This window comes from Boleophthalmus pectinirostris, unplaced genomic scaffold, assembly GCF_026225935.1.
Source record: "Boleophthalmus pectinirostris isolate CB_2022bp ecotype Guang Dong unplaced genomic scaffold, ASM2622593v1 HiC_scaffold_19, whole genome shotgun sequence".
Lineage (NCBI taxonomy): Eukaryota > Metazoa > Chordata > Actinopteri > Gobiiformes > Gobiidae > Boleophthalmus > Boleophthalmus pectinirostris.
The window spans coordinates 39,023,751-39,095,839 of record NW_026571140.1 but is presented as its reverse complement, the minus strand read 5'-3'; the positions used below and the strand labels follow the sequence as shown (position 1 = coordinate 39,095,839).

General features: G+C 38.3%; 4 protein-coding genes across 4 annotated transcripts; all 4 read left to right on the top strand.

Annotated features, from left to right (window-relative positions):
- The first annotated feature begins 16,375 nt into the window (after window positions 1-16,375).
- Window positions 16,376-29,323, top strand: LOC110158178 (ZP domain-containing protein-like). Its single transcript, XM_020922618.2, has 13 exons — window positions 16,376-16,686; window positions 17,161-17,369; window positions 17,478-17,621; window positions 18,175-18,313; window positions 19,044-19,409; window positions 19,871-20,012; window positions 20,090-20,233; window positions 20,338-20,396; window positions 20,693-20,877; window positions 26,883-27,283; window positions 27,435-27,534; window positions 28,007-28,187; window positions 29,045-29,323. Exons 5-13 carry the CDS (start codon window positions 19,280-19,282, stop codon window positions 29,155-29,157), a joined length of 1,455 nt encoding a protein of 484 aa, XP_020778277.2. The 5' UTR covers window positions 16,376-16,686; window positions 17,161-17,369; window positions 17,478-17,621; window positions 18,175-18,313; window positions 19,044-19,279; the 3' UTR covers window positions 29,158-29,323.
- Window positions 29,324-35,127: 5,804 nt separating this feature from the next.
- Window positions 35,128-44,327, top strand: LOC110158177 (ZP domain-containing protein-like). The gene is made up of 13 exons (XM_020922617.2): window positions 35,128-35,270; window positions 35,662-35,870; window positions 35,971-36,114; window positions 36,639-36,777; window positions 37,658-38,070; window positions 38,544-38,685; window positions 38,762-38,905; window positions 39,010-39,068; window positions 39,322-39,512; window positions 40,142-40,542; window positions 40,970-41,069; window positions 41,451-41,631; window positions 43,697-44,327. Exons 4-13 carry the CDS (start codon window positions 36,773-36,775, stop codon window positions 43,825-43,827), a joined length of 1,767 nt encoding a protein of 588 aa, XP_020778276.2. The 5' UTR covers window positions 35,128-35,270; window positions 35,662-35,870; window positions 35,971-36,114; window positions 36,639-36,772; the 3' UTR covers window positions 43,828-44,327.
- A 3,420-nt stretch (window positions 44,328-47,747) lies between these two features.
- On the top strand, window positions 47,748-56,666 carry LOC110158174 (uncharacterized). Its single transcript, XM_055154636.1, has 13 exons — window positions 47,748-47,890; window positions 48,281-48,489; window positions 48,590-48,733; window positions 49,265-49,403; window positions 50,189-50,900; window positions 51,372-51,513; window positions 51,590-51,733; window positions 51,838-51,896; window positions 52,145-52,335; window positions 52,813-53,213; window positions 54,350-54,449; window positions 54,864-55,044; window positions 56,008-56,666. The coding sequence occupies exons 1-13, from the start codon at window positions 47,771-47,773 to the stop codon at window positions 56,136-56,138; spliced, it is 2,673 nt and encodes an 890-aa protein (XP_055010611.1). The 5' UTR covers window positions 47,748-47,770; the 3' UTR covers window positions 56,139-56,666.
- A 4,393-nt stretch (window positions 56,667-61,059) lies between these two features.
- Window positions 61,060-69,627, top strand: LOC110158170 (CUB and zona pellucida-like domain-containing protein 1). Its single transcript, XM_055154935.1, has 13 exons — window positions 61,060-61,231; window positions 61,627-61,835; window positions 61,936-62,080; window positions 62,523-62,661; window positions 63,885-64,569; window positions 65,040-65,181; window positions 65,258-65,401; window positions 65,502-65,560; window positions 65,802-65,992; window positions 66,584-66,984; window positions 67,408-67,507; window positions 67,909-68,089; window positions 68,893-69,627. The coding sequence occupies exons 2-13, from the start codon at window positions 61,751-61,753 to the stop codon at window positions 69,027-69,029; spliced, it is 2,409 nt and encodes an 802-aa protein (XP_055010910.1). The 5' UTR covers window positions 61,060-61,231; window positions 61,627-61,750; the 3' UTR covers window positions 69,030-69,627.
- The last annotated feature ends 2,462 nt before the right edge of the window (window positions 69,628-72,089 follow it).

Genomic DNA, 72,089 nt, shown 5'->3' with positions numbered 1-72,089 from the left:
AATATTCAAACCAGTTTGTTAAGGATATGTAAGTGAGAACCAAGAGTTATCACTGTTTGGATTTATTGCCCAAAAAGTGCTGCATATTTCATTCCCTCTGTTACCGACATGAGTTTTTAAATTTTTTGTCAACAACTTGAAAGAATATCACAGGTTTAACTTGACCCTGTTGGAGTGTAACTCTTTCCTACATTCTGATACTTTACTTATTTCAATAGTCCCTCTAGTTTCTGAATAAGAGACATTTGAATGTCAAAAATCTGTCCCTGTTTCCCTCCGTTACCACTTGGCCGGACCCCTCTATAGTCTATCTGTAGCCGGCGGGTCAGCTCTAATATATATATTTGATATGATCTTGAGGGCCAAATATAATTATATCACGGGCCAAATTTTGACATGTCTGGAGTCTTGGAGTTTGACATGTCTGGTCTGGAGTAATAATAGATTTTCTTCGGGTGTTTTGTGGAGTGGGTTTTAGTGGCAGAATAACAGTGGCCATTGACATGCACTAGTCTAGCACCAGCGACCTCTGCAAATACAAGGACTGGATGGAACATTTAAAAAAGTGTCTCAACACGTCTCCAACACTCTGGATCACTAGAAACTGACGCCCTATGTCCAAAATTCCAAATTGTCCCTTTAAATCCTGGGGAATAAAGATTATGCAAACACGCACAAATCACTCTAATACAACCTGGAGTGGGTAAATGAGAAAAGAGAACAATTATAATATTGTTAAGCCTGAAGCCTCCTGTATCGTGCAAACACAGAAACAGTGGAATGTGATGTCCAAAAGTGTAGCAAAGTATCTTCGGACAATTTTTCTGCTCAGGGCCTGACTAAGTACAGTCTAAGTTCTATCAAAGTTTGCACTTATGTTATACTACCAAGCTATAACAGTGACTCTTGTCTGCACTTGTAAATAGTTCATATAGTTTAATTCAAAATGTCTGAAAAACGCAAAATAAGATCATTGTGTTAGATTATGAAGAGTAGGGGTGGGATTAAATAAATTTTCTTCTTCCCACTCCTTTTTGGGCAAAATAGCAATAATAATAGTTATTAGTATTTGTTGTTATTTTCATTTCTATTATGATTTCACTTATGTCATATGTTCCATTGTATATAAATGTAAATCTTTACTTGCCCAAAATAAATGCATTAAAAAAAAAAGTAAAAGATAGAATTCGTGTGTATAAAAGTGGTGTCTCAATCTCACAATAACACTACATTGTAGATTTTTATTTTTCCTGATGGCACACTTGGCCTTGACATCTTAATGCTTTGTAAAATAAATGTTAAACTGTGTTATAAAGTTGCTCTATATAGGTGTTTGTGCCCATTGTTGTGATCTGCACATCGCTCTGGCGTTGGCTTGTATTGTGTATACTTTAGGCCCAGCATCGCAGGAGTGCTCACAGTACTGGCAGACTGGTCAGACACGGATACTTTATGTATTTTGTTATCTGCTGTATAAAAAAACCACAACTATGTATCATCAATTTTCTCTCATTCATGGTCGTGATCGTTCAAAATGGTACATCCCATTTTAAGAATCGTCAATAGATTGGATAAGTTCTTAGGATAAGTTAAGATATTGGACTTGATCATATGAATCTTAAGCCTCCTGGATCAGGCAAGTCATCCATTATCACTTTTATTATTTAAGAGCCATATTTAAGAAGGCTTGTTTTGTCAGTTTCTTTGGAGATAGTACTTGTTCTTGTAATTGCAAATCTTGTATTTATTTATTGAAATGTTTGATATGCTTTTTGTGTGGCTGTGGTTACAATAATTGAAGTAGTTTACCTCTGCGGATGGAGTGAATGAATAACGCACGCAATTGTAAAGCGACTTCAAGCATCTGGAAAAGTGCTATAGAAGACTAATGCATTCATCATCCAGAAAACACTCTACCATTTTCATTCCGCACTCTTCTCTCTTCTCTCCAATTTTTGTCTCTCTTTTTTAATTTTAATCTTCATGATTATTTATGTTTTGATTTGTTTTTATTATGATTTTAATGTATTTCTTATTCTGTAAAGCACTTTGAATTACTTTGTGTACGAATTATGCTGTACAAATAAACTTGCCTTGCCTTGCCTACCACCCTGTGATGTCATGTGGCAATACAGTAAGTGCTCCACTCTGTTTTTAAACTCCATACACCTCCAGTAGAATCATTTGGATGATTTCAGCACTGGAATTTCCAATCTCTAGTAAGCAAAAAGGAAACGGTAAAAGGTAGGCGTTATCTCGAAAACTACCGCTACCACTACTACTATTATGACATCACAAGGTGGAACGGAGCATTTTGAGTTTTGGAGAGGCAGACAGACTAATAATAAAGGGTTATTCAAACATGTGTAAATGAAAGAAAATACATGAGTTCGTTTTTGATGAGGTAACAACATTATAACATGGCTAAACGCTCACAAGAGTCATTTTTGCAGAATTTTTAAGATATAGTTTTTAAGTACAATGGTTGAAAATTGCTCATGTTTTTAAATGTATTTTAACAGAGAATAAAAATGGCTTACACACTGCTGCTGCGTTTGCTCGTCACCATCTCACCAGTGTCGGCATATTTCTACATGGGCAGCTCACTTACTGTACGTTCACTCCCAAAGGACAAGATGAAACTTTCAACTACCTTGTATGTTTTTAGCTATATCAACATACATTATATTAAAACAACAACATAGTGATAAATCCAGCTAATTATAATCAAGTTTTGTTACTTTTCAGCTGGAGCTCTAGATCAGGTACATGAACAGTGAATGTTATCAGAACTACTTTTCCAGTGAAATGGGAGACTGTGGGACTATCGTAGAGTCCATCTCCAGTCAAGTCAACAACAGGACAGAGGATTTCACGGAATGGTGCCAGAATTAAGTGATCACCATATTGAAGTTCAGAAACAACTGGCCTTTTGAAATTAAGTGAGGAATAAAGTTGTTTTTTTTAAACTCATCCAGGTATTAACATTATCATTAGGTCTGAAGAAGGGGGTCGGATGAGAATGGAAATGTTTTGAGAAAAAACAACTTTGATTTGACCTAGTTATGATTGTTTTGGCTGAGGAAAACAGATCATTTTTACCATGTTTCAGATCAGATATGCATTTATGTTGGGGCATAAGAACAACAAACACATTATTGGAGATGATTTGTTCCATAAATTAATTATTTATGGATCAAAACCATTCTGCACTGGAGCACTGTAACACTTTATTTGTAATTGTGTTTTTATATGTGTTCATTGGGTATAGTGTGGATGAATGAAATGGGAAATGTGGGACCAGCCTCTCAAATCTGCAAAACAAATTTACACTTCTTCAGGACTTTACAAAGATATGGGTCTAGTCGCTGATGAGAGGGCAGGACACAGAATTTAATTTGTAACAGTTTAAATATCATGTCTGAGCATTTATCGGACACAATTTACCCAGAAGCAAAAAAAGAAATCTTCAGGAGCCTGTGCTCAATACGAGTGTTCATGGTCCTGCTTAGGTGTTTTAACAAAAGAGATGAGAGTGACTAACTAAAAAAGTGACTTATGACTGTACTTTTACATGAGAGAGACTTGTTTGGCAGCAGAAATGAGCTTACCAGCTCCAACTAAGTTTGTTATTTCATGGTGAGACTGTCTTAATACAAAACTGAGATTAAAGTCTAAAGTGAGTAACAGAGCTTCAGACAGAGCAGTGCTTCTAGTTAATCAGTTAATGTTGATTACTTCAGCTGCAAAGTATCAATAGTCAGTGTTGGGGAGTAACGGATTACATGTACCAGAGTTACGTAATCAGAGTACAAATTATGAGTAACTGTATTCAGTTACAGTTACTGTTTAAGTGAGTGGTAATTGGATTACAGTTACTTGGTTGAAATAAATGGATTACACAGAGATATTTTCCTGTTTTCACATTCTGGGCTATATCCCATTTTTCTTCTTTTTTTTTTCTCGGTAATTCCACTCATTGCCAGACACTAAATCAGGTCTAAACCCAGGTCTAAACCCAGGTCCAAACCAGGTCTAAACTAGGACTAAAACCAGGTCTAAAACCAGGTCTAAACCAGGTCTAAACCAGATCTAAACCAGGACTAAACCAAGACTAAACCAGGTCCAAACCAGGTCTCATCCAAGTCTAAAACCAGGTCTAAACCAGATCTAAAACCAGGTCTAAAATCTGGTCTAAACTAGGTCTAAACTAGGAATAAACCAAGACTAAACCAGGACTAAACCAGGTCCAAACCAGGTCCAAACCAGGTCTAAACCAGGTCTAAAACCAGGTCTAAACTATGTCTCAAACAGGATTTAACAGGATTTAACTAATCCATGCCATGCGGACCGTGTCTCCTCTTCTCCTTTCAATACTATTTCTAATTTGGTTAAGTAAAGTCTGGGCTTTTTATTGTCTTTTAGCCGACAAAATATCTTATATGAAGATATCCGAGTCTTTGCTTCTCTACAGCAAATCAAGTAATCCAAAGTATTCAGATTACGTTACTCACTTTAAGTAATTTAATGGATTACGTTACAAATTACATTTTGGTGTGTGTAATTTGTAATCTGTAGGGGAATACATTTTAAAAGTAACCTTCCCAACACTGTCAATAGTTATGGGCAGACTGTTCCAAGCTTTCACGGCTCAGTAATGATTTGTTGAAGTTAGTTTGGGCTCTTGGGATGAAAAAGTGATACACACGAATTTAGGGTAATAATCAAACGTGACAGATTCCCCACTGATATTGTGATTTAAAATGACTAAATTATAAGATAACGATCCACAAATGTCAAAGATTACAACTTTAAAGCATACACAAGCACAGTACGTCTTCTTTAACATAATTGAGCCTGAGTGAACTTGTTTTATCTGGTTCCAACTAAACACTAGTGATCTTTGCTTGGCCACGCCCAAATCCAACCAAAAACTCATATTACATGCAAATTACTTCCTTATCAGTTACTGTAACCTTTATTGCTCAAAATGGGTCAAGCAGGTGTTCAATGTAGTGTTTGTACTCCTAAGATATAATTATGTTTTCTCTGGTATCTCACCTAACTGCAATCTGAATGTATCATGAACGTAACATGTGGTGTGTGGACAGATTCCCTACTTACCTGAATGAAACCACTTGACACAGATACTGAGCCCAGAGCATTCAGGCTGAGGATATGGACTGGAGGATGAAGACGCACATTGATCTGGGCACTCAACAAAGTCAACCACTCTCCCCTCGCCTCCAGGGTCCCCTTTCTCAAGTGGGGAACTGTTAAAAGTGACAAAGACATATTACATTGTTGAATTTTTTTGGCAGCTGGGTTGTCAAAAGTATCAAAAATCAGAAACAAATTAATACTAAAACTAGTATCAAAACTAGATACTCACTTGAGAAGGTATAAATACGAAAAAAGTCACATTCACAGGACCAAAATAAACCTTTCCTGAATAGTTTTAGAATGATCTTGAGCTAAATCAGAACAAGTACCGTATTTTCCGCACTAGAGGGTGCTGTCTGGGACCAACGGATTGTCGGCGTGTTCGCAGTGACTCAGTTGTTCAGTTGTGTCTAGAATTTGCACATTGCACTCGCTTTTTCGGTTCATTCCTCCGTTCCGTTCCTCGTCGGCGTGGAGTGATGAGTGTGTCTGTGGGTGTTTTTCGCTGTGCGGTCGCTGTCTGCTCCGTGTGTGTTTGTGTGCACAGCGGGTGGTGCAGCCTTGTAGTTTTTACTGAAGTCGTGCTGGGACACCCGAGTGGATTCGTGTATTGGGCGCTCTGGATTGTGGCGCACATTCGTTTTTTGATGGGGTTGGAGGCTTATGAGTGCGCCCTATGGTGCGGAAAATACGGTATAAGAGCACATAGACTAGTATATGCACATGGACCACTGTGGAACCTAACTGAACAGACATAAGGCCACTTGGTAATATAAAAGAAATTACTATGATTTAATGTTGAAAATCACATTCTCTTGTTCTCATTATCACTGTGGTATCGTAATCGGTATCGAGTACCGAGTCTATTGCTTAGTATCAAAATGTTAATATCATAACAACTCTAGTACAAAGTAATGAATTTACTCTAGTTTCGGTCCAGTAATGCCTCTTAAAGATAAAAAATAGGATTTTGGTTGGATTACAGTAAACCAGTGGAAATGTTACAATGCAAACTACGTCTATCAAATTATATAGTGCACTGGATGCATTTAAAGTGAAAGAAACATCCTACGTCTCTTTTCCTAACTCTGTATTTTTCTTGTACCTAACGCATCTCTTTGAATGTAGCGTGAATGGATTTTTCCCATAATAATGACACACGTTCCAAAGCTCTATAAGAGATGAGTCTGGAATTCTACGCCATTATCATTTAACATTTCCATTGTCTGATTGTAGAATTCCAAGAAACTGTGGCCGGGATTACAAGTTGTTGAAGTCCGATCTGGATAGAGACTACGTCCGATGCAGAGTCCCAGGGTCCAGGGACGGCTACGACTGCAGCATGTGCCTACTCCCTCCACAGGCTCCTAAAGGTAAAAAAGAAAAAAAAAAAAGAAATACAAAGTAGGGTTGTCAAAAGAAAATCAAATCCTAATCAATATTAAACTAGTTTCGAAACAAAGCAGGTATTAATACTAACAAAAGTCATATTCACCGCACAGAAATCAGCTTTAGAATGATCTTAAGATATATACGCCCATGGACCACAATGGAACCTACCTGAATAACTGAGGGATTACACAAATATAAGGCCAGATGGTAATATTAAACAAAAATGTAGGGCTGGGCGATACGGAGCAAAAAATATATCTCGATATATTTTACTATATCTCGATATACGATATATATCTCAATATTTGTACAGGAAAAAAACTACTGCAAAAACAAATATGCAAAGAGGTCATCAGTTTATGTAAGAAAAAAGTGCTTCTGCCACATAAAAAAAAAAAAAAAAAAACTGTAAACAAAAATAAAAATTTTACTGCAAAATGAAGTAAGAAATAATACATATTGCCTTCTTTTCATTCAAAGATAAAACAACTTAACTCAAGCTCATCTTTGCATTAAATTTGTTAACCAGAACCATGAGCTCCTTTAGCAGAGGAAGCTCGGGAGATTCCTTATTTTAATAGATCCATGTTCCTAACCGGCAGAAAGGAGTTTTAGTATCCCACAAGTCACTGCACAGATCAAACCGACCGTTTCCAAAGAATATTTACAAGTTCCACACTGCAAACACTGCAGTGGATTAATACAAACCTTCTGCAGAAATAAACTTTACATTACTAAACTTTAAAACATATAAACTACTAACTAACTACTATAGAGCCACATCAGCCCGTTGATATTATAATGTGTTTAATGCAGCATCTCTTTACGTTTTACAGAAACAAAACTTAAAACCACATGGCTAAATTGCATAAACTACAAGCTCTGAAAAAAACAGCTCGCTCCTTGTGCCAGGCGAACGCAGGCAAGTACAAGCAAAGCGGCAAAATCAGAATTAAATATAAGAATTATATCGATATATACGATATGTCAGAATCCATACTGTGTTTAAAAAATATCTTGATAAATTTTAAATATCGAGATATAGCCCGACCCTAAAAGAAAGTACTATAAATTTAATGTTGATTCATCAAGTGTCTTGCTGAAGTACACAGCATTTCAGTGTCCACTAAAGTCACTGTGTCCAACTGTGGTATGTTGTATTCCAAATGGTTTCCTATCCAAGTACTAACCAGGCCTGACCCTGCTTAGCTTCAGATCAGATCAGACTTTCTTTTTTTGTTCTTTTATTATGAAACGCATTCTGGAATTTGTATTACTAACACCTCTTCCACTTATATCCAGAGTTTATCTATTCAAAAACATTCTTTACATGTTACTTTGATGATTGAAGGGTATTTTGACAATTAAATCAAACAATGAAACTGACTATTTGTGATTTATCGACCTTAAAAAAAAAAATCTGAGTTGTGTTTTGATCATCATTATCTGAACTATACAGACTCAAAACAGGGCTTCTTAACCCTTTCATCCTTCAATTTCGGGGCATGAGTTTTCTGTACAAAGTTACCTGGGCATTATACATTATGTGCGTAATATTTTACTGATCGTAGGGGCATCAAAGAGGTGGTTGTAGTTAGTCACTCAGTAAATCGCTCTCCTTTTAAGTTGAAAATCAAACACATAAACAGGTCCATGAACGCTCGTACTGATCACAGGCTTCTGAACATGTGTTGTTTAAATGCATTTAGTTTTTTCATCTCAAAACTTTTGTGAGTATTTGCTAATGTGTGCATTGTGTCACCATGGTAACTGCTGAACATTCCGCTATAGACATATATGCAGAACACTCCCAATATGATGTCAGGTCACTGCAAAGTACCAAATAAACTGCACTCTTTTGCCCTCCCAAGGACTCATGCACCATTAGATTCAACCAGTCAGCACAGAGTGGACTGCATGATTTCCCAATTTATGACATCTAACTCACATACTCTGACAGATTCGACAGGAAGAAGTGCCCACGGTCTCTGTCAAGCTTCATACCAAGAGGTCCTGCACCTTCAAAGTCATCTACTCCACCACGGATTTTTGTGTCAACCATCGGTCCAATAAGCATCGTTCCAGTGCAGTTTTCTATTAATGGTAAAAAATAAATAAATAAATAAAAATAAACAAGAGATTTAATCAATTGCATTCACATGACATTACAACATTTAAAAATCCTTATAGTTTGGTATGATGGTATTTGCTGTTTAACTTTGCTGTTTGTCAGACTGTAGATTTGCTGACCTGGCGCATGGTAAATATCTTGGTAATTACTGGGTGTATCCACATGGCACATCCAAAACTGGCACAAGGTTCAATCTCTCTTTGTGTCAGCTCTTAATAGAAATTAAATTGTTCTATTTACAGACAATTAAGAAAGTAGACGTGACTGTTTTCACGACGTGTGAAACCTTAAACCATAAATTAATGTAACACTGACACAATTGCGGAGTCAAGCCCAAACAAATAATGTTAAGGTTAAACATTTGTGGATCTTAAGTTAGGATTTCTTTCAAAAACAGTGAATATCCCATAAAGTAATATTGGCCCCTGCCCTCCATCTGAAACTATGAGAGAATCAAATTCTATATACTTGTATTGTGCAGCTACAATATACCATACAGTACTACTTTACGCATTACTTTTATATTTATAGTATTTTATTTTATATCTCTTTATAGCAGAATCTTGTGCTGCAGGACAATATCTTCCTCTTTTCTTGGCCCCAACGCCCAGTAATGCTGTCAAGATCCCTGCATACACTGGACGCACCCAGGAAGTCAAAGTCAGGATGATGGCAAAACACACTATGTAAGAAAAAAAAGCTGAACCCTGTTTTTTTGATTACCTTGCTAATTTCAAATTGAATTTAATTCCATACTTCTTAATTAAAGGATTTATGTATAGGACAAAGGATGTATGTAGCCTGCACTCTTTAAAAAAGCTTCTAAAATCACAAATGAACCTGGGTTGACACTGCCTAAACCTAAAGACGTAAGACACACACAGGTTTTTCTCCTTCTTAGTACATGGACAGCATATACTGCAGCACCTGAGACTGCACTGGCACTGATGAATGATTGGAGAGATTCAGGTGAAGCTCAGTCTGCTTTCTGATTTTATAATCCTCTGGAGATTCGGAAATCAAAAGACCAAATTTCAGTATAAGCAACTTCGTCATTATATCCAAGAAAACAACAGAATCACAATCGGCCATGTCTGCTAGGCACACAGCTAGGTCATGCTTGAGGAATTTAAAATCATCTGTGCATACAGTCCTTTAAGGCGAGGATCTTAACCCACCCTTCTTGTATGAACAGTGTCATTAACTTGCTTCAATGGGTATAATTAATTAATGGTTACAATGAGCACAAAAACATATTATAATAGTAAGAGTAATAGGAGTTACTCTAACAAAGCTATTATGAAAATAATGTCATCACTGTCTAATTAACTTATTTGGAAGTACACCAAAGAACAATGATGCTATTAAGCAGAATAGGTGAACACACCCATGGTGGGAGTGTTCAGTCTTTTGGAATGAAGAACATTGCACTGGTCATTTATGACCTATTGTAGAGTTTGACAAAGGAGTAGACAGTGAGGCTCAAGCAAGCAGCAGACATTACATGGTCTTTGTGATAAACTACTAAAAAACATAAATCCACAGACAGCCAGCAATAAAATCCCAGATAAGGTTCATGTCTTAATTTAACAAATGCAGAACTCATATTATGCAAGGTTTACTTTTTTTTAGCTTTTAAATGTTATAACGTTGTCCTCTCATCAAAAACATACCAGGAGAGTTGTATTGTGTTTCATTCAGGCTTGGTTCATTAGTCCATTGAGCACTCAAAGAAAGCTCTGTTTGCATTTTGCCAGCTTTGTTGGTAAAAATCCAGACTTCTCTTGCATAGTATTTAAGCCCATAAATCACAGAACCACATTAGTTTATGAGTTATGAGTATATGAAAATATATTTTACAAATGCATACATTATTTTAAATTAGAAAATGTGAAATACTTATCCCAAGGTGACCAAAAGCATGTTTAAATTGGAATTAAATGCATAATATGTGTTATTTAAAGTTGAGCTAAATAATTAGAACTAACAAACTCTAGTGGCCCCCCTCCAGGCTTTAGAACTTCATACTTACAGGACCAGAAGGGATCACTTACAACCACACTTTTATCGATGAATATGTCATACAATGGACTCCAACTTCAAAAGATGGGGACAAATATTTCCTAGTTTGCTTTGTAGCTGAAGGTATTGAAAAGTAAGTGCTATTGGACACTATTACATTTCACTATGGCAACCTAAACCAACTAAACTTATTTATTTTCCAGAAACGATCAAATATATCAATCTGAATTGAGCGGATTCATTTTTGTAGTACAAATAGGAGGTAAGTAACTCCACTGTAAGACCAGTTTAACCAGTAAAAATCAGGAATTATCAGTAATTATCAGGATTCCATTTCATGCCTACCATGTCATAAATGTGAACAAGAATTGGTTCTTAATGGCTTACCAGGTTAAGTAAAAAAGAAAAAGACAGACTATGTCAAATTAGCAGGTGTGTAACACTATCCAAATCTCACACTATATTCACTGTATTCAACTCACAAATTGATATAAATGTTTATATTGTACAAATGCTACTGGCCTAAAACTAAATGTACTGAAAACAGGGAGGTTATTAATAACTGTGAAGGTGCAGCCTTAAGGGTGAAGTATAGTTCTGCTTCGACTCAACGCGCACTGCCGCCGTCGCCTTGTCGGCGTCGTTTTTGCTTTATGGGTCTGCGTCAAGGTCTACGCACCGCGAAGTAATTCACCGCCAAAATGCTAAGGGGCTAGGATATATGCCCATTCATATATACTACCTATGCGTGTGACCTGCACATGTGTAATCTCTGAAAAGTTTAACATGAACCATCTCTAAAGTAATAAAAGCACAGAACAGACTCACCATATTCACTCATATTCCACTGAGTTGTGTCCTTTATAAGTCCGACAGAAGCTGAACCACATCAGCGCACAAGGAACTGTTTTTTAAGTGCATAGTTTATGCAAATTAGTCATGCAGTTTTAAGTTTTGTTTCTGTAAAACGTAAACACACATGCGCAAAGCTGCATTAAACACATTATGTATATTGAAAGAAAGGAAAGCCGAGTACAGGAAATGTATGTAGTGCGGCAGTAGGGAGGACCAATCACAGCCCTTATCATCTGCGTCGCTCCCCCTGCGCAGAGGCTCTGCATCGTGACGCAGATTCTCTGCTTTGTGATGCAGACGATTTGACACTGGACCATAAATTGGCCTTTATTTGCTTACTTTAAGATTTATCATCAACAATCATCAGAACAACAAATAACAATTCTTTTTCAAGAAAATCTGTAGCCGTCAAAAGTGTATAAAAGCAAATGTATAAAAGGTTCAGTCAATTAAATACCTGGTACTAACATGGGCGATTTGCTCTGGTGTCATTAAGGCTTTACTGTGACCTGCAATGAGACGAATATGATGGTTGAAATACGGTGGTCACACTACATCAACCGCTTCTACAGTCAGCTCCATCTGATTGCCTTCAGAGACCCAGCCTGTGACCTGTCCATCCAGTCCAACAGCACTCACCTCATGGCTGCCACGGCCCTGTTGATTGATTAGAACCAATATCAAGGTACATTCACAAAACTCACTGGCAGTATTTTAGCTTTCAAAAATCAAATCAAAGAATGTCTTAAATGGCCAGAACAGCCCCAGGAACATTGAAGGAGTCTGGCTCTGAATTCGCTCATTGGTTGCTACAACACTCACAGTCATATTTTCAAATATGGAACTGGCTCCAAATTTGCCCCTATAACTGCTAGCAGAATACTATGGGTGACGCCACACTCACTTAGTCCACTTCTTTATACAGTCTATGGTTAAACTGATGTCAAACTTTTCTATGAATTTACAGGTGGATGAGGACAACATCATTTTAAAAAATAAGATTACAAATGAAGTCCCCAGTAGCACTATCTGTAAACATTTGGATGTGGAAATCTCATTTGCATGCACTTGTCCCAAGAGAAACAACCTGTCACTGGGCTTCAGGCACAAAAACATTTACACTTTCACAGAAAAAGGCTTTGGGAGTTTCTCTTTTACATTTGATTTCTTTGAGACTGCAGAATACACAAATAGAATTAACCACAAGCCGCTGGAAGTATCCATCAGACAAATGATGTACATGCAAATTGGAGTAACATCCAATGTCCCCAAAACTGAGCTGTTTGTTAAGACCTGTGAATCCACTCCTTATGGGGATTTAAACGCCAGAGACATCTACAGAATTATTGAGAATGGGTGAGTAAACTAGTCTTTTCAAGGTGCATTTGATAGATTAATATCAGAGCCCTACACCGGGTCGGGTACCCGCAAATAGTTGCTGAAACGGGTGGGTTTTAACGTTCTATTTTACGGGTGGGTGTGCGGGCGGGTAGTGATTATATACGGGCGGGTCAGGTGAATCAAATGATGAACGGGAGAAAAATACTTGACGCGCATCCAGGACGTCCATTGCCCTGGAAACAAGTGCCATTTCTCTTTTTTTTCCCGGAACGATGGACCAGGCTGAGAGACTGACTTTAGTGTATTTATTACATAAAACCACCAGCAGAGGCGATCGGCTCAGCGGCTGCACTCCTGGTTTAGTCCTGGTTTAGACCTAGTTTAGCCCCAGGTTAAGTCCTGGTTCAGTCCTGGTTTAGATCTGGTCCAGTCCTGGTTTAGACCTAGTTTAGCCCTGGGTAAGTCCTGGTTAAGTCCTGGTTCAGTCCTGGTTTAGATCTAGTCCAGTCCTGGTGTACTCCTGGCAAAAAACACATTTTTCAAAAAGTTTAAACATTGATTTAACAAAATAAAAGTGTATGAAATCTTAAATCTAATGCTGTTTTAAGGCCTGACCACACTGCATCCGTATTTTGCTCTACGCAACCTTAAATGCATTAGAATAGAATGCATTAAACGCGAATAAGGATAGCCACACTGCCTGTGCTATTTGTGCGTATGGAGCAGCATGTCCTACATGTGTAGATTTCAGAAAATAGGATCCAACCTATTTTTTGACACTCTATGTGAGCGTAGTATCCCCAGAGAGAATGCATCTATTGTTGTATTTGTACATTTACCATGAGCACAGTGTGTTCCAGTTATGTATCGTTTGAAAAAGCCCAGGTCCAGAAAGACTGTCATAAATCCTCGATGACAAATATAAGCCTATTCAGTCAGTTGTTTTGACTGTACACTTGATACAAGTGGCGAAACACGCCCAGTCAAGTCTGATCGGCTTTCCCATGGCGAAACACAGAGCCAGTGCTGCACGTGTATGTCCTGCTGGTGCTGCCGGTGTGGCCGCACTCACGTTGACATGCAGCTGTGGCTTTGCAAGGTGACAACACTGACATGTGCAGTCTGGCTAGACCCTTACTAATATATTATATTTTATAGATGTCTCATTGATGAATATGTGGAAATCTACAGCAGTGCTATTGGGTCCATAACCTGCCATATTTATCATACTGTTACCAAACAGTATTAGTAAAATGCTTTTTTTTTTTTTTTTTTTTTTAAAAAGAAGGGGTATTATGCTAAATCATCTCTTCTGAGCTTTCTACCATGTTATAATGTTGTTCTCTCATCAAAAACATGCCTGAAGTGGTTTTATGAATTATCTTATTCATGTATGTTTGAGTAATCTTGTGATCTCTCGCAGACACTATTCGAACCCTTCTTTATGTTAGGTATACCACACAGCTTGCTTTGCCCACAGGCCCAGGTAACCAGGAAGCTCTCTGCAGCAGTCTAAACATTAATTTATCCACATAAAGGTTATTAAATGTTCTTATGGTGCAGGTGTATATCACGTGCCTTGTGCTCTTGTGAGCGATGGACTTCCCTGGGACTAGGTGCTCTGAGGGCTGCATCACTTCTCCAAACACACGGCGAAGAAGAGAAACTCTGAGAACAATAGACACTCCATTGTCTCAGTGTCCAGTGCATATCATCAAACCATCTGCCAGCACAAGTCCAAGCGAGTACAAGACATTCTCAGTTCTCACCAGATACTAAGTATATACTTTGCAGTGACATCACTCTGGGGGTCTAATACATATATGTCTATGAGGTAATGTTTAGCAGATACCAAGGACACAGTGCACACATTAGCAAACATTGACAAAACAAGTTCAGATAATCTGAAAACCCAAGAAAAAACAAAAAATGGATTTGGTCCTGTTTAAGTGTTTGATTTTCACCAAAAAGGTGAGTGTGACTAACTGACTAACATTAGCTAGCTTATGCTATGTTATTGTGGTCAGATTGTGTTAATACAAATCTCAGAGTAAAGTCTAACTTGATTAACAGAACTTCCGACACAGCAGTGCCTGTAGTTAGCTTCAGCCTTCCAGGAAATGTTGATGATAATAATCGTCAGCTGCAAAATATTAATAACATTAATGTTATACTAACAGAGAACATGCTGACCTTTGTGTCAGTTTTTTCATGGGTTTTCTTTAAATGTCTGGCTCAAACCTGAATATAGGTTTGAATATGGCGTTTATAATCACTTCTTTGTCTTTTCACTGGCCGTTTACCAGCTGACGAAAGCAAGGGATAAATACCTGGCCATGCAAGCTGCAAGAGACTAACATCAGCACAGTATAAGCTATTCTACAATTTATTAAACGGCTACTTGGTCTATTACATTGTGTTGTTGCTGTACTACGATTTCAAACTCAATTTCAATACTAAGGAATAGAGTCAATAGTCAATACTGATACTGATTCTGATACCAGAATGATACACTGTATTTAAAACAGTATTTCTTTCTACATAATAGAATGTGATTTTCTAAATTAAATCAGAGTACTTTCTTTTATATTACCATATGGTCCAGTGGTCCATGGGTGTATACTAGCCTATGTGAGCTTATATTCAAGATCATTCTAAAGCTATTCAGGAAAGGTGCATTTCTGTCCTGTGAATGTGACGTTTTAGTATCGATGCCTGCTCCAATGAGAATTTAGTTTTGATACTAGTTTTAGTATTGATCAGTATCTAATTTCTTTCTGATACTTTTGGCAACCCTATTTCCATATAATTGTACTTCATTATATAAAACAAACAAGCATCATGATGGAAAACAGTGTCTCAAATACTAAATTCAAATAAAGTCTCAATTAAAGTTGGCATTTATTATTATTTTGTTATTATGTGGTTATCAATGGCTGCGGTTAAATGCACACTCAAGTCAGGTTATCATCAGATATTTTGAGTTATAAGCAGAGCAAAGTCATCAGATTTCTTCCTAATCATGGTCCCTCTGATTACTCACATATGAATTTGAAGTTTGCATGGTGTTTACATAACCTTTAAGATCCAGAAATCAGGTAATAATCAGATTTAAGTCTGTGAATATAGCCAGTGTATAATTTTAACATCTACAGTAATTTGTAAATATCAAAGTAGAAGAGAAGTGCATTCAGAGCAGGTAAACCATTCTTGCACAAAGCTAACAGCAGTTTTCACATAAATTAAACTAAACAGTCTACCTGCATCCAGCCAGTGTTCAGAACAAAGAAAAAACATAACTCTACTAAACAGCATTGATCAGACGATGCTGAATCATTAAAGAATGCCTTCTCTGGGACTAAAATCACATTGGCACGGGACAGCTGCAAAAACTGGTTTGATTAATTTGAAAGGAAAGGGTTCAAATTACTAGGTACAATATATATTTAGCTCATTAATGATCAGTCCACGTGAGTTAAAGACTGACATGAAGGCCACTTTAGAAACTCGTCAGACTGAGGCGTACTATAAAATTAACCAGGTTTAATTCCTTTATTCTTTCAGACTAGTTTTGCAGCTCTCCCATTGTTTTGATACAATACATCCCAAAGCAGTGAAACGTATAAATGATGCTGAAGTAAAGACTGACAGCTGTCGGCATCATGTTCTCCACTACACTGGTCGTTCTGCCGCTGCTGTGGCTCTCACTGGCCTCTGCAACTCACTTCCTTGGAGGGGTTGTGAACTACAGATACAAAACTCTCAGCAATGGGAGGATTGGGGTAAGGCTTCTTCTTAAGATTATAATTTACTAACACAAAGAAATCCAGTTCAATCTTAGGTATCTACACTTCTAACTGTACTACATCTTAAATAAGACCATAGCATGTAATCTGTGAGATCAAGTCAGCCCTTTATAACATGGTCATTTTTTGGTGCTTATCTTAATATTCAAAGTTGCTTTTATTTGGTACATTCATTCACCCCACAATCATATGCTCTCAGTGATGAAAAACTGCTTTTTGTAACTAGAACTGTGGAAAGAAGCAGTTTAACCCCACAACTCCAATGATAACCACCTAATCACCAAATTTCACAAACATGTTCTCTGAAGAAATTGCCTCTTACAAAGACACAATGAAAATGTAAAATAATACCACAACCTCTATAGATTATAGAACCACCGAAGCTACTACCATCCTTTAGTGAATGTAATCGAACTCAACATGAAATAAATGTTTTCATGTTTTTGGCAGGTGGAACTCAGGAACAAGGCAACATTCCACTCATGTCAATACCAATATGGAACTTGTTATGGTAACTTGAACAGCTGTGGGATCAATGACCAAATAGACATGGGTGTAATTGACACCAGCGACAATGGCCCCCCACTTTCAAATGGGTGGTGTCAAACAGAAACAGTTGTTACCCAGGCCCTCTCTAGCGATAAACCCTTCCAAACCAGGTAGGCCATTTTTCTGTATTTGTGCAGATATTTGTGTATCTAAGTCTATGATAACAGACATTACCATTAATACAGATGTTGGATTAGTGAATATTACTGTATTTGCAGGGAATACAGCTGCTGTTGGATCTATGAGTACCCCAATTTTACATCTCCAGAGTGGAGTGTACTGTCAAATGTGGATTTGGGCAAAAGATCAGACACTAAGAAGCCAAATAACTCCCCTGATATTGCCGTTCTCCCTTTTCTGCGGTAAGTGAAAGATTAACATTGTTTAGCTTTACAAATGATAATGGGCAGTTGGCAGGAATTTAGGGGAATAAAAAGAGTTTTTACACAGACGCCAAGACACAGAGGTGATCTGTATTACTATAAATACACAGCACATTCTTATTGGGATTTTTAAATTGTATCACAGTTTAAAGGAGCACTATGGAAGTTAATGCTATATGATGTTATTGGTTTGGTAGAAATGTATATATGCATTAAAGTAATCTTGCATCTTGCAAAGGTTTAGTACTTCTAAAATACCATAAAAGTAAGTGAACCTTATTATGGAATTATGGAATTTTTGGCAACGCAATAACATCAAGCAGATGGTAAACCATCCAGTAAAAAAGTTACCTAAGTGCACCTTTAATAAAATAACATTAAGTGATTTTTATTAAAGTAGATACACTTTTAGATTTAGATTAGATTAATTGTGCTCCTTTGTCTACTCAGAAATTCAAGATGGACAAACAATAGGCATGAAGACACCAAAATAGATAATACAGTAATTAAATAATCCTTCTGTCTCTTAAAGGGTTCCTCAGAACTGCAGACGCACCTACAAACCCATAGCCTTTGACCCTGATAGAGATGTTGTTCGATGTCGATATGGAAAAAAAATGACTGCAGAATGCGGTGGCTGTACAAGACGTGGGGGATTCTACTTAGATGAGGTTAGTAAAAATTATTGTTTTTAGATTTGACTATTTCATTTTGTATTTTCTCACAGAGTTGTAGCCACCATTTATTAGATCGTCAGGAGAGGTACACTAAATAACCAATATAATATATAATTTAAATAACCATTCACAAAATTAAAGTAAAGGTTCAAACAAGCCTCTTTCAGTGCTAGGTTGCAATAAAGGTCAACAGTCCCAGTCCAGAGGAAAAAACTTTTACACTGTACTCTATTCAGCTTCTTGCATTGAAACTAATGTGAAAAGATGAACAAAATAGGTGAGAGTGACTTACTGAAATGCAGCTGGCTAACGCTTGCAAACTTTTATATGTGAGAGACTTTTTAAGAGCAAAAATGAACTCAGCTGTTATAGTTCCAACTAAGTCAGCTCTTTCTGGTCAGACAGAGTTTAAGCAAAGCTCATCTTAAAATCAAATTTAAGTAACAGAACTTCAGACAGAGCAGAGCCTCCAGTTAGCTGCACACCCACAGGGGATGTGTATGGCATCAGCTACAAAGTATCTAAAAAATAATCTGGTACAGCAGGATTTTCAGTTGGAAGAATCTACTTGATGTGCCTAAACACAACAAACACAAAGTGACACAAAGTTTTTCGGCGATTTGGTGCAAAATATTACAAGGCAGAAATACACATTGAAGACTCAATAAACATGCAATCATTATTTGGGGAAGGTTGAGAATGAACCTTGCTTATCTTTTCGTAGGCTACATGCACACTGGACTATATGGCTTCTGGAATCGAAGGCGTCCATGAATTTGAATTGGTGGTGGAGGACTTTCCACGACAGAATGTTATGCTCTCTTACTCTGATGGAACCACGTCTTACAAGTATCCATGGATTGCACGAAGAAAGAGAGCTGATCCGACTACTGTCCGTACTACTACTACTACTGTCCCTACCACACCCATTACTAAACCTGCCACAACTACGGCAATACCATGGTGGTACTGGTGGTATTATTACCACTAGCACAACCATCGCCTACTACTACTACGACTCCCACACCCACTACTTTACCATTCTCGAAGACTGCGCTCAGTTTGCTGCCTATGCAGTTTGTTGTTCTCGGTCAGTATCATTGTTGTGTACATTGTGTACTGTTGTGCCATAGTCATGATCTATATATTAAAGGCACTGTACCTGATTTTTATTCTCATAAAAATGTGAAAAACAGAACCAGTTCATTTGAAACACTTTGCAGTGATCCAAAGTTACTCCCCATTTATCTTCTGCATTCAGAGCCTCCTAATTATTAATCGCCATGAACAAGTGCTTTTCACAACAGAGTGGAGTGGAGCAGTTTTGCCATGACAGTAAAGCTAACGCGCACTTCCTGATTATCAAGCCATAACGTGCTTTCCATTTGGATGTAAACAGCACTCACCTGACTTATTCTGACCTCAAGAGCTGCTTATGCAATATCTCTGTAGAGGGGCCAGACGGGTTTAGTACAAATACATGGGGGTAAAATCGGGTACAGGGCCTTTAATACAGAAACACAACACACTGACATTATGGTGTTATTACAGTGGACCCACCTGTTCCCACTTGTGCTGAAGGATATTATCTGCCAAAGTATGTTTCCCCAACACCCACAGACGGAGAGGTCATTCTGGCAGAAGCTGGAAAAGAAGTAGAGATAAAAATCAAGGCTGAAGCTCTTTATTCAAAGTAAGTAAACCAAAAATGCAAAAACATTAAAACTAAACCTGATATATTAACAATCTTTAATTTTTTTACCAAAACAGAGTTCATGACCTTATAATGACCGGGCCGCTGAATATCACCAAGCACAGAACCACTGGAGATGAGTTCACCATCAGATGGACTCCTACTTCTGAAGACATCGGAGACTATTTTCCAATCTGCTATGCTGTTGAATTTAAAAATGGGTAAGGGATAGACTGTTTGTTTACAAAGGCTTAAACCCTAATAGAAAATAAGTATGCCTATTTTGCTATTTTCAAGTCATTTGTTTTATGTTTTATGTAATCAGATCTTCCGATTTCCAAACTGAGATGAGATGTGTGGTGGTGAACGTTACAAAAGATGTAGGTAAGTGATTACAATTCTTCTGAAAGATTAGAGTAATAGGTTTGGTTCATATACTGGCATAAACTGGAAACAAAACAATCAAATAAACATATGGATGGTAGCTTTAATACATAAGATTAATATGGCAAATTTGTAGAGCCAGTACCTAACACATAGTAGTGATAAGGTTAAATGTTTTATAGACCCTTATCTTATAATTTCAGAGGGAGGACAACTAAATTCTAGAACGTGAACGACAGAAGCAGCAATTCTCATTTAAACATATGGCTTTTTTGTTGTTTATTTTCTCATTTTAGTGAACACAGTGGTCACCTGTCTGGAGTCTTCCATGATTGTGGAGGTGGAGAAAGCCACATTGCCTCCACTCCGTTATGAAGATCTGCGTCTGTCTGATCCCAGTAACACAGCCTGCAGCCTCAACTCCAACAGCACCCATATAGTCGCCATAGTGCCCCTCAACGCCTGTGGCACCCAGATCGAGGTAAGACTAACGAGAAAGAGAGAAATGTAAAAGATTTATTAAAGTATTAATAGATCTGCATTTAACCATCAAGAACCTTTCAGTCTGGGGTTTTAAGTTCAGAACAGCTTAAACTTGTCTCAAGTGTATTTGCTTCTACATGGATATGACTGCATTCCCAACATCCATCCATTTTTTCCGCTTATCTGGGGCTGGATCGTGGGAGCAGCAGTTTAAGCATGGACTCCTAGATTTCCTTCACCCCAGACATTTCCTCCAGTTCCTCTGGGGAGACCCTAAGGTCTTCCCAGGCCAGCTGAAAGACATGTTCTGAGCATGTTCTGAGTCTTCCTCAGGGCCTACTTCCGTTGGTACATGCCCAAAACACTTCCCGAGAGAGGCGACAAGGAGGAAGTGCCCAGCCACCCTGCGGAGGAAACTAAGCTTGTATCTGCGATCTTGTCCTTTCAATCATTACCCAGAGCTCATGACCATAGGTGAGAGTAGGAACGAAGACTGACCGGTAAATCGAGAGCTTTGCCTTTTGGCTCAGCTCACTCTTCACCACAACGGTCCCTCACTCATGGTCAAGACCCCGAGATACTTAAACTTCTTCACTTGAGGCAGGGACTCTCCACCCACCCGGAGAGGGGAAGCCTCCTTTTTCCGGTCGAGAACCATGGCCTCAGATTTGGAGGAGTTGATCCTCATCATCCACCTCACACTTGGCTGCAAACCGCCCCAGTGCATGTTGCAGGTCCTGGTTTGATGAAGCCAACAGGACAACATCTGCAAACAGCAGAGATGTGGTCCCCAAACCAGACCCCCTCCGGCCCCAGACTGCGCCTACAAATTCTGTCCATAAATACAACGAACAGTACTGGTGACAAAGGGCAGCCCTGGCAGAGTCCAACATGCAGATCTGACTTACTGGCGGCAATGCGAAGACAGCTCCTGCTCCGATCATACAGGGACCGGACAGCCCTCAGCAAAGGGCCCCAAACCCCATACTCCCAGAGCACCCCCCCACAGGACACCACGAGGGACATGGTCGAGTGCATTCTCCAGATCCACAAAGCACATGTGGACTGGTTGGGCAAACTCCCATGAACCCTCGAGCACCCGATGAAGAGTATAGAGCTGGTCCAGTGTTCCGGGGCCGGGAGGAGAACCACACTGCTCCTCCTAGATGGGTTTGACTATTGGCCAAATTCTCCTCTCCAGTACCCAGTAGACCTTACCGGGAGGCTGAGTAGTTGGAACACACCCAGACAGCCCCACAACATCCAGACTTAAGATACTCAAGACGGATCTCATCCACCCCAGGAGCCTTGCCACCGAGGAGCTTGCCAACCACCTCAGTGACTTCAGCCATGGTGATGGAGGAGTTCACCTCCATGTCCCCAGCCTCGGCTTCCTCCTCGGAAGATGAGACAGCCGGATTGAGGAGATACTCAAAGATCCTCCTTCCGCGGCCTGACAACATCCCCAGTTGAGATCAACAGCTCTCAACCCGCACTGTAAACAGTTGGTGAAGCACAGCTTCCCCCTCCTGAGGCGTCAGATGGTTTGCCAGAATTTCTTTCAGGCCGACCAATAGTCCTCCACCATGGCCTCTCCGAACTCCTCTCAACCCCGTGTTTTTGCCTCTGCGACTGCATGAGCTGCAGCACGATGGGTACCGGCAGGCAATCCCAACATTTATTTAAATATTATTTTTATTTAGTTTAATTTATAATGTTGTTTTATTGACTTAACATTGTAAGCCATCAATGAAATTTCAGTCATCTTATATTCAAAGTCATTGCTTGCAACAGATAATTCAACAGACCAAAAATACACACAACAGCTATCTATTATACAAAAAAAACAACCAGCTTACTATGTGATGAAACTTTTTGATACTATCAGTATCAAAATATTACAAGGACCCCTATTGTCCTCTATGATGCCATCATATTAAAATTCTGAATTTCACCCCAGGTTTATAACAAATCGGATTAATTTGCCATTATTTTGTTGGCATGGTTCATTCCATCAAAAACATTGTATATTGAGACTTTCGGTGGCGTGATCTGTGCTAAGGGTCACTCTGACTTTATCCCCATAATTCAAAGACTTTTTTACCATAATTTCATCACTGAAGTAAAGATGAGTGGGGCTAGGCAAATGAGGGGAAAGTCCGGGACAAAAGGACCTATGGAGAAGAAATCTAACACGAGTTTTAACACCGCTAGCTTGAGCGATGCTGAGAGTGGAGATGACGTTAGCCCTATGGCCACAGATAACGCTATCATCTGCGCAATTGAGAGTGAAGTTATGGCTAAAGGGCCTGAACAATCTTCTATTACACATAGCACAGGACCTTGCTGACTTTCTGAATGTAATCAAAGTGGACATTAAGAGCCAACTAAATGACCTGAGCATCAACATGGACCAGATGTTACAGACTGCTACTAGCCAGATTGAGGATGCTACTCTGCGCTTACAGGAGGTTGAAAAAATGTGGCTGGAACAGAAAAGTGGGACCTAGCTATGAACGACACATTGCTTGAACCCATGAACAACCAGAGGGATTTACAGGCAAAGTTGTCTGACTTGGAGAGCCACTAATAACGTCCAAATTTACAGCGTCCCAGAGAACACCAAGGGCACCTCAGTGCCACGGTTTGTTGAGAGCTTTATAATGACCAAACTAGGGGAGAGCTTGGGTGTCCAACGGGGTGCCAAGCTTGGAATCAAGTAGACCCATTGAGCACTGTGTCCACAACCACCACCCGGGGTCCATCACGCTCCATCTTTATCCGTTTCCTGAGATTTAAAATAAAAGAGAAGGTTTTTCAATCAGCCCGGAAAAAGCAGATGCATGTTCAAACATTCAAAGCAGTTTTCTTTGATCTCGATGTACAGCAGAAGAGAAAAGAATACACCCTGATAAAAAAGGTACTGCAAGAAAACCTCTGACAAAGATGTGTATTCAGTTTAACACTGGGACTGTCACTTACAATGACGTGGGTGCTGCTGCTGAGGAGCTGGAGAAGTGGAGCTTCTTGGTTGGACCAATTTAAGTGAAAAAGTCTGGAGAGCATACCGCAGACATCCTGACCAAGCTTTTGCTTGGATCCCGCTACGCCGGTTCTGACTACCAGGAGAGAAGATTGAATTATTTCTCAAGCCACGATGGACTTGAACACGCAGTGATTGCTACATCAATAGTATGTATGTAAGACTGTTTGACTTTAGACAAATGGGAGAGCCTCCTCTTGTAAATAACCTATAAATAAAAGTGGTGCTCTCGCTCCCTCATGGAGGGAGGCCTTTATATCTGTTATTCACAAAAAGGGCAAAAACAAATTGTATTGTAAATCTTATAGGCTTATCAGTGTTCTTAATATAGATTACAAACTTTTCGCATCAATACTGGCCAAGAGGATGGAAGAGGTCATGTCATTTCTCATAGAAGTAGACCAAACAGGCTTTGTTTACAATCGCCAAACACATGGCAATATACGTCGAACTATCCATATCATTGATCATATAACAACCACAAACTCCTGTGCAGTCCTTCTCAGCTTAGATGCTGAGGTGTTTGACACAGGTTGTTGGCAGTTTCTTTATCAAGCAATGGGCCGCTTCAGCTTCAGGTCAATTTATACAGTGCATAAGGGCATTATATTCATCACTGACTGAAATGATTAAAATAAACGTTGGTTTGTCTGACACAATAACACTCCAAAGAGGCTGCATACAAGCATGTCCTCTCAATCCATTTCTGTTTAATTTGTTCATTGAGCCCAAATGATTAGACAGGAAACGGAGTTAGAAGGTCTAATTATAAGAGGTATAGAATACAGAATTTGTATGATGACAATGTCTTGGTAACACTCCAAAATCCAAGTTCTAACATACCTCAGCTTATGAGTGCCCTTAAAACATTTTGGGTCTTTTGGATATTCTCTTGATTTCAATAAAACCCAGGCCCTCTTGATCAATTATAATTCTAGTCCGGAATTAGTTATAGACTATGATTTTAACTGGAAACTGTCACAGATTCAATCTCTTGGATCTTGAGGTATTCATACCAAAAGACTTTTCTTCACTTCTCACAATTAACTATGCAAATACCACAAAGCGAGCAAGGAGAGGATGGACAGGTGGGCTTTGCTTCCTCTGGACATCAGTGACAGGATAAGGCAGGGGTGTCCAAACTTTTTTCATCAAGGGCCACATATCTAAACACAGACGAAGCCGAGGTCTGATCAAGGGCCGTAGACTGGTCCTCAGTACAGTGAATAATTGAAATATGTGCATGTTTAACACGTTAGAATGAGCCATTAGTTTCTATTCATGCTAAGATCCTTAAAACCACACACTAAATATGAAATATTAGCTTTATCAAGGTAGATTTTCAAAAAAAAAACTTGCAGTAAAAAAATATTTTTTAATTGATGCAAGGTAATTTGGGCCAATTGACCTGGAAGTGTGAGGGCCAAGAAAAAATTGTCTGAGGGCTGCATTTGGCCCCTGGGCCATAGTTTGGACATGCCTGGGATAAGGTCAATTAAAATGATAATTCTAGCCAAATTATTGTATTTATTCAATGCATTGCCTGTGGAGATTCCACTGGCACAATTCAGAGAATGGGATAAATGTATATCTAGGTTTGTGTGGAAATCCAAGAAATCACATATTAAATGCTCTATCATTCAGCTGTTGACAGACAGGGGAGGCCTGGCCCTACCTTGTCTAAGAAGTTACTATACTGCAGCCCAGTTACAGTCACTAATACGTTGGTGTGATGGAATGGGAAGGAATGGAGTTGTCTTTGTCTGATATTCCAGTACAGTGAGTGCTTGTGGACTGTGCCAAATTAGTTTTGCAGCATGGAAATTTCTGTGTCTGTACAGGTATTAAAATTTGGCTACAAGTTGTAAGGATATATGGACTCCAAAGACAAATCAAGTTATTGAGTTGGCCGGCATGTGATTAACATTTTCTGCCAGCAGTAAATGATGTTAGATTTAAACAGTGGCTTCTCTTAGGTATTATAACATTCAGTAATTTTATCTCCAGTGAACAGATGGATAGTTTTCAAAATCTCTCTCTTAAATTTGGATGTGGCAAATGATTGATGATTTTTTCAGATATCTTCAGCTCTGTCATTATTTTGTAAAAGAAGTGAAAATTGCTCTGACTGGAAATCTCTCCAACTTAATTCAAATTATAGTAGATAGTTATAAAGGATCCAGTAATAAAAATATTGTAGGCATAATTTATAAGGGTTTCAGTTCAATGGACAATGAGACACATCTTCATGTGAAATATCAATGGGATAAAGATTTGGCTATTGAAATCCCAGCAGAGTTCTGATTGGAGGTTAAAAGGAAGAGCCTGGTCAGGTTTTTTATTACACCTGTACGCAAAGATTTTGGCTACTTAGTACCCCTGCTGGAGAGAGTGTGGATCTGTCAGGGCAGCTCAGGTTCATATATTCTGGTCATGCCCAGGAGTAACTAACTTCTGGAAAAAAGGTGGTTAACTAATGTAATCAGTGTGGGGTCTTCGAGTTGATCTGTCTTTAAGTAAATCTGATACATATCTATTTAAGATCATTCTTGTCTCAGGGAAAAAGGCAATTACAAAATGCTGGATGAAAAAGGAGGCACCAACAATGGGACTTTTGATGTAAATTATCAGACAAATCAGAACAATGGACATCATGACGTTCAGTCTCTGCCTACAACAACACAAAGGAGAAAAATATTGGAAAAGATGGGACTATTATAGACAATCCATGGACAATGAATTGTGACATGTGATCTGTTAATTGTACATGTAACCTTGTTAGGTTTGGATATTTTCTTAGTTATTATTTTGTATGCCTTAAAACCTTCTTAAAAATAAAGTTCCAAAAAAATCCAAAACAACATTGTATGTTTGGGATTGTATAATAAGAAAATGTAGTTTTCAAGTAATGTTCAATGTTATCATAATTTTTGGGGTTAATCACATTACTGTATTTGCAGGAGGAAAACGATGATCTGCTTTTCAAGAATGAGATCACCATAATGGACAGTAGCTCTGTCCTCATCACCAGAAGACACCAGCTGGAAATCAAGTTCTTCTGCCAGTACTCCAAAAGAGGAAATGTGAAAGCCACCTTCAATGCTCACAGACAGAATGTGACAGTGTGGGACAAAGGCTTTGGGAAATTGAACTATGGCTTTGAGTTCTTCCCAGATCAGAGGTTTGTCTCCAGGATCGATCCCCAGTTCTACCCTCTGGAGTATGTCGTGGGTGATCGCATCTTCATGGAGATCGATGCATCAGGTCTACTCAACAACACAGAGCTGTTTGTGGAGTCCTGCAAAGCTGCACCCTATGACAACCCCAATTACCCTACTCCCTACAGCCTCATTGAGAACGGGTAAGCGGATTATTCTAGTGAAATTGTAGATATTATGAACTAGGATTGGGTTTCAAAAATGCTAACAGGTATTGAGTGTTTTCTCAGGTATCAAAATGAGTTTTAAATTTTGTGTAACTAATTCCACTTTTGTCTTTGTGCTTTTAAACAGCTGCAACTCAGACTCAACACTGATCGTCTATCCAAGAAGTCACAGCAAACAATTCAAATTCAGCTTTGAGGCCTTTAAGTTCATTGGCCTTCATGACCAGGTATTCAGCTGAATGAATCAGTCGATACTTTACAGTGACATAACCCTTGGGGGAGGCAACACGATGGAGGAATGTTCAGCAGTTATCATTGTGTTCAAATTCAAGAAAATATATAGAATGGATTCAAACAACACATGATTGAGCGTCATTGTTCTGTTCAAGGTGTTTGATGTTCAAGAAAAAGTTGAGAGTGAAACTAGCTTGTTTCTCTAATGTTATTTGAGAGAGACTTCAGCTCACTTGCAGTAGTTCCAGACAAGTCAGTTCTTTCTGGTCAAATTGGGTTAAACAAAGCTCAAATTAAAGTCCAACTTGAGTAACAGAGCTTCAGACAGAGCAGTGCCTCTAGTTAGCTTCACTCCTAAGGATGACATTAGCGGCAAAGAATCAATACACTGCTGTACACAAACTAGTAGAAAAAACACATTTACAAGCCTTTAAAGTTATCTCTCAAACTCTTGAACATTTCTAGGTCTACATCAGCTGCTCGGTGTTGCTGTGTGAAGCTGGAAACCCATACACTCGCTGCGCTCAGGGATGTCTGCCCAATGCACCAAGTAGAGTCAGGAGAGAGGCCACCATTGAGTCTGGAGTCCACTATGTGTCCCAGGGCCCACTGCGCCTCAAGAGATCTGTGCAGGCAGAAAACACAGGTACAACGTTTGGAAAAAGTTAGTAAAGACACTAAGACCGGTTGGGTGTTTTTACTGATCAATGCATATGACAGGTTTTTATGTTTTTCTATTATTACTTGGTTTGGTGGGAGAGTGCCTGTGGTAATAAAGATTATAGTTTTACATCAGGTAAGGTCCTGTATTATGCAAAATTGAGTTGAAATTTTAGTCACGCTGTTGTGATGTACCTTTTACCTTTAGTTCAGTAGAAACTGGCAAATCCAAAACTAAAACCACCAAGTGGTTTTAGTGAAGGTGTATGGAGTTTAAAAACACAGTGAAGCACTTCCTGTATTACCACATAACATCATAAGTGATTTCCGTTTGAGAGAAGAACTCCGACTAAATTTGCAGGGTTTGTGTATTAAACATATAAATGAAACAAAACACAACTCCAGGTCTGTTTGTGATGAGGAGACATCATTAGAACAGATCTGAAAATAGTGTAATATGGTCCTTTAAGTTTATGCCTTTGTTAACATTATGGTTGCTAGGTAATAGTAAAATAGACTTTACTTTGATATTCAATACAAAATATACAGTATGAACAGTATGAACAACAGTGCATGTAGGTTGTTAAAAGTGACAGTAACCAGTGTAAGAAAATTGCTATAATATTCATGAGACCAAGAGCAGAAGAGGGAGAAATCACATCTACTGTGTGTGTGTGTGTGAGGTGTGTGCATGTATATGTATATATATATATATATATATATATATATATATATATATATATATATATATATATATATATATATATATATATATATATATATGTGTGTGTGTGTGTGTGTGTGTGTATATTTATTTATATATAAAATATTATATTTCTACAGGCCTGAACTTGAACCTCAACCTGGCCTTCATCGCTGGCTGTGCTCTGGCCGCTGTGGGGATGATCTGTGGAGTCGTCTTCTACAAAGCCAAGAAATCAAGTGTCAATTACTAAGTTCTGCCTTCAGACGAAAACTAGAAACACCACCTGCAGATGCAAGAAACACACTGCACTATTAGAATACGGTGATTAATGAAGAATTATGGGTGAAGGATTTTAATGTTTTTTTTTTTGTAATTTTATTTTGTACAATGTGATAAATTAAGATTAAAAATTAGAAGAACACAGAATAGGGTATATCACAGATTAAAACATATTAACACAGAAATAATTATCAGTGTTGTCTTGTATGTCTCTAAATATTTAAAAAAAATCTAATAAAAATGGTAATTTTAATCAGCACACTCAAGGCTGCATGTGTGTTTGAGTTGGTAACATAGACTGAAAAAAAGTGGACTAAGCGACTGTGACATCACCCAGAGCGTTCACTGCCCCCCAAAAGAAGCTTGCGATGCTAATGGTTACAGGAGCAAATTTGGAGCCAGGCACTATGTTAAAGGATATTTTTGATGGACAAAATAGCAAAAAAAACCAAAACAAAACACCAGGATCATGTACAGCGTGTTAATACAAACATTTTAAGATCAAAATGACGAGACTCTCCTGTTGGAGGAGGTGAGCCAAAGCACAGCACAGTTGTTCACGTACACTCACATGCACGACTTCACTGTACAAGCCCTGTCAGGTGTGCTGATGTGTGTCATCCAAGGAAAACAGTGAATAAACTCCACTCCAAAATACACGACAAGTGCTTACCTTCAGTAAAAGCGGTGCAATTATCCAAGTCTCACGATATGATATTGTCACTGTATGAATGTCACGGTACAATATTTACTGCGATATCGTGGGAAAGCTCAAAATACAGTGAAGAGTTGCACGATATTACGATATTATACATAATAAGAAGACTGACATTATAAAATGCTTTGACCAGTCATTTGGTACAACATTTATTGTCATATTCATATCAATGACATTTTGAACAGCTTAAAAAGCCTTTGAAGTTGAAGTTCAAAAATTCAAGTAAGAACTGAACAACTGCAATAAAATCTGTAGTCAGGAGATTCCCAGAGAAAGTCTGACAGAAGACAGAAGCTGACCGCATCAGCGCACAAGGAGCCAGCTGTTGTTGTTTTTTTCAATGTTTATGCAAATTAGCCATGTGGCTTTAAGTTTTGTTTCTGTAAAACATAAACAAAGCTGCGCAAAGCTGCATTAAACACATTATGTCCTCGTTGAAGGAAATAGAAAAATAGGAAATAGAAAAAAATACAAACTTAAATGCGATGGCATTTTATATTTCGGATCCAGTTTAGCCACTAACATTAACCGGGACTTGGACCATGGTTTCATCTCTTCATATTGGACAATAATACACTTTTGGAGACAGAACCAACAGGACAGCGGATAGAGGATACACTCTGCTTCAGTGGAGAAGGTAAGAGGCTTGTTTTTGTTAGTTTTGGGTAAATTTGAGGATGGAGCCTCACAGGTAAATAGTGTGATAGTGTTAATAGTTAAATAGTGTGTAAATAAGCTTGTGGGTGCGACAGAGCTGCTCCGGTGTTCTGTTGATGGTGGCTGTGAGCGGGGGATCAGGTTGTGCTACTGCGTAAAGGCAAACAAAAGAAATAAGAAAGTTAATGAAAGTTTTAAAGAGTTTTCAGGGCTTTTTTAAACATGGGGAGTGTGGATGAGTCTCTGATGTGTTTGGGGAAGGAGTTCCAGAGGTTGGGGGCAGCAGCGGCAAAGGTCCTGTCCCCTCAGGTCTTGTGTTTAGTCCTGAGGGTGGATCAGGGGGCACAGGGGTGGTGGAGGAGCTCAGAGAAGTGGGTGGGGGCTAAGTTGTGGAAGAACTTATACACAACGGTGAGGAGTTTGAACTGGATGCACTGGGGGATGGGGAGTCAGTGGAGATCTTTGAGGACGGGGTAATGTGTTCACGGGAGGAGGTGCGCATGAGGAGGTGGGCAGCAGAGTTCTGGATGTACTGGAGTCTATTAAAGAGTTTGGAGGGTGAACCGTAGAGCAGTTGTTGCAGCAGTCGAGGCAGGAGGTGACAAAGGCGTGGATGAGGGTTTCAGCAGACTGAGGGAAGAGGGATGGGCGGAGGCGAGCAATGTTCCGGAGGTGAAAGAAAGCAGTTTTGGTGATGTGTTTGACATCTAAGGAGAAGGTCTGGTCAAAAAATATGCCCAGGTTATGGTGGCGGGAGGAGGGGACTGAGGAGCCGTCAATGGAGAGGATGAAGTTAATGATGGGTTTTGGTGAGTGTTTTGGGGCCGATAATGATTATTTTACTTTTGTTGCAGTTGAGTTGGAGGAAGTTAGACTGTAGCAATGGAACTGGAGGCTGTGGCGGCGGATTATGTGACCGAGGGGGAGGATGAAGAGTATGAAGAGGAGAGGGCCAAAAACTGAACCTTGGGGACCTCCTTGGGTAAGTGGGGAAGGGGGTCTGTCGGTGAGGTAGGAGGTGAACCAGGAGAGGGCCGTGTCGGTGTTGAAGGCAGTCTGCAGGCGAGAGAGGAGGATGGAGTGGTTGATGGTGGCAAAAGCGGCAGTGAGGTCCAAGAGGATGAAGATGCTGAGGTTGCCAGAGTCAAAGGACAGCAGGAGGTCAATGGTGACTCGAAGGAGGGCTGTCCTGTGGTGGGAGGTGGGAAGTGGGATTTCAGTTGGGAAGCAATGGTATGGATGGTGTGGAGAGAAATGGGAGGTTAGAGATGGGTCTGTAGTTGTTCGGAATGTCTAGGTCAAGTCCAGGTTTTTTGAGGATAGCGATAATGGCGGCACGGTTGAGTGTAGATGAGACGGAGCCAGTGGACAGAGAGGAATTAATGATGGAAGTGATCAGCGGGGACAGATGAGCAGGCAGACAGGCTTTGACGAGGGTGGACGGGATGGGATCGAGGGGATGGAGGGTTTCATGCCTTCCAGAAGTTCAGGCAGGTCAGAGGGGGAGACCAGGTAAAAATGGGACAGGGCGGGGCATGTGGTGGGAGGGCAGGGAGAGTTAAGTGCGACGGATGGAGATGCAGAGAGGTGGCTGTAGATGTTGGTGATTTTGTTTTGAAAAAATAACAGGAAGGAATTGCACTTTTCTGATGTGAGTCATTGTCCAGGGGATTTAGTTTGAGTTTGTTAATGGTGGATGGAAAGTTTTTTGGGATTTCCAGAGCCAGACCGAATGAAGTGGGAATAGTAGGTGGTCCGGGCTTGAGACAGAGCTTCCTTGTATTGATAGTCTTTGTAGATTTGGGTGCTACACTTTTTGCTTAGATTTTCTAGCTGACGTCCTTTGGTTTTCATGTGACTTAGTTGAACGGTGATCCAGGGAGCAGAGTGACTGAATGAGACAATTTTGATTTTATCGGGGAGCGAGTTAATCCATGCAGAAGGAGAGGGTGTCGTTGTAGTGAATAGTAAATTCAGTTGTGGATTGAGCATCAGTGAGAGTGGCTATGGATAAATGTTCAAGTGGGAAGTGAGTGTGGAGGGTAAATTGGGACTCAGTTTACGGAAACATAGCAAATTTGTCTGTTTTTGATGAGGGATGGGGATGTTAGTGGTGAAGGTGATGGCCAGATGAGATCAATGCTGGAGAGGTTTGATATGGAAAGGCTGGAAGTGCAGAAAAGATCCAGAATATGTCCATGGTTATGGATGGGGAAGTTGACAAGCTGACTGATGTTGAAGCAGTAATATATTTCCATAAAGTCGGTAGTGGCAGTGGAGGTGGTAGGAGGGGAGGTGGAGGTGGTGAGAAGTTGGGTCAGGAATGTGGAGAAATCGGACTTGAACGAAAGATTTGGTTTGTGGGGGTGGTAGATGACAGCAACAGTGAGGGGGGTTGAACTTTGAAAGGCCAGATGTTCAGCCAAAAGTGACCAAAATTACTGTTAGTTTCTGGTATTCGTTATAATATTATATAGCCTACATATAATACATATATTTATAATGGTAAATATAAATAATTATAATGGGTGTTGCTGCTATGCCACAGACCAACAAAGTTTAAGAGGAAGTTGGTTGTGTGCACGGGAATTGCCAGTTTCTGTGGGAAGCCAGATTGATTGCTGGACCCACGCGCATGTGTGTTTGGCCAAAGATATTCGTAAGCCTTTTAAATAGTTGCGTGTATGAATGTTATAATTATGAGGATGTACATTTTAATCACCTGTTTTGTGTTACGGCAGCCACGCAGAATAACAAGCACAGTTGAATTTCTAAAAATATCTGTCTCCAAAACACAAATATGTCAAAATTGTAATCTAAACTGGAGCACTTATCAAATCACTAGGATGCAATTCAATAGACTGTCCTCTGCCAAAAAATTAAATATAACTTTGAAGATAACTTTGAAGTTTAGATGTCTACAAACACACAACCGGTACAGATAATTTTGGCAGGTAATGTTCAGCACAACTGAGTCCATTGTAATAAATATCAAAACAAAGGGAAGACTTACAGCCCCACTGAAGGCGATGGATGGAATAACTAAGGGGGTTGATGGTTTCGCTGGTGAAATTGGTGTCATGGTACTGAAACTAAAATGACAGAAGCCAGATTGAAATGTTTTGTCTGTGAGGACCTATAAATGTTCTGCCCTGCCAAACAAAGAAATGCATACCACTACAAAATGCTAGATTTGTGTGTAAATAATAATTCACCGGTGTGGCATAAAAACAATGAGAAAAAAAAAAACATCAGCATTAACAAGCATCTGAAATTTTAATATCATTCGTCTAATAAGCTAACGAGCCTATTAGTGATTAACAGTCATAACGTCACCATAAACTATCAATGGACGTAGCTAACGCTCTAGTCGCAACATCCCAAATAGGAAGTGATCATGGCCATGCTTCTGTCTCTATTTAACACTATTAACACTTTGTAATAAGGTCCATAATGCTTCATAAACATAAACTACACAACTACTTCTGATACAGCTCAAGGCATATTTGGCATGTTAAAAAAAAAAAAGGCTACAATTACAAACTTTAAAGTTCGATTGCTGAAGTAAACATATATGATAAATGATAATATTGAAACTAATTTATGTCACTCACTCACAAGGTATCCCCAGGTTTGACTACCCCAAATTTAAGACTTTTTCAAGACCTTTTTAAGACCACTTAAATGAAAATTAAGACCAACATCACACACATGGGTCAAAATACCAGATCCAATTCCAACAACGACCAACCAACGACCGTTCGATATCTAGAATCTAAGACCCACTGTGGATTAAACCTACACTTCCCCATGATCCATCCAACATCTTCCTCCATCCTACTGATTGTTTACTCATTGCCGCTGGTGCCAGAAACCAAAGTATTGTTTTGCACATACTCCAAATTAGACATTCATTCATGTTGTTTTTTTCCTCCCTCCATTTAACTTTTCACTGCAGCCTGGTTGAGTAAACAAAAAAATAAACTAATGAAATTTAAGACCTTTGTGAAAAAAATAAGACTTGGACAACATAATTTAACTCTTTTTAAGGCCTTAATTTAGGAACATGAAATGTAAGACTTTTTTCAGACTTCTAAGACCCCGTGGCTACCCTGCACTCAGCAACCCAAGAACAAATTTAAAACACAAAAACTATCCTAATTCTACAGTTTTGTCAAAAAAAAAAAAAAAAAAAACATGAGCAAAAAATACACATCAGAATTCAACCATTTATGGGATTAATCTTAATATACAGCCAAAAAAATATTGTTCCCGCTTTCATATACTGAACGATAAGTTGACATGGTAATTATGTGGACAGGGCTTGTGTTGTTAACTGCACTTAATTATGTGCTAAATATTACTGGATGTGCTTCACAGTTAAACTGGGCACTTCCCAAGTACACTATGTATTTGTTTGGTTCTTTTAAGCATTGGTCCACGTTAATTAAGAACTGACATGAAACTCGTCTGACTAGTTCCCATTGTTATGGTATAACACATCCCAAGGCAGTGAACGGTATAAATGATGCTGAGGAGGAGACAGTGACAGAGGAGCAACAGAGGAGCAACAGAGAGCTGTGGGCATCATGTTCTCCACTACACTGGTCGTCCTGCCGCTGCTGTGGCTCTCACTGGCCTCTGCATCTCACTTCTTTGGAGGGCTTGTGAACTACAGATACAAAAGTCTCAGCAATGGGACCTTTGGGGTAAGGCTACTTCTTAAGATTATAATTTACCAACACAAAGAAATCCAGTTCAATCTTAGGTATCTACACTTCTAACTGTACTACACCCTAACTAAGACCATAGCATGTAATATGTCAGATCAAGCCCTTTATAACATGGTCTTTTTGGCGCTTATCTTAATATTCAAAGTTGCTTTTATCTGGTACATCCAGTCACTGCAGTCTGACTCCACAACTCCAATGACAACCACCCAATCACGAAATCTCACAAACATGTTCTCTCAAGAAACTGTCTCATCCAAAGATACAATGACCTCAACCTTTATGAGTTATAGAACTACTGGAGCTACTGCCATCCTTTAGTGAACATAATCGAACTCAACATGAAATAAATATTCAATGTTTTTGGCAGGTGGAACTCAGGAACAAGGCAACATTCCGTTCATGTCAATACCAATATGGAACTTGTTACAACAACGGGAACAACTGCGGGATCAACGACCAAATAGACATGGGTGTGATTGACAGGAGTAACAATGGCCCCCCACGTGCAAACACGTGGTGTCAAACAGAAACAGTTGTCACTAAGGTCCTCCCCAGTGATAAACCTTTCCAAACCAGGTAGGCCATTTTTTTGTATTTGTGTAGATATTTGTGTCTATGATAACAGACATTACCATAAATACAGATGTTGGATTAGTGAATATTATTGTATTTGCAGGGAATTCAGCTGCTGTTGGATCTTTGAGTACCCCTATTTAACATCTCCATCATGGAGTGTACTGACTTCTGTGGATTTGGGCAAAAGATCAGACACTAAGAAGCCAAACAACTCTCCTGATATTGGCATTCTCCCTTTTCTGCGGTAAGTGAAAGATTAACATTGTTTAGCTTTACAAATGATAATGGGCAGTTGGCAGGAATTTAGAGGGATAAAAAGAGTTTTTACACAGACGCCAAGACACAGAGGTGATCTGTATTACTATAAATACATAGCACATTCTTACTGGGATTTTTAAAATTATTGATTTGGTTGAAATGTTCCACAGTAGGCATTAAAGTTATTTATCCCACATCTTGCAAAGATGGAAGATTTACTGCTTAAAAAAAAAGAAAGTAAAAGTAAGTAAACTTTACCATGTTATACTTTTGTGCAACGCAATAACATGTCTATGGAGCTAAGCAGATGGCCGACCAATCAGCAGAAAAGTGACAGAGTGCACCTTTAATAAAAGAAGAAAGAATAAAAGTGATTTTAAGTCTTTTAGATTTAGATTAGATTATTATTTGCTCCTTTGTCTCCTAAGAAATTCAAGATGGACCAACAATAGGCATGAAGACACCAGAATAGATAATACAGTAATTAAATAATCCTTCTGTCTCTTAAAGGGTTCCTCAGAACTGCAAACGCACCTACAAACCCATGGCCTTTGACCCTGATGGAGATGTTGTTCGATGCAGATATGGAAAAAAAATGACTGCAGAATGTGATTCTTGTAAAAGACATGCAGGATTCCAAGTAGATGAGGTTAGTAAAATTGATTGTTTTTAGATTTGACTACTGTATTTTTTGGATTATTAATCGTTCCAGAGTGTAAGTCACAGGACCACTCAAATCATGAAAAAGTGTGACTTCTAGTCTGAAAATACGGTATTTCGTTATTCTCATAGGGTTGTCGCCACCATTTATTAGATCGTCAGGAGAGGTACACTACCAATAACCAATATGACATGTAATTTAAATAACCATTCACAAAATTAAAGTAAAGGTTCAAACAAGCCTCTTTCAGTGCTAGGTTGCAATAAAGGTCAACAGTCCCAGCCCAGAGGAAAAAACTTTTACACTGTACTCTATTCAGCCTCTAGCATTGAAACTCCCTCCAGTGAGCTACCTTTACAAAACGAAAATGTCATTGGACTACTAGTTTTAGCGGTCACAAGAAACTGAGTACATGTAAGAGCCACAGTCTTAGATGAGGTACAGTCAGATGCCTATAAAACATAAACCATTATCCACTGCAGGGCACAAAGTTAGGAATCAAAATGATATGGGCATAATGGTAATAGGCATTTAATTTATCAAATTAGACTTATTCAGCTCAATACTTGTAATTCAGAAATCCCTTGGCGAGCTACTTGGAAGGGGGTGGAGATCTACCAGTAGCTCCTGAGCTACAGGTTGGAGACCCCTGATCGAGAGAATAATCTGGTACAGCAGGATTTTGTGTTGGAAGACTCTATTTGATTTGTCTAAAGAAGTGACACTACAAACACAAAGTACCACAATGTTTTTCAGAAATTTGGTGCAAAATATTACAAGGCAGAATTACACATTAAAGACACAATAAACATGCAATCATTATTTGGGGGAAGGTTGAGATTGAACCTTGCTTATCATCTTTTCATAGGCTACATGCACACTGCACTATCTGGCTTCTGGAAACCAAGGCGTCTATGAATTTGAATTGGTGGTGGAGGACTTTCCACGAAAGCCTGTTATGCTCTCTTACTCTGATGGAACCAAGGCTTTCAAATATGCATGGACTGCACGAAGAAAGAGAGCAGTGCCGACTACTGTCCCTACTACTACTACTACTACTACTACTACTACTACTACTACTACTAAGGCCCCTACTACTACTACTACTACTGCCCCCACTACTATCCCTGCCCCAACTACAACACCATGGTGGTATTATTACCACTACCACACCATGGACTACAACTACTACTGCCCCCACTACTACAACTCCACCACCCACTACTTCTGCATCCTTGAAAACTGCGCTCAGTTTGCTGCCTATGCAGTTTGTTTTTTACGGTCAGTATCATTGTAGATTTACTGTCGTGCCACAGTCATGATCTATATATTAAAGGCACTGTACCTGATTTTTATTCTCATAAAAATGTGAAAAACAGAACTAGTTCATTTTAAACACTTTTCAGTGATCCAAAGTTACTCCTCATTTATCTTATGCATTCAGAGCCTCCTAATTATTAATCACCATGAACAAGCGCTTTTCACAACAGAGTGGAGTGGAGCAGAGTTTTGCCATGACAGTAAAGCTAACAACAACTAATATGCTAAAACGCACTTCCTGATTATCAAGTGATAACGTACTTTCCATTTCGATGTAAACAACACTCAGCTGACTTATTCTGACCTCAAGAGCTGCTTATGAAATATCTCTGTAGAGGGGCCAGACGGGTTTAGCACAAATACATGGGGGTAAAATCGGGTACAGGGCCTTTAATACAGAAACACAACACACTAACATTATGGTGTTATTACAGTGGACCCACCTGTTCCCACTTGTGCTGAAGGATATTATCTGCCAAAGTATGTTTCCCCAACACCCAGAGACGGAGAGGTCATTCTGGCAGAAGCTGGAAAAGAAGTAGAGATAAAAGTCAAGGCCAAAGCTCTTTATTCACAGTAAGTAAACCAAAAATGCAAAAACATTACAACTAAACCTGATATATTAACAATGTTTAATTTTTTACCAAAACAGAGTTGACGACCTTATAATGACCGGGCCGCTGAATATCACCAAGCACAAAACCACTGGAGATGAGTTCACCATCAGATGGACTCCTACTTCTGAAGAAATCGGACACTATTTTCCAATCTGCTTTGCTGTTGAATTTAAAAATGGGTAAGGGATAAACTGTTTGTTTACAAAGGCTTAAACATTAATACAAAATAAATATGCATAGTTTACTATTTTCAAGTCATTTGTTTTATGTTTTATGTAATCAGAACTTACGTTTACCAAACTGAGATGAGATGTGTGCTGGTGAACGTTACAAAGAATCTAGGTAAGTGATTACAATTCTTCTGAAAGATTATAGTAATAGGTTTGGTTCATATGACATCAAAACATTCTATAATTCCTGTATTTCAAAACTGAGCTGGACGACAGTTCAGAATTCAACAGTGAAATTTAAATCTTATTGCAGATTTGTTGACTTGGTTTTTGTGGTTAAATAAATTCTACAATGTGAATGCAACTTATAGAAGCAGCAATTCTCATTTAAACATATGGCTCTTTTGTTTATTCTCTCATTTTAGTGAACACAGTGGTCACCTGTCTGGAGTCTTCCATGATTGTGGAGGTGGAGAAAGCCACATTGCCTCCACTCCATTATGAAGATCTGCGTCTGTCTGATCCCAGTAACACAGCCTGCAGCCTCCAAACCCACTCCAACAGCACCCACGTGGTCGCCATAGTGCCCCTCAACGCCTGTGGCACCCAGATCGAGGTAAGACTAACAAGAAAGAGAGAAATGTAAGATTTATTAAAGTATTTATAGATCAGAGTTTAACCATCAAAGAACCATTCAATCTGAGGTTTAAATTCAGAACAGCTTAAAATTGTCTCTGAAGTGTATTTGCTTCTACATGGATATGATTGCATTCCCAACATTTACTGAAACATTATTCTGATCTTGTTGAATTTGTAATGTGGTTTTATTGATTCAACATGTAAGCCATCAATGAAATTTCAATTATCTTATATTCAGATTCATTGCTTACCACAGACAATTCAACAGGGCAAAAATACACACGACAGCTGTCTATTATACAAGACAAACAATCAGTTTACTACATGATGATTTCAGTATTTGGAATGTCAAACTTTTTGAAGTTAGGCAACACTATCAGTATTAAAATATAACAAGAACCCCCTATTGTCCTCTATGATGGAATCATAATAAAATTCAGAATTTGTTTATAACAAATTGGATTCATTTTCCATTATTTTATAGGCATAGTTCATTCCATTAAAAAATATTTTATGTTTGAGATTGTATAATAAGAAATTGTACTTTTCAAGTAATGTTCGGTGTTATCACAATTTTTGGAGTTAATCACATTACCGTCTTTGCAGGAGGATGATGATGATCTACTTTTCATGAATGAGATCACCACAGTGGACAATACCTCGGCCCTCATCACCAGAAAACACCTGTTGGAAATCAAGTTCTGCTGCCAGTACTCCAAAAGAGGAAACGTGACCGCCACCTTCAAGGCTCACAGAGAGAATGTGACAGTGTGGGAAAAGGGCTTTGGGAAGTTCACCTACAGCTTTGAGTTCTTCCCAAATCAGAAGTTTGTCACCAGTATCGATCCCTGGCTCTACCCTCTGGAGTATGACGTGGGCGATCGCATCTTCATGGCGATCGAAGCAACAGGTCCACTCAACAACACAGAGCTGTTTGTGGAGTCCTGCAGAGCTGCACCCTATGACAACCCCAACTACCCCCATCCCTACAGCCTCATTGAGAACGGGTAAGTGGATTCTTTTAGTGAAATTGTAGATATTATGAACTAGGATTGACAAAACTATTGAAAATCAGATACTAACCAACACCAAAATAGTACAAAACTAGATACTCATTTAACCAAGTTTTATTTTGAGAAATATTGAAAAAAGAAAAATCACATAACTGGATAAAATTTCACCTTTCATGATCAGTTTCACCTTGAGTTTTATCAGAACTAGAGTAAGATAAACAAATGCTATTATTTTATGTAGAAAATTAATAATTACTAATAGCCTATTGTCTAAAAATCATTTTATATTGAGTGTTTTCTCAGGTATCAAAATGAGTTTTAAATTTTAGTATTATGACAACATATTGAAGGGCTGCTTATATCAAGCTTACATGGCATTTTGTGTAACTAATTCCACTTTTGTCTTTGTGCTTTTAAACAGCTGCAACTTAGACTCAACACTGATCGTCTATCCAAGAAGTCACAACAGACAAGTCAAATTCAGCTTTAAGGCCTTTAAGTTCATTGGCCTTCATGACCAGGTATTCAGCTGAATGAATCAGTTCATACTGTACAGTGACATCACATGATCGAGCGTTCATTGTTCTGTTCACGTGTTTGATTTTCAAGAAAAACTTCAGAGTGAAACTAGCTCGTTTCTGTAACGTTATTTGAGAGGGACTTCAGTTCACCTACAGAAGTTCCACTGAAGTCAGCTTTTTCTGGTCAAATTGGGTTAAAACAAAGCTCAAATTAAAGTCTAATTTGAGTAACAGAACTTCAGACACAGCAGTGGCTCTAGTTAGCTTCATCTCAAGCATAACATTAGCTGAAAGGATTTTTCTAATGCTGTACACAAGCTAGTAGAAAAAACACATTTACAAACCTTTAAAATTATCTCTCAAACTCTTGAACATTTCTAGGTCTACATCAGCTGCTCGGTGTTGATGTGTGAAGCTGGAAACCCACACACTCGCTGCGCTCAGGGATGTCTGCCCAATGCACCAAGAAGAAACAGGAGAGAGGCCGCCATTGAGACTGGAGTCCACTATGTGTCCCAGGGCCCACTGCGCCTCAAGAGATCTGTGCAGGCAGAAAACACAGGTACAATGGTGGAAAAAAGTAGTAAAGACAATAAGACCAGTTGGGTGTTTTTACTAGTCAATGGATATGACAGGTTTTGCTGTTTTTCTAAGTATTGGTGGGATAGGGCCTGCGGTAATATATATCAGTTTATGCAAGTCCTATATTATGTCCTATATTATGCTAAATTGACTCTCGCTAGTCATGTTATAATGTTGTTACCTCCTCAAAAACATACCTGGAGTTGTGCCTGATGAAGTCAAAACGCGTTGGCATTTGACATGAAATAAAATAATAGCAAAGCATATCGGAGTACCTTGGATCTCCTCTTCCATCCATTAAGTTATTTGCCCACTCAAGAACTCTGAAGAGCACTTTTTTTTAACTTAAAATTACTTTTAGTCAACCAGCAAGTTTTTTGATGACACAGGCATCACCCAGGAGATAATAAGATGAGTTACATGAGGCATCATTGTGGAAAAAAATATTTCTCAGCTTTTATTTACGTTTGAACAAAAAGTGGCATGTCCAAAATTATTCATACCCTTTGTCAGAGTCTATGGTAAAATCCAAAGTTTTATACCATTCCAAACAGCACAAGGTGTTCTAAAACTTCCTAATTACCCTGATTCATTGGGAAGAGCTGTTTTAAGCAACTGAACAGGTGAAAAACAGCAGGTCTTTGCAGTTGGTTTGTGAACAGTCATGGCTAAGACAAAGGAGCTCTCTGAGGATCTGAGGCTGCGTATTGTGGCTGCTCACAATAAGAAAAGAATTATTAAAAAATACAAGACGTTCCACACTGTGGTAAATCTGAGAGGACGTGGTCAGAAGCCAAAAGTGACACCTGTGCTGGGCAGGAGGATAGTGAGAGAGGTGAAAAAGAATCCACAGATCACCGCCAAGGCCATCCAAGTGAATATGGGCTCTGCTGGTGGCAACATCTCAAAGCAGACAATCCAACGGACACTACATACTGCTGGGTTCCATGGACGCAGACCAAGGCGGACGTCGCTTCTCCAGATAAGACAAACAAAAGCCTGTTTAGCCTTTGCAAATGCTCATCTGGACAAAGAAGAAGACTTCAGGTCTTCTGTTTTATGGTCAGATGAAACAAAAATAGAATTGTTTGGCCACAATGATGTACTGATGAGTTGGCGTAAAAAAGGAGAAGCCTTCAACTTTAAGAACATCATCCCCACTGCCAAACATGCTGGTGGGAACCTAATGCTTTGGAAATGTTTTTTCAGCCAACTGAAAAATAATCACAGTAAATCGCACCATGAACAAAGAGCAATACGTCAAGATTCTAAAGAACAACATCAAGCAGTCTGTAGAGGAACTTGGACTTGGGCACCAGTGGACATTTCAGCATGACAATGACCCAAAGCACACTGCAAAAGTGGTGAAGAAATGGTCATTGGACAGCAACATTACCGTTTTGCAGTGGCCCAGCCAGAGTCCTGACATGAATCCAACTGAGAATCTGTGGAGGGAGCTAAAGATCAGAGTGATGGCAAGGAGATCCTCCAATTTGAAAGCTCTGGAGCTCACCGCTAAAGATGAATGGGCAAAAATACCAGTGGAAATGTGCAAAAAACTGGTCAACAATTATAAGAAGCATTGGATTGCTGTAATAGCCAATAAAGGCTTTTCTATTGATTATTGAGAAGGGTATGAATAATTCTGGACATGCCACTTTTCGTTCAAATGTAATTAAAAGCTGAGAAATAATATTTTTCCACAATGATACCTCTTGTACATCGTCTTATTATCTCCTGGGAGACACCTGTGTCCTTTCCAATCAAGAAAAAACTTGCTTGATTGCTTGTGTGTGTGTGTGTGTGTGTGTGTGTGTGTGTGTATATATATATATATATATATATATATATATATATATATATATATATATATATATATATATATATATATATATATATATATATATATGTATATATATATAGATAGATATATATATATATATATATATATATAGATAGATAGATAGATAGATATAGATATATATATATATTTTTTTTATTATTATTATTATTTTTTTATTTATTTATTTATAATATTGCTACAGGCCTGAACCTCAACCTGGTATTCATCACTGGCTGTGCTCTGGCCGCTGTGGGGATGATCTGTGGAGTCTTCTTCTACAAAGCCAAGAGATCAAGTGTCAATTACCAAGTTCTGCCTTCAGATGAAAGCTAGAAACACCACCTGCAGATGCAAGAAACACACTGCACTATTAGAATACGGTGATTAATGAAGAATTATGGGTGAAGGTGAAGGATTTTAATCAAGTTATTTTTTGAATCACATCACATTTACACAGAAATAATTATCAGCGTTGTCTTGTATGTCTCTAAATATAACAAAAGCTAATTACAATTATAATTTGAATCGGGCTGTAATTTGTGTTGGTAAGGGTGTACTAGTTATTTAAACTACTAATTTAAACTAAACTACAGCAGCACCAGACAATGCAAAAATATAGATTTTGCACTGTTGGCTAATGCAATAGTTATTATTAATATAGCAACAGACTATATATCACAATAACAATAAGAGTATTTTTTCTAATTATTTTGAATTTATTATTGCCATTTATATTTTTGCTTTTTGTTATTATAATATATTGTGACATGTGAGCTACTGTGCCCAAATAATTTCTCTTGTGAATCAATAAAGTTTGTCTAAACCTTAGAAAATGTAAATCTAAGCTTCTCCCTCTGACAAAAAATACATATACTTTTCATTAAAATGTAAAAACACATTTTAAGTCATGACTTTTGACTGTTAGACTTGTAAATTAAACAGAATTTATAAAAATAACTCCAAAACACAACTACATCAAAATTCTAATCGAAATGGACCAGTGCTGCACTTATCAAATCACTAGGTTGCAATTTAATAGACTGTCCTCTGTCAAAAAGTACAATCAAATATTTATAACTTTGAGGTTTAGACCTCTACAGTCACGCTCTGAAATGTACAGATTATTTTAGCAGTTCATGTTCAGCACAACTGAGTTCAGTGTAACAAATATCAAAACAAAGGAATGACTTAAATGGTCCAAACAGCCACACTGAAGGATGGGTCAAATGCAGAGGACAAATTTCCCTACGTGGACAATAAAGTGCACCTTAACCTTGAAATGGAACTAACACAACCAAAATTCAACCAAAATTCAAAGAGAGTTGGTGAACTGGGCAGCTCAGGAACGGCTGGATTTTATTAGAGCAGTATTACGTGATAACGCAAAGCATTTGAAAGGCCTATGATGGAGTAGACAGTGATTGAGAAGAGGTAGATGGAATAGCTGAGGGGGCTGATGGTTTTGCTGCTGAAATTGGTGTCATGGCACTGAAACTAACTTGACAGAAGCCAGATTGAACATTGATTGTGTTGTCAGTGAGGACCTATGAATGTTCTGCCCTGCCAAACAAAGAAATATATACCACAACAAAATGATAGATTTGTGTGTAAATATAATTCACCAGTGTGACATAAAAACGAGAAAAAAACTTCAGCATTAACAAGCACCTGAAATTTTAATATGATTCTAATAATAAGCTAGGCCTATTAGTTATTATCCGTCATAATATCACCAAGAAAATTCCTTGTTGAAACCATAAACTATAAAATGGACGTAGCTAACGCGTTAGTCGCAGCTTTCCAAATACGAAGTGATCATGGCCATGCTTCCATCTCTATTCAACACTTTGTAAAAGGGTCCATAATAGGGGTGTAACGATATCCAAGTCTCACAATACAATATCGTCATGGTATGAACCTCACAGTATGATATTTATTGCGATATCGTGGGAAATGATATCGTGGGGAGGCTCACGATTAGGAATGTAACAATATCTAAATCTCACGGTACGATATTTTCATGATATACATCTCACAGTACAATATTTATTGCGATATTTTGTGGAGGCAAATTTTCTCTTAAAATGTCTTGACAAGACTTAACCCAAAGAACTAAGACTTAAAAGTGCTTAGAGCTGTTATTTCTTCTTGTAGTCTGCACTGAAATGGAGCAAAGGATCATGGTCTATATAGTTCCTGTCTTTTTTAGCTATTGCTGCACCATAATGAATTTAAGCAAAGAAACTTGTAATTCGATGGTCCAATGTGATGGTCCACGATATTACTGTGAGAACTTTGACAATATTTCGGTTATTTCGGACTAGTTATCCCTTAAGGCCAATTTACGGTCCAGCGTCAAATCGTCTGCATCACGACGCAGAGAGCAGGGGAAGCAACGCAAATGATAAGAGCTGTGATTGGTCCTCCGTACCACCGCTCTGTATACATTTCCTGTCGGCTTTTCTTTCTTTCAGTATATATTGAGAAATAATGTGTTTAATGCAGCTTTGTGGATATGTGTTTACGTTTTACAGAAACAAAACTTAAAACCGCATGGCTAACTTACATAAGCAAAGCGCTCATAAAACAGCTCGTTCCTGGTACGCGGTTCAGCTTCTCTCGGACTTAAAAAGGACATGACTCAGTGGAATATGAGTGTTCTTTCTGTGACAGAGTCACATTGTACTAATGATGAGTCTGTTCTGTGCTTTGGTCACGTTAGAGATGGTTCATGTTAAACTTTTCAGAGATTATACGTCTGCGGGTCATACACACGGACTGTATATATGAATGGACAGATATCGTCGCCCCCTAGCGTTTTGGCAGTGAATTACTTCCCAGTGCACAGACCTCGACGCAGATCCATAAATCAAAAACGACGGCGACAAGGCAACAGCGGCAGTGCACGTTGAGTCGACACAGAACTATACTTCAGCCTTTATACTTGTTCTGATACAGCTCAAGATCATGGTAAAACTATTCAGGAAAGGTTCATTACGGTCCAGCAAATGAGACTTTTTTAGTATCGATACCTGCTCAAATTAGTATCTAATTTCAATACGAGTTTTAGTATTGATGAGTATTTCATTTTTTTTCTGATACATTTGACAATCCTATTTGCATATAATTGTACCTAAATATATAAACTTACAAGATGAATTAGATAACATGTGAACAGCAAAGTCACCAGATTTCTTCCTTATCATGGTCCCTGTTTGTACAGTGTTAAAAACTTTAGTGATTTATAAATATTAAAGTAGAAGAGAAGGGCTTGAAAAAAGTGCATTCAGAATGGGTAAACCATTCTTGCATAAGGCTAACAGGTTTTGTATAAATGAAACTAAACAGTCTACCTGCATTTTTGATCGTCATCCAAGCATTGCTCAAAAGACAGAAAAAAAGATTACCATAAGTGCCAGTAATTAGAAGATGCTAAGTCATTAAAAAATGCCTTCTGTGGGAGTAAAATCACTTTGGCACAAGGCACAGGTGCAAGAAACTGTTTAGTAATTTAAGGAAATGAAGGGAAATGGGTCATACTACTTTGCATTAAGGTTGGCACTCTTTAAAAATCAATAGGTCAAAAGGGCAGCTGAAAGACATGATTTTTTCAGAATTTCTCACGTGAAGAATGTTCCTTATTTGCCATAATGACCTTTTAGAGTTTGGCATGTTAAAAAAAGGCTTACAATTGCAAACTTTGAAGTTCGACTGCTGAAGTAAACATATATGATAAACGATAATATTGAAACTAATTTATGTCACTCACTCAACAACCCAAAAGCAGATTTAAACCACAAAAACTATCCTAATTCTACAATATTGTCAAAAAACCATGAGCAGCAATAAATACACAGCAGAATTCAACCATTTATGGCATTCATCTTAAAAAAAAAAAAAAGATTGTTCCTGCTTTCATATATTGAACGATAAGATGATATGGTAATTATTTTGACAGGTCTTGTGTTATTAACTGCACTTAATTATGGTATTAATTAAGTATTACTGGATGTGCTTCACAGTGAAACTTGGCACTTACCAAGTACGCTATGTATTTGTTTGGCTCTTTTAAGCATCGGTCCACGTTAATTACGAACTGACATGAAACTCACTGTATAATTAACCAGGTTTATTTCCTTCATTCCATTAGACTAGTTTTGCAGCTCACCCATTGATTTGATATAACACATCCCAAGGCAGCGAAAGGTATAAATGATGCTGAGGAGGAGACAGTGACAGAGGAGCAACAGAGGAGCAACAGAGAGCTGTGGGCATCATGTTCTCCACTACACTGGTCGTCCTGCCGCTGCTGTGGCTCTCACTGGCCTCTGCATCTCACTTCTTTGGAGGGCTTGTGAACTACAGATACAAAAGTCTCAGCAATGGGAGGATTGGGGTAAGGCTACTTTTTAAGATTATAATTTACTAACACAATCCAGTTCAATCTTAGGTATCTACACTTCTAACTGTACTACATCTTAAATAAGACCATAGCATGTAATCTGTGAGATCAAGTCAGCCCTTTATAACATGGTCTTTTTGGCACTTATCTTAATATTCAAAGTTGCTTTTATCTGGTACATCCAGTCACTGCAGTCTGACTCCACAACTCCAATGACGACCACCCAATCATGAAATCTCACAAACATGTTCTCTCAAGAAACTGTCTCATCCAAACATACAATGACCTCAACCTTTATGAGTTACAGAACTACTAGAGCTACTGCCATCCTTTAGTGAACATAATCGAACTCAACATGAAATAAATATTCAATGTTTTTGGCAGGTGGAACTCAGGAACAAGGCAACATTCCGTTCATGTGGGTACCAATATGGAAGTTGTTATGGCAACTGGTACAACTGCGGGTACAACGACCAAGTAGACGTGGGTGTAATTGACAGGAGTAACAATGGGCCCCCAAATGCAAACACGTGGTGTCAAACAGAAACAGTTGTCACTAAGGTCCTCCCCAGTGATAAACCTTTCCAAACCAGGTAGGCCATTTTTTTGTATTTGTGTAGATATTTGTGTCTATGATAACAGACATTTCCATAAATACAGATGTTGGATTAGTGAATATTATTGTATTTGCAGGGAATTCAGCTGCTGTTGGATCTATGAGTACCCCAATTCTACATCTCCATCATGGAGTGTACTGACTTCTGTGGATTTGGGCAAAAGATCAGACACTAAGAAGCCAAACAACTCTCCTGATATTGGCATTCTCCCTTTTCTGCGGTAAGTGAAAGATTAACATTGTTTAGCTTTACAAATGATAATGGGCAGTTGGCAGGAATTTAGAGGGATAAAAAGAGTTTTTACACAGACGCCAAGACACAGAGGTGATCTGTATTACTATAAATACACAGCACATTCTTATTGGGATTTTTTAAAATTATTGCTTTGGTCAAAATGTTCCACAGTAGGCATTAAAGTAATTTATCCCACATCCTGCAAAGATGGAAGATTTACTGCTTAAAAACTACATTCAAAGTAAAAGTAAGTAAACTTTACCATGGGACACTTTTGGCAACACAATAACGTCTCCATGGAGCTAAGCAGATGGCCGACCAATCAGCTGAAAAGTTACAGAGTGCACCTTTAATAAAAGAACATCAATAAAAGTGATTTTTATTAAAGTATTATAGATTTAGATTAGATTATTATTTGCTCCTTTGTCTCCTAAGAAATTCAAGATGGACCAACAATAGGCATGAAGACACCAGAATAGATAATACAGTAATTAAATAATCCTTCTGTCTCTTAAAGGGTTCCTCAGAACTGCAAACGCACCTACAAACCCATGGCCTTTGACCCTGATGGAGATGTTGTTCGATGTCGATATGGAAAAAAAATTACTGCAGAATGTGATTCTTGTAAAAGACATGCGGGATTCCAAGTAGATGAGGTTAGTAAAATTGATTGTTTTCATGTTTGACTATTTTGTTTTGTATTTTCTCATAAGGTTGTAGCCACCATTTATTAGATCGTCAGGAGAGGTACACTAAATAACCAATATAATATATAATTTTAATAACCATTCACAAAATTAAAGTAAAGGTTCAAACAAGCCTCTTTCAGTGCTAGGTTGCAATAAAGCTCAACAGTCCCAGTCCAGAGGAAAAAACTTTTACACTGTACTCTATTCAGCCTCTAGCATTGAAACTCCCTCCAGTGAGCTACCTTTACAAAACGAAAATGTCATAGGACTACTAGTTTTAGCGGTCACAAGAAACTGACTACATGTAAGAGCCACAGTCTTAGATGAGGTACAGTCAGATGCCTATAAAACATAAACCATTATCCACTGCAGGGCACAAAGTTAGGACTCAAAATGATATGGGCATAATGGTAATAGGCATTTAATTTATCAAATTAGACTTATTCAGCTCAATACTTGTAATTCAGAAATCCCTTGGCGAGCTACTTGGAAGGGGGTGGAGATCTACCAGTAGCTCCTGAGCTACAGGTTGGAGACCCCTGATCGAGAGAATAATCTGGTACAGCAGGATTTTGAAGACTCTATTTTATTTGTCTAAAGAAGTGACACTACAAACACAAAGTACCACAATGTTTTTCAGAAGTTTGGTGCAAAATATTACAAGGCAGAATTACACATTAAAGACACAATAAACATGCAATCATTATTTGGGGGAAGGTTGAGATTGAACATTGCTTATCATCTTTTCATAGGCTACATGCACACTGCACTATCTGGCTTCTGGAAACCAAGCCGTCTATGAATTTGAATTGGTGGTGGAGGACTTTCCACGAAAGCCTGTTATGCTCTCTTACTCTGATGGAACCAAGGCTTTCAAATATGCAAGGACTGCACGAAGAAAGAGAGCAGTGACAACTACTACTACTGCTTTCCCCACTACTACTACTGCTGTCCCCACTACTACTACTACTACTGCCCCCACTACACCAATGCCATGGTGGTACTACTGGTGGACTAAAACTGCCCCCCCTACTACCACTACTGTCCCCACTACTACTACTACTACTACTGCCCCCACTACTACTACATCTGCCCCACCTACACCAATGCCATGGTGGTACTACTGGCGGACTACAACTGCCCCCCCTACTACCACTACTGCCCCCACTACTACTACATCTGCCCCACCTACACCAATGCCATGGTGGTACTACTGGCGGAGTACAACTACTACCACTACTTCCCCCCCTACTACCACTACTGCCCCCACTACGTCAGTACCATACTGGTACCGGATGACTTCAACTACTACTTCCCCCCCTACTACCACTACTTCCCCCCCTACTACCACTACTTCCCCCCCTACTACCACTACTGCCCCCACTACTACCGCTCCACTAACCACTACTACTACATACTCGACAGCTGCGCTCAGTTTGCTGCCTATGCAGTTTGTTGTTTACGGTCAGTATCATTGTAGATTTACTGTCGTGCCACAGTCATGATCTATATATTAAAGGCACTGTACCTGATTTTTGTTCTCATAAAAATGTGAAAAACAGAACTAGTTCATTTTAAACACTTTTCAGTGATCCAAAGTTACTCCTCATTTATCTAATGCATTCAGAGCATCCTAATTATTAATCACCATGAACAAGCGCTTTTCACAACAGAGTGGAGTGGAGCAGAGTTTTGCAATGACAGTAAAGCCAACACCTAGCATGCTAAAGCGCACTTCCTGATTATCAAGCCATAAATGCTTTCTATTTAGATGTAAACAGCACTCAGCTGACTTATTCTGACCTCAACAGAGCTGCTTATGCAATATCTCTGTAGAGGGGCCAGACGGGTTCAGCACAAATACATGGGGGTAAAATCGGGTACAGGGCCTTTAATACAGAAACACAACACACTAACATTATGGTGTTATTACAGTGGACCCACCTGTTCCCACTTGTGCTGAAGGATATTATCTGCCAAAGTATGTTTCCCCAACACCCAGAGACGGAGAGGTCATTCTGGCAGAAGCTGGAAAAGAAGTAGAGATAAAAGTCAAGGCCAAAGCTCTTTATTCACAGTAAGTAAACCAAAAATGCAAAAACATTAAAACTAAACCTGATATATTAACAATGTTTAATTTTTAACCAAAACAGAGTTGACGACCTTATAATGACCGGGCCACTGAATATCACCAAGCACAAAACCACTGGAGATGAGTTCACCATCAGATGGACTCCAATTCCTGAAGACTTCGGACACTATTTTCCAATCTGCTTTGCTGTTGAATTTAAAAATGGGTAAGGGATAGACTGTTTGTTTACAAAGGCTTAAACATTAATACAAAATAAATATGCATATTTTACTATTTTCAAGTCATTTGTTTTATGTTTTATCTAATCAGATCTTATGTTTACCAAACTGAGATGAGATGTGTGCTGGTGAAGGTTACAAAGAACCTAGGTAAGTGATTACAATTCTTCTGAAAGATTATAGTAATAGGTTTGGTTCATATGGCATCAAAACATTCTTCCTATATTTCATAATTGAGCTGGACGACAGCTCAGAATTCAATAGTGGAATTTAACTCTTATTGCAGATTTGTTGACCTGGTTTATGTGGTTAAATAAATTCTACAATGTGAATGCAACTTATAGAAGCAGCAATTCTCATTTAAACATATGGCTCTTTTGTTTATTCTCTCATTTTAGTGAACACAGTGGTCACATGTCTGGAGTCGTCCATGATTGTGGAGGTGGAGAAAGCCACATTGCCTCCACTCCATTATCAAGATCTGCGTCTGTCTGATCCCAGTAACACAGCCTGCAGCCTCCAAACCCACTCCAACAGCACCCACGTGGTCGCCAGAGTGCCCCTCAACGCCTGTGGCACCCAGATCGAGGTAAGACTAACAAGAAAGAGAGAAATGTGTAAGATGTATTAAAGTATTAATAGATCAGTGTTTAACCATCAAAGAACCATTCAATCTGAGGTTTTAAATTCAGAACAGCTTAAACTTGTCTCTGAAGTGTATTTGCTTCTACATGGATATGATTGCATTCCCAACATTTACTTAAATATTATTTTAATTTTGTTTAATTTGTAATGTGGTTTTACAAGAAAAACAACCAGTTTATTATATGATGATTTCAATATATATTATATAACAAGAACCCCTATTGTCCTCCATGATGGCATCATAATAAAATTCTAAATTTGTTTGTAAGAAATTGGATTCATTTGTCATTATTTTTTTGACATAGTTCATTCCATTATAAAACATAGTAAGTTTGGGACTGTATAATAAGAAATTGTACTTTTCAAGTAATGTTCGGTGTTATCACAATTTTTGGGGTTAATCACATTTCCGTCTTTGCAGGAGGATGACGATGAATTGCTTTTCATGAATGAGATCACCACAGTGGACAATACCTCGGCCCTCATCACCAGAAAACACCTGTTGGAAATCAAGTTCTGCTGCCAGTACTCCAAAAGAGGAAACGTGACCGCCACCTTCAAGGCTCACAGAGAGAATGTGACAGTGTGGGACAAGGGCTTTGGGAAGTTCAACTACGGCATTGAGTTCTTCCCAGATCAGAGGTTTGTCTCCAGGATCGACCCCTGGCTCTACCCTCTGGAGTATGACGTGGGCGATCGCATCTTCATGGAGATCGAAGCCACAACTATAGTCAACAACACAGAGCTGTTTGTGGAGTCCTGCAGAGCTGCACCCTATGACAACCCCAACTACCCCCATCCCTACACTCTCATTGAGAACGGGTAAGTGGATTCTTTTAGTGAAACTGTAGATACTAGGATTGACAAAACTATTGAAAATCAGATACTAACAATACAAAAATAGTACAAAACTAGATACTCAATTGAACAAGTATTTTGAGAAATATTGAAAAAAGAAAAATCACATAACTGGATAAAATTTCACCTTTCATGATCAGTTTCACCTTTAGTTTTATCAGAACTAGAGTAAGATAAACAAATGCTATTATTTTATGTAGAAAATTAATAATTACTAATAGCCTATTGTCTAAAAAGAATTTTATATTGAATGTTTTCTCAGGTATCAAAGGCTGTGTTCAGACTGCAGCCTGAAGTGACCCAAATCCGATTTTTTGGCTTCTATGTGACCTGTATCTGATCTTTTAATGAACAACACAGATCCGATTTTTTCAAATGTGACCCAGGACACTTGGATATGTGCTCCTGAAACCGATACATATCTGATCTTTTGACATGCGACTTCAGTGTGAACAGCCAAAGTGCATTCATCCACCTACACGTTATCAACAAGCCACAAACGTCACTATTCTGCGCTGAAGTAGGTGAAAATTGTTAATGAACTCCGTGTCACTGAAGTGAAGCACATCTCCACTCACCACTCTTGGCTACATCTCCACATCCACACGTTCCTTTCAACAGACGTCGCTGCCGCTGTCCCACAAAACACCACGGCCAAAAACCTCGTCCTTCTCCTTCTCAATCTCCTCCTTAAAATAAGTAAGTTGTTCATGTTCTGGCTCCGGTACGAGAGGAACTTTAAAATCTCCAGGTGCTCAATGCTCGCGTCCATGTTTGGACAACTTCCATAAACACAGAGCACGCTCGCTGCGGTTGACATCATCGTGTCTCCAGTGCACATGTGGGAGACTTTCGGGCCATTTGATGTTCACACTGGAGATCACATACAACTCGCATTTAATTGGAAATGTGAACGACCTCGCAAAAACATCAGATTTCACAAAAAAATCGGAATTGAGCATTAAGCCCTGCAGTCTGAAAGTAGCCAAAATTAGTTTTAAATTTTAGTATTATGACAACATATTGAAGGGCTGCTTATAGAAAGCTTAAATGGCATTTTGTGTAACTAATTCCACTTTTGTCTTTGTACTTTTAAACAGCTGCAACTTAGACTCAACACTGATCGTCTATCCAAGAAGTCACAAGAGACAATTCAAATTCAGCTTTGAGGCCTTCAAGTTCATTGGCCTTCATGACCAGGTATTCAGCTGAATGAACCAGTCGACACTTTACAGTGACGTCACATTATCGAGCGTTCATTGTTCTGTTCACGTGTTTGACTTTCAAGAACAATTTCAGAGTGAAACTAGCTCATTTCTGTAATGTTATTTGAGAGGGACTTGTTTATAGGGCAAAATCAGCTCATCTGCAGTAGATCCAGGTAAGGCAGTTCTTTCTGGTCAAATTGGGTTAAAACAAAGCTCAAATTAAAGCTCAACTTGAGTAACAGAGCTTCAGACAGAACAGTGCCTCTAGTTAGCTTCATCTCAAGCATAACATTAGCTGCAAAGTATTTTTCTAATGCTTTACACAAGCTAGTAAAAAAACAAACCAAAAAAAAAACACCTATTCAAAACCTTTAAAATTATCTTTCAAACTCTTGAACATTTCTAGGTCTACATCAGCTGCTCGGTGTTGATGTGTGAAGCTGGAAACCCACACACTCGCTGTTCTCAGGGATGTCTGCCCAATGCACCAAGAAGAAACAGGAGAGAGGCCGCCATTGAGACTGGAGTCCACTATGTGTCCCAGGGCCCACTGCGCCTCAAGAGATCTGTGCAGGCAGAAAACACAGGTACAATGGTGGAAAAAAGTAGTAAAGACAATAAAACCAGTTGGGTGTTTTTACTAGTCAATGGATATGACAGGTTTTCCTGTTTTTCTAAGTATTGGTGGGATAGGGCCTGTGGTAATATGTATCAGTTTATTAAAGTCCTATATTATGTCCTATATTATGCTAAATTGACTCTCTCTAGTCATGTTATAATGTTGTTACCTCCTCAAAAACATACCTGGAGTTGTGCCTGATGAAGTCAAAACATGTTGGCATTTGACATGAAATAAAATAAAATAATAGCAAAGCATATCGGAGTACCTTGGATCTCCTCTTCCATCCATTAAGTTATTTGCCCAGTCAAAGGATCTCCGATGAGCACCTGATTGTTATTTCAATTCAGCGATGATCCAGTGAGCACTCCAACTAAATTTTTTTCTTTGCATACTTGGAGTTGTGTTTTGTTTCATTTACACGTTTGAGTAATCCTGCATCATTAATATGACAGAGCTCAAAATGCTCTGTTCTGTTCTGTGCTCTGAAAGTAGTGTAATATGGTCCTTTAAGTTTAGGCCTTTGTTAACATTATGGTTGCTAGGTAACAGTTGGAAAATAGATTTAGATATACATCATAGGCAGAACAACAGTGCAAGTAGGTTGTTAAAAGTGACAGTAACCAGTGTTAGAAAGTTGCTATAATATTCAGGAGACCAGAGGAGGAAATCACATCTACCATGTGTCCAACCAGGAAGTAAAATTATATTCTACTCCTCCTCCTCCTCCTCCTCCTCCTCTTCCTACTCCTCCTCCTCCTCTTCCTACTCCTCCTCCTACTCCTCCTCCTCCTACTAAATAATACTAATTAATATATATATATATATATATATATATATATATATATATATATATATATATATATATATATATATATATATATATATATATATATATATATATATATATATATATATAATATTTCTACAGGCCTGAACCTGAACCTGGTCTTCATCACTGGCTGTGCTCTGGCCGCTGTGGGGATGATCTGTGGAGTCTTCTTCTACAAAGCCAAGAAATCAAGTGTCAAATACCAAGTTCTGCCTTCAGACGAAAACTAGAAACACCATCTGCAGATGCAAGAAACACAATGTACTATTAGAATACGGTGATTAATGAAGAATTATGGGTGAAGGTGAAGGATTTTAATGAAGTTATTTTTTGAATCACATCACATGTACACAGAAATAATTATCAGCATTGTCTTTTATGTCTCTAAATATAACAAAATCTAATTACAATTGTAATTTGAATCAGGCTGTAATTTGTGTTGGTAAGGGTGTACTAGTTATTTAAACTACTAATTTAAACTAAACTATGCAGCAAAAGATAATGCAAACATATAGCTTTTGCACTGTTGGCTAATGCATTAGTTATTATTAATATAGCAAGAGACTATATATCACAATAACAATAAGATTATTTTTGCTACTTATTTTGAATTTATTATTACCATTTATATTTTTGCTCTTTGTTATAATATATTGTGACATGTGAGCTACTGTGCCCAAATAATTTCCCTTGTGCATCAATAAAGTTTGTCTAAGTCTCAGTAAATCTGATTCATCTCATCTAACTCACTCATATTCTCCCTCTGACAGAAAAATACATGAAGTTTTTATTAAAAGGCAAAAACATATTTTAAATCTGAGTTTTTTACTATTAGACTTGTAAATTAAGGCATACATTTTCACTATAATATGTTTTTTTCCTCAGAAACATCCTAGCACCTGCTCTAACCTAGTGTTTAATGCCTAAAGTGACTTAATGTATTAATTAAATGAGCAATAATCCATAGGAGTAAATATACATGAATAATACTGACTCTAAATTCAACACAATTCAACAACGAGTTTAGATTAGAACTAGAAAACCAAAAGAAGGCTGTGTATACTACCAGTTTGAGAGCCAATGATCTTTAGGACTTACAGTGGGCCTTAACAAGAATAACAAGTACAGATGAATTTATAAAAATATCACCAAAACACAACTACATCAAAATTGTAATCTAAATTAGTGCACTTATCAAATCACAATAACTTTGAAGTTTAGACCTCTACAGTCACGCTCTGAAATGTACAGATTATTTTAGCAGTTAATGTTTAGCGCAACTGAGTTCAGTGTAACAAATATCAAAACAAAGGGATGGCTTAAATGGCCTGAACAGTCACATTGAAGGATGGGTCAAATGCAGAGAAAAAATTTCTCTACGGGGACAATAAAGTGTACCTTAACCTTGAAATGGAACTAACACAACCAAAATTCAATCAAAATTCAAACAGAGCTGGTGAACTGGACAGTGGGGACAGTGTGATTGGTCTAACAGGTATCAGTACATCTGTGTGCTGGGTCAAAGAACAAAAATTGTGCAAAAAAAAGAAAGAGATCCGCATTGCAGTTCTTTGAAGCTCCCAAATTTTTATTTCAGTGTGACGTTTCGCCCTTCTTAAGACATCTTTAATACAAAACAGGTGTTCACTCTGTTTTAAAGGGCCCATCTCATGCAAAATAACTCTTTTCACATATGCACATATACAAGCACAATTTGGGTTTTGGAACATCCTTTACACAATAATTATGAAATCTTACAGATTTCTTGGAGGCAGCCACAGACCAGGAACTATGAAAGGTCGACTATTGCTCATCCCCCTGCCCTCCAAATGTGTCGTAGGCTCTGAGTGAGCCGCCCTTCCTCCGCCCATCTCAGGGAGGGAGGGGAGACAGGCGTGCACCCTGATAGTGGTAGGAATAAACTTTTATTCATCATGGAGATACAGAGCGTTCAGCCGCATGTGTTGGACCGGGAATCGGACGAGGACTTGGAGGCGCTAGTAGATAAACTTATTATATCATGTACCCTGCAGTGTATAACAATTAGCTTATGCTGTCGCTTTTGTTTAGGTGTTCATGTGGAAATTGTCAGCCGATGCGGGGTGGAGGCGGGGCGGGGCGGTGGAGGGAGGCGGTTGTGAAGTGCTTTCTGCTACGTCAAATGTGTCATAGGATGTAGCTGTCGCGTCATTGTTGTAGCAGCTTTAGTTCGTTGTCACATGGGAGGGTGGCAGAAATACATTGCAATTTGTTAAAAAAATGCTGAATCAATCTAAAAAACACTTTGGCGACACAAGGCGATACAAGGCCCACACATCACTCTTAGAAGGTATAAATGTCATGGTGTTAATTTTCCTTGAATTAATTTTCTGTTCTTGACCCGGTTTTATTTTGTATTTCTCTAGCCGTGTGTGTTTTGACTTCCTGTTGTATTAATTGTTTGCCCCGCCCTAATGTGTCTCACCTGTGTCTCATTCATATCTGTGCATATATACCCTGTGTTCTCCTGTGCCTTTTGTTGGTTCATTGTCATTGTGACTCTCATGTCTGTTTTGGATTTTGTGTTTGTTCATTAAACAACTTTAGAAATGCAGTTTTGCATTTTGGGTCCTACTTCTGCTCTAGACATGACAATAAAGCTCTAAAAAGTTGATTTTGCATGAGATGGGCCCTTTAAAGTGGTGTATTGGTTTACCACAGCCAAAAGCATTTACATTATTTACAATTTATATACAAATAAAAAACACAGAAGACTATAATTTTTGCATCAGCACTGCAGACATGAAAGTATCATTGTAGGCTCAAAATGTTGACATCAGTCCCATCTGTATCTGTATGTGTGCCTACAATGATACTTCCGTGTCTGCAGTGCTGATGCAAATATTATGTTTTTCTGTGTTTTTATTTATATATAAATTGTAGTGTAAATGCTTTTGGCTGTGGTAAACCAATACACCACTTTAAAAGGCCCATCTCATGCAAAATCAACTTTTTAGAGCTTTCTACCTTCTAAGAGTGATGTGTGGGCCTTGTATATGTCGCCGAAGTGGTTTTTAGATTGATTTAGTGTTTTTTTTTTAACAACACCTGTTTTGTACTAAAGATTCCATTCAACAATTGTAATCCAATTTGTTTCTCTTATTGGGACTGATCACATGCTGGGTCAGGTGACTAGAGCTGGCCCTATATACAGTACATAACAGGTGCGAAACTTAACCTTTCATGTTGAACAGGTATCCACACTTCAAACTCCACCCCTATAGTTAGGTATTTGTAATCAGAAACGCCTGGATTTTATTAGAGCTGTATTACGTGATACCACAAAGCATTTGAAAGGCCTATGATGGAGTAGACAGTGATTAAGAAGAGGTAGATGGAATAGCTGAGGGGGCTGATGGTTTTGCTGCTGAAACTGGTGTCATGGTACTGAAACTAACTTGACAGAAGCCAGGTTGAAAATTGACTGTGTTGTCAGTGAGGACCTATGAATGTTCTGCCCTGCCAAACAAAGAAATGTATGCCACAACAAAATGCTAGATTTGTGTGTAAAAATAATTCACCGGTGTGCCATAAAAACAACGATAAATGCATTAATCAGATGCATAATGCTTCATGGACGTATACTAATCTATGTGCTCTGATACTTGTTCAAATACAGCTCAAGATCATTCTAAAACTATTCAGGAAAGATTCATTACAGTCCTGCAAATGTGACTTAGTATTGTATTAGTACTGATATCTGCTCAAATGAGTATCTAGTTTCAATACTAGTTTTAGTATCAATGAGTATCAATTTTTTTTCTCTGATACATTTGACAACCCTATTTGCGTATAATTGTACCTAATTACATAAAACAAACATAATATAAGATTAATAAAAAGACAAGTGAACAGCAAATTCATCAGATTTCTTCCTAATCACGGTCCCTCTGATTACTCCCATCTGAATTTGAAGTTTGCATGGTGTGTAAATAATATTTAAGATCCAGAAATCAGATAATAAGCAAATTTCAGTGTGCATGTGAACATGACCAGTGTATAATTTTAATAAATATAGTGATTTGTAAATATCAAAATAGAAGAGAAGGGCCTGAAAAAAGTGCATTCAGAACAGGTAAACCATTCTTGCATAAAGCTAACAGGAGTTTTCTCATAAATGAAACTAAACAGTCTACCTGCATTTTTGATCATCATCCAAGTATTGTTCAGAACAAAGAAAAAAGATAACAAAAACTACAAGAGATCAGAAGATACTGACTCATTAAAGAATGCCTTTTGTGGGAGTAAAATCAAACAAACCGGTTTGATTAATTTAAGGAAATTACGGGAAGTGGTTCATATTATTTTGGGTTAAGGTTGGCACTCTAAAAATCAACAGGTCAGCTGAAAAATAAAAATCAGTTTGTCAATTTTTTTTTCTGAATTTCTCAAATGAAGGGTCCTTAATTGCTACAATGATTGCTACCTTTTAGAGTTTGAAAACACAGTGGCATGTAAAAAAAATAAATACATAAATAAATAAAAATAATAATAATAATAACTGAAGTTCAATATATTGCTGCAGTAAATATAGACAATAAACAATAATATTGAGAGTAATGTATGCCACTAGCTTTAAACCACAATAACTATTCTAAATCTAAAATACTGTTAAATAAAAATCATGAGCTGCAATAAATTAACAGCAGAATTCAACCATTTACAGCTTTAATCTTGACGTATAGCCAAAAAATAACCACAAATTTCCCAGTAGTGCAAAGAAATTGTATACATGATAAATACTGACCCCCAAAAAATACTGTTCCCGCTTTCATATATTGAACGATAAGTTGATATAGTAACTATGAGATTACTATGATGTGACAGACCTAGTGTTATTAACTACATTTCATTATGTGTTGCTGAGCATGCTTCACAATGAAACTTGACACTTAAGTAAGTACAGTATGTGTTTGTTTAACTCTCTGAAGCATCAGTCACACGTGAATTAAGAACTGACATGCAGCCTACTTTAGAAACTCGTCTGACCAAGACTTACTGTAAAACTGACCAGGTTTACTTCCTTGATTCCATTAGACTTGTTTTTCAGCTGTCCCATTGTTGTTGGTGTTGATACGATACATCCGGTGAGTGGTATAAATGATGCTGAGGTGGAGACAGCGACAGAGGAGCAACAGAGGAGCAACAGAGAGCTGTGGGCATCATGTTCTCCACTAAACTGGTCGTTCTGCAGCTGCTGTGGCTCTCACTGGCCTCTGCATCTCACTTCTTTGGAGGACTTGTGAACTACAGATACAAAAGTCTCAGCAATGGGGGAATTGGGGTAAGGCTACTTTTTAAGATTATAATTTACTGACACAAAGAAATCCAGTTCAATCTTAGATATCTACACTTCTAACTGTACTACATCTTAAATAAGACCATAGCATGTAATATGTCAGATCAAGTCAGCCCTTTATAACATGGTCTTTTTGGTGCTTATCTTAATATTCAAAGCTGCTTTTATCTGGTACATCCAGTCACTGCAGTCTGACTCCACAACTCCAATGACGACCACCCAATCATGAAATCTCACAAACATGTTCTCTCAAGAAACTGTCTCATCCAAACATACAATGACCTCAACCTTTATGAGTTACAGAACTACTAGAGCTACTGCCATCCTTTAGTGAACATAATCGAACTCAACATGAAATAAATATTCAATGTTTTTGGCAGGTGGAACTCAGGAACAAGGCAACATTCAGTTCATGTGGGTACCAATATGGAAGTTGTTACGGCAACTGGTATAACTGTGGGTACAATGACCAGATAGACTTGGGTGTGATTGACAGGAGTTACAATGGCCCCCCACGTGCAAACACGTGGTGTCAAACAGAAACAGTTGTCACTAAGGTCCTCTACAGTGATAAACCTTTCCAAACCAGGTAGGTCATTTTTTTGTATTTGTGTAGATATTTGTGTCTATGATAACAGACATTACCATAAATACAGATGTTGGATTAGTGAATATAATTGTATTTGCAGGGAATACAGCTGCTGTTGGATCTTATGAGTACCCCTATTATACATCTCCATCATGGAGTGTACTGGCAAATATGGATTTGGGCAAAAGATCAGACACTAAGAAGCCAAACAACTCCCCTGATACTGCCATTCTCCCTTTTCTACGGTAAATATAAGATTAACATTGTTTAGCTTTACAAATGATAATGGGCAGTTGGCAGGAATTTAGGGGGATAAAAAGAGCTTTTACACAGATGCCAAGACACAGAGGTGATCTGTATTACTATAAATATATATAAATGCAAATATATATAAATGGGACGAGACAGAATTTTCACGAGATGAGACGACACACGAGATTGGGTCCATGAGATCGAGACAAGATTTTGAAATAATTTACAATAATCAGATCAATGCACAATTTTGGTCACATGATTTAAATTTGATATATTTTTCTATATATCTACAGTATATACAGATATATCTATATTCTATTAGATTATTATTTGTGCCTTTGTCTCCTCAGAAATTCAAGATGGAAAAGCAATAGGCATGAAGACACCAAAATAGATAATACAGTAATTAAATACTCCTTCTGTCTCTTAAAGGGTTCCTCAGAACTGCAGACGCACCTACAAACCCATGGCCTTTGACCCTGATAGAGATGTTGTTCGATGTCGATATGGAAAACAATACACTGCAGAATGCGCTAACTGTAAAAGACATGGGGGATTCCAAGTAGATGAGGTTAGTAAAATTGATTGTTTTGATGTTTGACTATTTCCTTTTGTATTTTCTCACAGGGTTGTAGCCACCGTTTATTAGATCCTCAGGGGATGCAGTCTAAAGGGTTAATGCACAGATGAATTCAAAATAACCAAAATAACCATTCACAAAATTGAAGTAAAGGTTCAAACAAGCCTCATTCAGTGCTAGGTTGCAATAAAGCTCAACAGTCCCAGTCCAGAGGAATAAACTATTATTGTTTGGGAAATCCTAAGACTGTAGACCGTATGTGCTGTATGCTGGGACACTTCATACAAATAATACTCCAGTCAGAGAGTGAAGATGGAGGCAGGAATGGATTTGAGGAGCTTTAATGCCCTTTCTTGTATCTTTCTCTCTGTTTATTTATCCTTTTGTCTGGCCGATCATTTCATCTGGTTATCTATAAGAACATTTGAATTTTATTACTAACTGAAATAACTGTCACAGAGCGAGAACATATAACAGTTTAGACCAACAGTCACCCAAAAGATGTAAACTAATCACAGAAATCAAAGTAATTAACATCGGAGCATTATGTAACAATTAAAGAAACAATTACATAAATATTTTCAAACCCACCTCTATCACAGACACAGACTTACACAGGTTAAAGGTAATTATCTGATGATACAGCAGTTAGGCCAGAAGTAACAGCATAACCATGATACTCCCCAGGACCCCTGAGCTGCCTATGAATGACTGATCTAAATAAACATTTACTGAACTAACAGTTATACTGGAGAATTAGCAAATGATGTTCATCAAAAAAGGTGAGAGTGACTTACTGAAAAACAGCTGGCTAATGCTTGCAAACGTTTATGCGAGACAGACTTTTTATGAGCAGAAATCATCTCAGCTGTTGTAGTTCCAACTAAGTCAGCTCTTTCTGGTCAGATCGAGTTAAAGCAAGGCTCATCTTAAAATCAAATTTAAGTAACAGAGCTTCAGACAGAGCAGAGCCTCCAGTTAGCTGCACACCCACAGGGAATGTGGATGGCATTAGCTGCAAAGTATTGAAAAAATAATCTGGTACAGCAGGATTTTCAGTTGGAAGACTATTTGATTTGCCTAAAGGAAGTGACACCACAAACACAAAGTGGTGCAAAGTTTTTCGGTAGATTTACGCATGAAAGAGTCAATTAAGCTGCAATCATTATTTGGGGGAAGGTTGAGAATGAACGTTGCTTATCATCTTTTCATAGGCTACATGCACACTGCACTATCTGGCTTCTGGAAACCAAGCCGTCTATGAATTTGAATTGGTGGTGGAGGACTTTCCACGACAGACTATTGTGCTCTCTTACTCTGATGGAACCAAGGCTTACAAATATGCAAGGACTGCACGAAGAAAGAGAGCAGTAACAACTACTGCTTTCCCCACTACTACTACTGTTGCCCCCACTACTACTACTGTTGCCCCCACTACTACTACTGCTGCCCCCACTTCTACTACTGCTGCCATGACTACGTCAATGCCATGGTGGTACTACTGGCGGACTACAACTACTACTACTGCTGCCCCCACTTCTACTACTGCTGCCATGACTACGTCAATGCCATGGTGGTACTACTGGCGGACTACAACTACTACTACTGCTGCCCCCACTTCTACTACTGCTGCCATGACTACGTCAATGCCATGGTGGTACTACTGGCGGACTACAACTACTACTGCCCCCACTACTACTACTGTTGCCCCCACTACTACTGTTGCCCCCACTTCTACTACTGCTGCCATGACTACGTCAATGCCATGGTGGTACTACTGGCGGACTACAACTACTACTGCCCCCACTACTACGACTCCACCACCCACTACTACTACACTAACTACTACATCCTCGAATGCTGCGCTCAGTTTGCTGCCTATGCAGTTTGTTGTTTACGGTCAGTATCATTGTAGATTTACTGTCGTGCCACAGTCATGATCTATATATTAAAGGCACTGTACCTGATTTTTATTCTCATAAAAATGTGAAAAACAGAACTAGTTCATTTTAAACACTTTTCAGTGGTCCAAAGTTACTCCTCATTTATCTTATGCATTCAGAGCCTCCTAATTATTAATCACCATGAACAAGCGCTTTTCACAACAGAGTGGAGTGGAGCAGAGTTTTGCAATGACAGTAAAGCTAACACCTAGCATGCTAAAGCACACTTCCTGATTATCAAGCGATAACGTACTTTCCATTTAGATGTAAACAGCACTCAGCTGACTTATTTTGACCTCAAGAGCTGCTTATGCAATATCTCTGTAGAGGGGCCAGACGGGTTTAGCACAAATACATGGAGGTAAAATCGGGTACAGGGCCTTTAATACAGAAACACAACACACTAACATTATGGTGTTATTACAGTGGACCCACCTGTTCCCACTTGTGCTGAAGGATATTATCTGCCGAAGTATGTTTCCCCAACACCCAGAGACGGAGAGGTCATTCTGGCAGAAGCTGGAAAAGAAGTAGAGATAAAAGTCAAGGCTGAAGCTCTTTATTCACAGTAAGTAAACCAAAAATGCAAAAACATTAAAACTAAACCTGATATATTAACAATGATTCATTTTTAACCAAAACAGAGTTGACGACCTTATAATGACCGGGCCACTGAATATCACCAAGCACAAAACCACTGGAGATGAGTTCACCATCAGATGGACTCCTATTCCTGAAGACTTCGGACACTATTTTCCAATCTGCTTTGCTGTTGAATTTAAAAATGGGTAAGGGATAAACTGTTTACAAAGGCTTAAACATTAATACAAAATAAATATGCATAGTTTACTATTTTCAAGTCATTTGTTTTATGTTTTATGTAATCAGAACTTCCGTTTACCAAACTGAGATGAGATGTGTGCTGGTGAACGTTACAAAAGATCTAGGTAAGTTCTGAAAGATTATAGTAATAGGTTTGGTTCATATGACATCAAAACATTCTATTATTCCTCTATTTCAAAACTGAGCTGGACGACAGCTCAGAATTCAATAGTGGAATTTAACTCTTATTGCAGATTTGTTGACCTGGTTTATGTGGATAAATAATTTCTACAATGTGAATGCAACTTATAGAAGCAGCAATTCTCATTTAAACATATGGCTCTTTTGTTTATTTTCTCATTTTAGTGAACACAGTGGTCACCTGTCTGGAGTCGTCCATGATTGTGGAGGTGGAGAAAGCCACATTGCCTCCACTCCATTATCAAGATCTGCGTCTGTCTGATCCCAGTAACACAGCCTGCAGCCTCCAAACCCACTCCAACAGCACCCACGTGGTCGCCAGAGTGCCCCTCAACGCCTGTGGCACCCAGATCGAGGTAAGACTAACAAGAAAGAGAGAAATGTGTAAGATGTATTAAAGTATTTATAGATCTGAGTTTAACCATCAAAGAACCATTCAATCTGAGGTTTAAATTCAGAACAGCTTAAACTTGTCTCTGAAGTGCATTTGCTTCTACATGGATATGATTGCATTCCCAACATTTACTTAAAACATTATTTTAATTTTGTTGAATTTGTAATGTGGTTTTATTAATTCAGTGCGTAAGCAATCAATGAAATTTCATTTATCTTATATTCAGATTCATTGCTTACAACAGACAATTCAACAGGGCACAAATACATATGACAGCTGTCTATTATACAAGACAAACAATCAGTTTACTACATGATGATTTCAAAAGTTATGTAATATAACAAGAACCCCTATTGTCCTCTACAATGGAATCATAATAAAATTCAGAATTTGTTTATAACAAATTGGATTTATTTGCCATTACTTTATAGGCATAGTTCATTCCATTATAAAACATAGTAAGTTTGGGATTGTATAATAAGAAATTGTACTTTTCAAGTAATGTTCAGTGTTATCACAATTTTTGGGGTTAATCACATTTCCGTCTTTGCAGGAGGATGACGATAATCTGCTTTTCAAGAATGAGATCACCACAGTGGACAATAGCTCTACCCTCATCACCAGAAAACACCTGTTGGAAATCAAGTTCTTCTGCCAGTACTCCAAAAGAGGAAACGTGACCGCCACCTTCAGCGCTCACAGGGAGAATGTGACAGTGTGGGACAAGGGCTTTGGGAAGTTCACCTACGGCATTGAGTTCTTCCCAGATCAGAGGTTTGTCTCCAGGATCGACCCCCGGCTCTACCCTCTGGAGTATGACGTGGGCGATCGCATCTTCATGGAGATCGAAGCCACAACTATAGTCAACAACACAGAGCTGTTTGTGGAGTCCTGCAGAGCTGCACCCTATGACAACCCCAACTACCCCCATCCCTACACTCTCATTGAGAACGGGTAAGTGGATTCTTTTAGTGAAACTGTAGATATTATGAACTAGGATTGACAAAACTATTGAAAATCAGATACTAACCAATATAAAAGTAGTACAAAACTAGATACTCAATTAAACAAGTATTTTGAGAAATATTGGAAAAGAAAAATCACATAACTGGATAAAATTTCACCTTTCATGATCAGTTTCACCTTGAGTTTTATCAGAACTAGAGTAAGATAAAGAAATGCTATTATTTTATGTAGAAAATTACTAATTACTAATAGCCTATTGTCTAAAAAGAATTTTATATCGAGTGTTTTCTCAGGTATCAAAATGAGTTTTAAATTTTAGTATTATGACAACATATTGAAGGACTGCTTATATCAAGCTTACATGGCATTTTGTGTAACTAATTCCACTTTTGTCTTTATACTTTTAAACAGCTGCAACTTAGACTCAACACTGATCGTCTATCCAAGAAGTCACAAGAGACAATTCAAAATCAGCTTTGAGGCCTTCAAGTTCATTGGCCTTCATGACCAGGTATTCAGCTGAATGAATCAGTCGACATTTTACAGTGACGTCACATGATCGAGCGTTCATTCTGTTCAGATGTTTGATCTTCATGAAAAACTTCAGAGTGAAACTAGTTCATTTCTGTAATGTTATTTGAGAGGGACTTGTTCACAGGACAAAATCAGCTTACCTGCAGTAGTTCCAGATAAGTCAGTTCTTTCTGGTCAAATTGGGTTAAAACAAAGCTCAAATTAAAGCTCAACTTGAGTAACAGAACTTCAGACAGAACAGTGCCTCTAGTTAGCTTTATCTCAAGCATAACATTAGCTGCAAAGTATTTTTCTAATGCTGTACACAAGCTAGTAAAAAAAACAACAACACCTATTCAAGCCTTTAAAGTTACCTCTCAAACTCTTGAACATTTCTAGGTCTACATCAGCTGCTCGGTGTTGATGTGTGAAGCTGGAAACCCACACACTCGCTGTTCTCGGGGATGTCTGCCCAATGCACCAAGTAGAGTCAGGAGAGAGGCCGTCATTGAGACTGGAGTCCACTATGTGTCCCAGGGCCCACTGCGCCTCAAGAGATCTGTGCAGGCAGAAAACACAGGTACAATGGTGGAAAAAAGTAGTAAAGACAATAAGACGTGTTCCGTGTTTTTATTAGTCCATGCATATAACAGGTTTTCCTGTTTTTCTAAGTATTATTACTTGGTTTGGTGGGATAGTGTTTGTTGTATCCTCCTCAAAAACATACTTGGAGTTGTGTTTTGTTTCTTTTACACATTTGCGTAATCCTGCATCATTAGAATGACAGAGTTCCAAAATGTTCTGTTTCACCTTGTGATGTCATAATGCGATCGTTTTTAGTCAACGGCTACCTTTTATCTTAACAGCTACATATTATCTTTAGTTCAGTAGAAACTGGCAAATTCAGGGCTGAAATTACCCAGTGATTTTAGTGAAGGTGTATGGAGTTTAAAAACTTAGTGGAGCACTTCCTGTATTACCACATGACATCACAAGTGTTTTCTGTTTGAGAGAAGAACTCCACCTAAATATGCAGGGTTTGTGTGTTAAACATGTGAATGAAACAAAACACAACTCCAGGTCTGTTTGTGATGAGGAAACAATATTAAAACAGATCAGAAAATGGCGTAATATGGTCCTTTAAGTTTAGGACTTTGTTAACTTTATGGTTGCTACATAACAGTTGGAAAATAGACTTTTATAGTCAATACAAAATATACATTATGGGCAGTATGGGCAGTGCAAGTAGGTTGTTAAAAGTGACAGTAACCAGTGTAAGAAAGTTGCTATAATGTTCATGAGACTAAGAGCTGAGCGGGAAATCACATCAACCATGTGTCTAATCAGGAAGTAAAATTATAAACTTAAATTATATTTCTACAGGCCTGAACTTGAACCTCAACCTGGTCTTCATCACTGGCTGTGCTCTGGCCGCTGTGGGGATGATCTGTGGAGTCTTCTTCTACAAAGCCAAGAAATCAAGTGTCAAATACCAAGCTCTGCCTTCAGACGAAAACTAGAAACACCACCTGCAGATGCAAGAAACACAATGCACTATTAGAATACGGTGATTAATGAAGAACTATGGGTGAAGGTGAAGGATTTTAAAGTAATTTTTTCAATTTTGCACAATGATAAACTAAGGCTAAAAACTAGAAAAACGCAGAATAGGGTACATCACATTTACAAATAATTACCAGCGTTGTCTTGTATGTCTCTAAATATAACAAAAGCTAATTACAATTGCAATTTGAATTAGTCTCCAATTTGTGTTGATAAGGGTGTACTAGTTAAACTACCAATTTAAAGTAAACTATGACAGCACAAGATGATGCAAAACTATAGATTTTGCACTGTTGGCAAATGTAATAGTCCATATAGTGATAGACTGTATATCACGATAACACTGTGATTATTTTTGCTACTGGTACTTATTTTGAATTACAATTTATGCTTTTGCTCTTTATTACTATTATATATTGTGATGTGCGAGCTACTGTGCCCAAATAATTTTCCTTGTGGATCAATAAAGTTTGTCTAACTCTCAGTAAATTTAAGTCTAAGATTCTCCCTCTGACAGAAAAATACATATACTTTTTATTAAAAGGAAAAAACACATTTTAAGTCATGATTTTTGACTGTTAGTCTAAAAAAAATATCTTTAGGATTTACTGTGGGCCTTAACAAGAATAACAAGCACCGATGAATTTATAAAAATATCACCAAAACACAACTACATCAAAGCTGTCATCTAAACGGACCAATGGTGCGCTTATCAAATCACTAGGTTGGATTTTAATAGACTGTCCTCTGCCAAAAAATAAAATTAAATATTGATAACTTCGAAGTTTAGACCTCTACAAACACACTCTGAAATGTACAGATTATTTTAGCAGTTAATTTGGAACTAACTTGACAGAAGACAGATTGAAATGTGTTGTCAGTGAGGACCTATGAACGTTCTGCCCTGCCAAACAAACACATGTATACCACAACAAAATGCTAGATTTGTGTGTAAAAAAATGAGAAAAAAAGATTTTATGATTCTTCTAATAATTAGTTATTATCAGTCATAACATCACCAAGAAATTTCCTTGTTGAAACCACAAACTATAAATGGACGTAGCTAAGGTGCTTGTCGCTGCGTTCCAAATAGGAAGTGATCACGGCCATGCTTCCATCTCCATTCGACACTTTGTAATCGGGTCCATAGTGCCTCATGAGCGTATACTAGTCTATGTGCTATTATACTTATTCTGATACAGCTCAAGATCATTCTAAAACTATTCAGGAAAGGTTCATTACTGTCCTGCAAATGTGACTTTTTTAGTATTGATATCTTCTCAAATGAGTATTTAATTTTCAATACTAATTTTAGTGTCAATTAGTATGTTTTTGTTTTTGATACATTTGACAACCCTATTTGCGTATAATTGTACCTAATTATATGAAACAAACATAATATAAGATTAATAAAAGGACAAGTGAACAGCAAATTCATCAGATTTCTTCCTAATCATGGTCCCTCTGATTACTCCCATCTGAATTTGAAGTTTGCAGGGTGTGTAAATAATCTTTAAGATCCAGAAATCACATAATCAAACTTCAGTGTGCATGTGAACATGACCAGTGTATAATTTTAATAACTATAGTGATTTGTAAATATTAAAGTAGAAGAGAAGGGCTTGAAAAAAATGCATTCAATCTACCTGCATTGTTCAGAACCAAGAAAAAAGATACAAGAAAGTACAAAAGATCAGAAGATGCTGAATCATAAAAAAATGCCTTCTGTGGGAGTAAAATCAAACAAAACGTTTGGATTAATTTAAGGATATTAAGGGAAATTGTTCACATTACTTTGGGTTAAGGTTGGTGTCAAGTCATAAAGCCCAGGCCCTCTGCTCCTCGTCTTCACCTCCACTCCTGAGCCCATTCACCTCTCCTCTCCTTCCCCTTTTTATCAGTTTATTAGTTTATTCCTAGCCTGGCCCGTAGATGGTGCCAGAAAATACAGGTAAGCCGGGGTCTCTCTGCAATCATTTAATTAGGCCCAGGTGCTCAGACAGGCAAACCAAACCAGGAATATGAAGGGAAACACAGAGACACTACCGCTGAGTAGATTTACCTGGTAAATTAGTTTATAAGTATAGTTAAAATAGAAAAATGGTGGTAAAACCCATGTAAAAAATAATCTGTTTAATTATGTAAAATGAACATTCTGTTAAATTAAGTTAGGGTGACCATATTTCTGTTTGTCAAAACCAGGACACCGTACAGGGGGTGGGAGCTGGGGCCTCATCATCGACATTAAACTACTCTCAGCTGGCAAAGCTTTTTAATGTTTTTCAGTGTCCTAGTGAGCTTTGAGGTCCCTGAGAGGCGGTGTCAGGGACTGGACACCAAAACATATGTGCCTGCTTTGTACACTGTGCACATGGCCTCCCACTTGTCCCGACCATTTTTGTCTGCTCGCTCCTTCTGAGTTACAGAGAGCTACGAGAGCCACTCAATTTAATGGCCCAATGAAAGATCATGAAAACCTGGACATTTGCATCACTTCATAAAAAAAAAAAAAAAAACAGACGGCCAGGACAGGACGTAAAAAACGTACATGTCCGGGGAAAAACAGGCATTTGGTCACCCTAATTTAAGGAGTACAATAAGAAGCCTTAGTTAAAGGGATAGTTTGGGATTTTTTACATAAATCTGTTTGTCATCCCCGTGAGCAGTGTCGTGCATCAACACTGACTTACCCCCGACAGCGTCCGGTGAGCCGAGATACTGGCCATTTTCGGTGCTGACGAAAGTAGTCCGGCAAGTTGGGTGGGGACTGTATAATAAAGCGTTTTTCTTCTCAAAACAATCTGTGTTCAAAAGAGTGAGACATTTGCATCACAAAACCAGTGTCGCCTAAAAAGTCAGACCTCATTATCGCTTGGCACTATTTTCTTTCCGTTCGTATCACCACATTAGCTTCAATGTGGAAACCAAACCAGGTAAGAACGAAGAAGTGCCGCTATGTTTACAAGAGAACAGGCTCAAGAATCAGCTACTAAAGCTGTGTGCAGTAAATCACTCAG

Bases quoted from the DNA above. Each gene is read 5' to 3' on its own strand.
- LOC110158174 (XM_055154636.1), top strand. From the start codon at position 47,771: ATGTTCTCCACTACACTGGTCGTCCTGCCGCTGCTGTGGCTCTCACTG. The intron at 50,901-51,371 runs GTCAGTATCATT...GTGTTATTACAG, and splicing joins TATGCAGTTTGTTGTTTACG to TGGACCCACCTGTTCCCACT. The intron at 51,734-51,837 runs GTAAGGGATAGA...TTATCTAATCAG, and splicing joins GCTGTTGAATTTAAAAATGG to ATCTTATGTTTACCAAACTG.
- LOC110158178 (XM_020922618.2), top strand. From the start codon at position 19,280: ATGGTGGTACTGGTGGTATTATTACCACTAGCACAACCATCGCCTACT. The intron at 20,013-20,089 runs GTAAGTAAACCA...TTACCAAAACAG, and splicing joins GCTGAAGCTCTTTATTCAAA to AGTTCATGACCTTATAATGA. The intron at 20,234-20,337 runs GTAAGGGATAGA...TTATGTAATCAG, and splicing joins GCTGTTGAATTTAAAAATGG to ATCTTCCGATTTCCAAACTG.
- LOC110158170 (XM_055154935.1), top strand. From the start codon at position 61,751: ATGGCCCCCCACGTGCAAACACGTGGTGTCAAACAGAAACAGTTGTCA. The intron at 61,836-61,935 runs GTAGGTCATTTT...TTGTATTTGCAG, and splicing joins GATAAACCTTTCCAAACCAG to GGAATACAGCTGCTGTTGGA. The intron at 62,662-63,884 runs GTTAGTAAAATT...ATCTTTTCATAG, and splicing joins GGGGATTCCAAGTAGATGAG to GCTACATGCACACTGCACTA.
- LOC110158177 (XM_020922617.2), top strand. The intron at 39,069-39,321 runs GTAAGTGATTAC...CTCTCATTTTAG, and splicing joins GAACGTTACAAAGAATCTAG to TGAACACAGTGGTCACCTGT. The intron at 40,543-40,969 runs GTAAGTGGATTC...GCTTTTAAACAG, and splicing joins TACAGCCTCATTGAGAACGG to CTGCAACTTAGACTCAACAC.